General features: G+C 46.9%; 2 protein-coding genes and 1 non-coding gene across 5 annotated transcripts; 1 reads left to right on the forward strand and 2 right to left on the reverse strand.

Moving 5' to 3' along the window:
- Positions 1 to 16,699: 16,699 nt before the first annotated feature.
- PELP1 (proline, glutamate and leucine rich protein 1) lies at positions 16,700 to 45,817 on the reverse strand. Of its 2 annotated transcripts, none has more exons than XM_033089484.1 (17): positions 38,649 to 38,930; positions 30,322 to 30,386; positions 29,828 to 29,933; positions 26,637 to 26,786; positions 26,335 to 26,406; positions 22,159 to 22,218; positions 21,703 to 21,853; positions 21,378 to 21,507; positions 21,141 to 21,228; positions 20,600 to 20,688; positions 20,403 to 20,519; positions 20,122 to 20,269; positions 19,813 to 19,972; positions 19,071 to 19,126; positions 18,731 to 18,937; positions 17,058 to 18,596; positions 16,700 to 16,876 (listed from the first exon to the last, which is right to left on the reverse strand). In XM_033089484.1, exons 1-17 carry the CDS (start codon positions 38,895 to 38,897, stop codon positions 16,784 to 16,786), a joined length of 3,480 nt encoding a protein of 1,159 aa, XP_032945375.1. In that variant the 5' UTR covers positions 38,898 to 38,930; the 3' UTR covers positions 16,700 to 16,783. The 2 variants fall into 2 exon arrangements, with proteins under 2 accessions (XP_032945375.1, XP_032945376.1); XM_033089485.1 differs by lacking the exon at positions 38,649 to 38,930 and adding an exon at positions 43,413 to 45,817 and having other exon boundaries at positions 16,704 to 16,876.
- Positions 40,600 to 40,706, reverse strand: LOC117014161 (U6 spliceosomal RNA). The gene has a single exon (XR_004421459.1). It is a non-coding gene; the product is annotated as a U6 spliceosomal RNA (small nuclear RNA).
- On the forward strand, positions 42,850 to 51,573 carry ARRB2 (arrestin beta 2). 2 transcript variants are annotated; one of them, XM_033089486.1, is made up of 15 exons: positions 42,851 to 42,975; positions 45,850 to 45,880; positions 46,516 to 46,576; positions 46,688 to 46,732; positions 46,955 to 47,151; positions 47,437 to 47,496; positions 47,908 to 47,975; positions 48,096 to 48,231; positions 48,447 to 48,531; positions 48,817 to 48,889; positions 49,326 to 49,463; positions 50,337 to 50,420; positions 50,516 to 50,595; positions 50,705 to 50,759; positions 51,022 to 51,573. In XM_033089486.1, exons 1-15 carry the CDS (start codon positions 42,953 to 42,955, stop codon positions 51,113 to 51,115), a joined length of 1,230 nt encoding a protein of 409 aa, XP_032945377.1. In that variant the 5' UTR covers positions 42,851 to 42,952; the 3' UTR covers positions 51,116 to 51,573. The 2 variants fall into 2 exon arrangements, 1 of the variants encoding a protein (XP_032945377.1); XR_004421250.1 differs by lacking the exons at positions 50,705 to 50,759; positions 51,022 to 51,573 and adding an exon at positions 49,925 to 50,039 and having other exon boundaries at positions 42,850 to 42,975; positions 50,516 to 50,558.
- Positions 51,574 to 58,983: the final 7,410 nt, after the last annotated feature.

The following is a 58,983-nucleotide window of genomic DNA, read 5'->3' on the forward strand; positions in this document are numbered from 1 at the left end:
CAGACCTTGTATACTAAAAAAAACAGTTAAAAGTGTGAATTTCATGATATGTGAATTATATCTTAAGTTGTTATTTTGAAAAAAATAGATATACAACTGAGATTTTTATTACTTATTTTCAACAAATATGGTACAAGGTTGAAGGTCGAAAAATTAAGTTCAAAAACTCATCCTAGAAAAAGTGCTGCATACCTCACTGCTGAATATCACTACGGTCACCTTCGAAGTACTCCCCTTAGGAAGCTATGCACTGATGTGAGCACCTAGTCCACCCTTCAAAGCAATTTTGGAACTCTTTCTCAAATGGCCATCAGAGCTGTCGTCGTACTACAGTTAAAGTCCTGAACGTCATCAAACTGTCTTCCTTTCAATATTTCCTTTATCTTCAAAAGAAAGAAGTCATTGGGGACCAGATCAGGTGAGTAGAGAGGGTGTTCCAATACAGTTATTTGTTTACTGGCTAAACACTCCCTCAGAGACAGTGCCCTGTGCATTGGTGCATTGTCGCGATGCAAGAGCCATGAATTGTTGGTGAAAAGTTCAGGTCACTTTTGTCTAACTTTTTCACGCAGCCTTTTCAGCACTTCCAAATAGTAAACTTGGTTAACTATTTGTTCAGTTGGTACAAATTCATAATGAATAATCCCTCTGATATCAAAACAAGGTTAGCAACATCATTGCAACAAGTTCGCAAACTTAATTGTCTGACCTCGTATTCTACTTTGTAAAAGTTAATTTTGATAACTCCCCGTTGTACAGTTAGCCCCTGACATAACTAACTATACACACTCATTTCAAGAGCAAGTCCATTGACAATTCACAATAATTCTAACTCACTTTGGATACAGTTTGTGTCTCCAGCCCAAGTTAGAATACTCATTTTGAAGCTGTGTAAACATAAAAGACAATTTTTAAAACTTTAATCTCAATCTCTGAAGGACACTTTCATTGTTAAAAATGCAAACGCAAGAGGATCAGCTCAGATCCTGCTCTGTGCTAATGCAGTTTTTCATTTCCAAGTTATCTTTTTCTCCTGCTGTGAAGCTTTAAGTGCAATTAATCAGACTCATGAAATATTTTGTCTTTAAATGGAATGGTTGAATATAGAGAATTCAAAAAATTAGATATCTGTCTTGCTCTAATGGATAAAATTCGTGTGTGTGTGCGCGCACTCACATTATATATATAAAATCAGATATATTCAGGGCATAATCCAAACTTGGAAGCAAGAATTATTTGTAATATTGACTCAAACTATGTAGGTTCTCAGAATAAAGTTATTGAAATTCTGGTCATATGGAAGTAATAAAAGCTCAAACTTGGCTATGATGTATTATGAAACAAAGTTCCCGAGAAACTTGGATTAGAGACTTAGAAAGGGAGATATCTGGAATTCTTGTTAAGTTCCAGAAGCTGAGAAAAGAGCTGTCAGCAAGACAATTTTCTAGAGAAATTCTAAAGAAATATGTTGTCACTTGAATGCTGCTTAATCACATCAACAATTTATAAGGAATTAGATGTTTTTGGTTCAGTTTATTCACTTTGGACTTAATAGAGGGTGTGGATTTAAAAATGAAAGATTAAGTAAGAAACTTGAATCACCCAAACCTATTATTTTGGACTTAATAGAGGGTGTGGATTTAAAAACAAAGGATTAAGTAAGAAACTTGAACCACCCAAACTCATCTACACATCATGAATGTGTGACTGAAATTTTGGAAACACCTCAAGTTTAATATAAGGCAAACTGAGCCATAAAACTGAGACAAGATAAAGAAAAGCAAATGTAAGTGTTGTAACTGAAGAGAGAGTATGTTACAGAAAGAGGAGGCTGAAGAACGTCAGGTCATACTTTCATCAGAATATCTGACAAACGTCAGTACCTGAAACGCCTGTGAGGAGAGAGGTGAGACGAGGGCCTTTGTGCCACACGCATTTCTAACACACTCACAACTTCAGGCTTTTCTATTGAGGGACTGGAAAGGAAAAGCTCACCAGCTTGAATGCCTGGACTGTCTCTGCCACTTATTTATGGTGGTGCCTTTGGGTTTACTGCACAGAAGACTACATCCCATTCCTTAAGGACCTGGACTTCTGCTGCAGAATGACTACATCCAAAGGGATCTGCCTAACAAGACCACGCTAAGCGGTGGCCCGCCGCACAGCTTTCGCCTTAAATCCTGACCTCAACCTGGTGTACATCACACACAACTGATAGGAAAATTTGATCTTGCTGTTTCTAACAACCTTGTTTCCCGAGTCCCAGATGAGTCCCACTTCCGTTCTCACAAGACTAGACTGAGCGGAAGCACACCTCAGTGTGATCCCTCTAATCTATGGTCCATGAGCATAGAAGGGAGGGATCCCAAGAAGAATTAGAGCATTTTTGACCATTGCACCTCCCTCTCCATGGCGAAGAGCAGAGTATGGCTCAGGACAAGGCTAGGAATAGGGTTGTCTAGAGGTCCTACAGCCTGCCTCAAACACAGAGCACACAATGTATAAAATAAACACACAAAAGCTTAGCGCCAGCCATTTTTTATTCCCAAAATGATACATCCATCCACTCCCTGAGATGTATCAGCCATTTTTTATTCCCAAAATGATACATCCATCCACTCCCTGAGATGTATCAGCTTTTCCTGAGAAAGCTGGCTGGCCTTTATAAGCGGGGTGAGGGCACTACTTCTCAGTCCAAAGAGACATTGCAGATGCTTCTGATAAAGGAATGGATGATCAACACACTTTTATCTCCACTCTCTCCTAAAGCCTCACTATGATGACAGTAAAGGAGTTTTTTTAAAACATAAAAACCCACAAGAATAAAGACAGTAGGACAGATACAACTGCAGATGAGAGATGTCAACAAATTTTGTCGCCTGGAAGCAATAAGGTGATAACAGCCTGAATAGATTAGAAAAAGATAATAAACTAGATGCATGGAGCAGAGCAGAGCCGGGGTTATAAAACTCCAACAAGCAATCCAGTTCCTGACACAGAATCCTGAAAAGGCTCAGAAACTGAAGGCACAAGTTACCTCTGAAAGTACGTGTGCACAGTAGGGTTGGACACTGGAGAATTTGCTGAAAATCCTTAAGGGCAGCAGATCTCTTCCCCCATTCTTCACAGTCAGGCAACTACCTCTGCCCAACTGTGGAGGAGAAATAGAAGTTTCTTTTCTAGGAACACCAGAAAAGGCTGAGAGCCAGTAAGAATTTTATGCTGAAAGGAACGTACTGGACAGGGGAAATCCCAGATCCAACCTATCCAAGCTTCAAATAACAAAATTTACTGATATCTCAACTCATCCCTTGCTGTCTTTATTCTCGTGGGTTTGTATATTTAACACCAGCAGTCAGGCTGAGATAAACAAGAGGTAAAAGGACTGCTGTCTGGGGAAACTGAGCACGACCAGGTGAAACGATATACAGGCATGGCACTTGAGGTCCTTTCACCAAATAATCCGATCCCCACCTGATCACCCTCAGCGAAGCCCTCCACGGGAAAAGCCCCACTGATGCACACAGAATTTCCAAGGAGGCCTTACTTTAAATATGAAAGATATGAACACCACCAGATAATGGAGGAAAGCTTCTAAAGTGAAATACAGAGACCAAACAGAAAGGGAACTTGTAGAAAAGAGAGATTGAGGAAGCTGAAGAAAACTTATTTTGAAATGATCATTAACATTAAAAGGGAGATAAGAGAAGATATTGCAGCCATGAAACAAAAACGGGAAACTATTTTTTTTAAAAGCACAGAGAATAAGGAAGAGCCCTTCATAATAAAAATATGATAACAGACATTAAAATTTCAAAAGAAGTGTTGGAGGAGGAGTTAATTAAATCTCCCAGAAAAAAAGACAAAGAATAATAAGATTTCTCAAGTGAGAGAAGACGGGGAAAATGTGAGGAAAACATAAAATAAATAAGAAAATTTCCTAGAACTGAGGATATTAGTTCCAGATAGGTACAATCCACCAAGAGCCAGCAAAATGAATATAAACACAGACGAAGGCATTCCATTGTGAAATTTCGGAATGCTGGGGACAATGAAAATAAATCTTAGGGGCCGGCCCCGGTGGCTCAGGTGGTTGGAGCTCCATGCTCCCAACGCCAAGGGCTGCTGGTTTGATTCCCACGTGGGCCAGTGTGCTCAACCAAAAGGTTGCCGGCTGGACTCACGACTCCCGCAAGGGATGGTGGGCTCTGCTCCCTGCAGCTGGGATTGAGCAGGGTACCTTGAGCTGGGCTGCCGCTGGGCTCCCAGACGGCTCAGTTGGTTGAGGCCTGTCCTCAACCCGGCTGGGGGTTGCCGGTTCGCTCCCACAGGGGATGGTAAGCTGCGCCCCCTGCAGTTGGCAGCAGAGGCTGGACCTGGAGCTGAGCTGCACTCTCCACGACTAAGATTGAGGGGACAACTTGACTTGGGAAAAAAAAAAAAAATCCGGAAAGTACTGTTCCCTCCCCCCAAAAAAATAAACCTTAAATGCTTCCAGAGATAATTTTATACACACACACACACACACACACACACATATATATATATGAAGGTCAGACAATTAAGTTCGCGAACTCATCCTAGAAAAAGTGCTGCATACCTCATTGCTGAATATCACTACAGTCACCTTCGAAGTACTCCCCTTGGGAAGCTATGCGCCCACGCAAGTGCCTAGTCCACCCTTCAAAGCAATTTTGAAAAATTTTTTGGAATGGCTGTCAGAGCTGTCATCGTATTACCCTTGATGTGCTGAATGTCATCAAAATGTCTTCCTTTCAATATTTCCTTTATCTTCGAGTAAAGAAAGAAGTCATTGGGGGTCAGGTCAGGTGAGTAGGGAGGGTGTTCCATACAGTTATTTGTTTAGCGGCTAAAAACTCCCTCACAGACATGCCACGTGAGCTGGTGCATTGTCGTGATGCGAGAGCCATGAATTCTTGACGCAAAGTTCAGGTGGTCTAACTTTTTCACGCAGCCTTTCAGCACTTCCAAATAATAAACTTGGTTAACTGTCCAGTTGGTACAAATTCATAATAAATAATCCCTCTGATATCAAAAAAAGTTAGCAACATCATTGCAACAAGTTTGTGAACTGAATTGTCTGACCTCGTATGCTACTTTCTGAAAGTTGATTTTGATAATTCCCAGTTGTACAGTTAGCCCCTGACATAACTAGCTATACATGCTCATTTCAAGAGCAAGTCCACTGACAGTTCACAATAATTCTAACTCACTTTGGATACAGTTTGTGTCTCCAGCCCAAGTTAGATAGAGTACTCATTTTGAAGCTGTGTAAACATCAAAGACAATTTTTTAAAAATTTAATCTCAATCTCTGAAGTACACTTTCATTGTTAAAAATGCAAACGCAAGAGGATCAGCTCAGATCCTGCTCTGTGCTGATTCAGTTTTTCTTTTCCAAGTTATCTTTTTCTTCTGCTATGAAGCTTTAAGTGCAATTAATCAGACTCATGAAATATTTTGTCTTTAAATGGAATGGTTGAATATGGAGAATTCAAAAAATTAGATTTCTGTCTTGCTCTATCTAATGGATGAAATTTGTGTGTGTGTGTGTGTGTGTGCACGTGCACACATTATATATATAAAATCAGTTATATTCAGGGCATAACCCAAACTTTGGGAGCAAGAATTATTTGTAATATTGGTTCAAACTATGTATGTTCTCAGAATGAAGTTATTGAAATTCTGGCCATATGGAAGTAATAATAAGCTCAAACTTGGCTATGATGTATTATGAAAACCAAGCTCCCGAGAAATTTGGATTAGAGACTTGTAAAGGGAGATATCTGGAATTCTTGGAAGTTTCAGAACCTGAGGAAAGAGTTGTCAGCGAGACAATTTTCTACTGAAATTCCAAGTGATACGTTGCCACTTGAACAATGATAATTAATAACGCAAACAATTTACAAGGAATTAGATGTTTTTGGTTCAGTTCATCCAGTTTGGACTTAATAGAGGTTGTGGATTTAAAAGTGAAGGATTAAGTAAGAAACTTTAACCATCCAAACCTATCTATCACATCATAAATGTGTGACTGGAATTTTGGAAACACCTCAGGTTTGATATAAGGTAAACTGAGCCATACAACTCTAAGAGACAAGATAAAGAAAAGCAAATGTAAGTGTTGTAACTGAAGAGAGAGTATGTTACAGAAAGAGGAGGCCAAAGAACAATGGTACATTCATCAGAGTATCTGACAAACGTCAGTACCTGAAACGCCTGTGAGGAGAGAGGTGAGACGAGGGCCTTTGTGCCACACGCATTTCTAACACACTCACAACTTCAGGCTTTTCTATTGAGGGACTGGAAAGGAAAAGCTCACCAGCTTGAATGCCTGGACTGTCTCTGCCACTTATTTATGGTGGTGCCTTTGGGTTTACTGCACAGAAGACTACATCCCATTCCTTAAGGGCCTGGACTTCTGCTGCAGAATGACTACATCCAAAGGGATCTGCCTAACAAGACCACGCTAAGCGGTGGCCCGCCGCACAGCTTTCGCCTTAAATCCTGACCTCAACCTGGTGTACATCACACACAACTGATAGGAAAATTTGATCTTGCTGTTTCTAACAACCTTGTTTCCCGAGTCCCAGATGAGTCCCACTTCCGTTCTCACAAGACTAGACTGAGCGGAAGCACACCTCAGTGTGGTCCCTCTAATCTATGGTCCATGAGCATAGAAGGATCAGACAATTAATTTCGCGAACTCGTCCTAGAAAAAGTGCTACACACCTCATTGCTGAATTATCACTACGGTCACCTTCAAAGTATTCCCTTTGGGAAGCTATGCACCGATGCCAGCATCAAGGCCACCCTTCAAAGCAATTTTGGAACTCTTTTTCTGGAATGGCCATCAGAGCTGTCGTCATATTACCCTTGATGTCCTGAATGTCATCAAAATGTCTTCCTTTCAATATTTCCTTTATCTTTGGGTAAAGAAAAAAGTCATTGGGGCCAGATCAGGTGAGTAGGGAGGGTGTTCCAATACAGTTATTTGTTTACTGGCTAAAAACTCCCTCACAGACAGTGTGCCGTGTGAGCTGGTGCATTGCTGTGATGCAAGAGCCATGAATTGCTGGCGAAAAGTTCAGGTCGTTTTTGTTTTTTTTCACGCAGCCTTTTCAGTACTTCCAAATAGTAAACTTTGTTAACTGTTTGTCCAGTTGATACAAATTCATAATGAATAATCCCTTTGATATCAAAAAAGGTTAGCAATATCGTTGCAACAAGTTCGCGAACTTAATTGTCAAAACTTTGTAGGTCACATACAAAGGGAGTCCAAATGACATCAGTGGCAACACTGGAAACTAGAAGAAATGGGAAAATGCCTACAAGAATTTGAGGGAAGATAATATCTGATCCCGTACCTGGCCAAATTGTCAAATGTGAAGATAAAGTTATTTTCAGACATGCAAAAAGTAAAACATTTTACCTCCTATGCACCTTTTCTCAAGCTACTGGAGGATGTGCGTCACTGAAATAAGGAAATAAGGCAAGAAAGAGGAAGGTATGCGATCCAGGAAACAGAGGAGAGGCAAAGAGAACTCCCAAGGATGATGGGGAAGGGAAATTCCAGAATAACAATTAAATAGCAGATCTACAGAACAATTAACATAGAGTGAAGCAGGAAGTATGTCTCAAGAACGAATGAATGAATGAACTGAATTTTTACTTTGATTAAATACATTTTTTTCTGGTACATAGTAGCTGCTTAGTAAATACAGATATGATTATTTCCGACGTGATTCCCTTTCTGCTAGTTGAGTTGGAGAAAGCAAGACTCGCTTCGTTCCCAACAATGCACATTTCCGACTCTGGCGCGCCCCCTTTTGGTGGCTCCTGGGTACATCACTGGGTCTGTTGTTCCCCTGAAGGGGCCCATCCCGAGTGTTCTGGAGCAACTTGGCCATAAGACAGAAACGTCCCACCGGAGCATTCCAGGAATGGGGTAGTGTTCTTTCACACTGAAGCTCCTCTTAGCACTTAGGAGAAAATTGGAGCTTGCTAACTTTGCTGCGATCTTCTTCGCTGCTGCCAAGCAGATAGAGAAGATGTACCTCTTCAGGTCCCTATTCTCAATGTCCAGCTCCTGGACCCAGGGTCTGCTAGCTACAGGCCACCTGGACCACTGCATCAGCCTCCTAATTGGTCCTCGTGCATCTTCTCCCTTCTCCCTATCAATAAAAGATAAGGAATAAGATGACTTTTCCCTTAAATCTTCTCTGGTCGGTATTAGTTTGTCTTACTGTTTTCTCCTACTTCTACTTGCAAATGCCAATCAATAATTACATAGTTATAACAAATCCCAAACTTTCTTTTCTTGCTGCCTACTGTCAATTCCTGGCTTCCCCAATCATTCCTTGCACAAAAATATGAATGTCAAGTGTGTTGTTACAAGAGCAACTGTATCACCTATTCATCCTGACCCCTAAGTCAGAGGTCTTTTGGTGTGCCAGTCTCAGTGTTCTGAGGAAGCTAAAGTGATACAAGCAGTAAGAGTAGGGTGGAATTTGTGTATGTCTGTGGCTACATTCCAGTGGTTAAGAGCCCTTCCCCTATGTGGCCAGATGAGAGCAGAGATGCTTGGTGAGAGCCTGATAGTCTATCAATCCTGCCACAGCCTGGACCTTATGGTATTCTTGTTTAACAGGTGTCTTTTAGTTAGAAGTTATAAATCTCATTAGGATTATTTGTGCTTTAGACTGGAGAGAAAGGAAGAGGTAAATACTGATTCTAGAATCTAACGCTTTAACTAAGCAGGAGTTAGCAGAGGTTGACCATGCCATAGAGATCCAACTAAGGGCCATGAATGGACATAGGTGGGGGTCAGGAAAGGGATGAGACTCAGGATTGGGACAAAAGTCAGAGTTCAGGTCAAAGATGGGACAGGGTACATGGAACCTTGGTGGCATTACAAGCTGAAATTCACAAACGTCCATAACAGACATTAGTGAGACAATTGAGGAAATTTGAATATGGGCAACATATTAGGTAATAGAGTTCTTTCAATTGTTGAAGTTCTTAACATGTTATGATTGTATAAAAGAATGTCATTACCCTTAGGAAATATTGTATAAATATTTAGGGGTGTGGCAGTATTTAAGGATAAAGTATCATGATGATACAACTTACTCTCAAATGATTCAAGAAAAAAATACAGATACAGGGAAAGCAAATGTGGCAAAATATCAACATTTGATTAAGTGAAAGGTGTATGGGTGTCTGTTGTACTGCTATTCTGTTAACTTTTCTACAGATTTGAAAAAACTGCTTGTTTTTAAGGAAGCTTTTAAAAAACAAAACTGAAATACTTTGTTTGCTATAGTGTGAATGTCAAAATACCGTGCCTCTCGGTTCCAGTCATTTAGGATTCGTGGAGTTCTTCCCCATCCTTCTTTCCAGAATTCCTGCCCCCCACACTGCCCAGACAACAGGAACTGCTCTTTCCAAAGCCCTTCTGATACCATCATGTCTCCCTCCTATCCCCACCCCTTCATGGACCCAACAGCTCTCTTTTGGGACTCCCATTGTATTCTATAATAACATAATTTCACTGCATTGTATACATCTGCTTACCTTTCTCTTTTCCAGGAGACTCAGATATCCTTGGAGATAGTGACTGTAGTTTTCATTTTTGTTACCTCCAGCACCTAGCATGTGTGGCCTACAGGAAGTACTACACACACTGCAGAAGCAATGAGTGAAGGAATGGCTCACTGAATGGACAGATGGTAGGTGGAATATAACAGATGAAAGTAACCTCCAGGCCGGTTCACAGGGGCTGAAATGATCAAAGTGTAAATGGGTTTAGATTCTTGGTGTCTGAGACCCAAAAATGTGGCTTAAGCACTATGCTATCACGTGGCAGCAGAAGAAACAAAGGATATGGTAGACTGGAAGGAGTCAGAGAGGTGAAGACATCTGGGGCAAAACTGAATTAAGTAGTGGGAAACAGAACAGCTTGAGATCAGCGAGTCCAAGCATAATCACGAAGGATGGAAAACGGGCAGCTTCCTCTTCACTCTGGATCACACACAGGAACATTTCATTGACTTACCGTTTACTAATAACTCCTCTAGGCCAAGCATTTTCTATGAACCACAAGGAGAAAAGAATGCCTAACACAATCCCTGTCCAGAGGGTGCTACAGATGAGTAACTATTCAGGGAAACCTACTTGACAGGTGGTAGGGAGATCATTCGTTCAACCTTTAACATCTACTTGGACCCAGACAGGTTGAGACTAAATTGGAGAGTGAACCAAGCATACAGGCTGGAGATCAATGTGACCCTAGGGAGACAAAGTCCAAGGAAGTGGCACCCTGGGGATTCCATGAGACCTGTGCCGAGAGCTGCCCCTCAAAGTCTCCTTGGCTTGCAAGGGGCAGGGGCAGAGCAGTCCAGTTCCAGGGACACCTACAGCCCCAGCCCTTTCTTTTGGTGTTGCATTCAGCCTTTTAAGAGGGAGAGGCCTGGACCAGACACTGTGTGAGATGAACATTGGCTAACCCCTTCAGATGGTTACCGGGAAAACAGCTTGGTGACCTCAGCCTGAGAGGCTAAACTGCTGAACTCAAGTTTCTCCAACAGTGGTAGAGGGAGCCTCCCATCTTTTGCAGAGCTTATCAAGTTGTGGGGAAGGCTCACTTCTCGTCCACTTTTGGCTCCTCAAAGGACTGAGATGCAACAACAGTTATCCAGTTTGACTCATCCCAGGGCCCAGCAGGGATTCTTCCTCTGCTTCATTCTGCCATTCATCTGTTCATTCACTCAATAGTTACTGATCCCCTACTACAAACCAGGAATTTGGGACTGGAGATTCAGCAGTGCACAAACCAAAAATAGAATCTCTGCTCTCATGGTGCTTACATTCCATTGGGAGGAGACAAACTCTAAACAAAGTCATATTAAATAATATGTATCAGGTAATGATTAAGTGCTACAAGGGCCGGCGTAAGGGCTTAATAAAGGGAGACAGGGGCAGGAGGGGTGATTTTCGACAGGATGACCAACTAAAGCCTCCCTGAAAATATCAAATCTCTGCCTCTGTGAGGGGTGGCCAGGGCCCATAGCCTGACATCTGTTTGGGGAGTGCTGCCTCTCCCTGGAGATTGTGACGAAGCCATATTCCAGGCTGAGAGGCAGCCCCTCCCCGGCAGACAGAAACCAGAGAACATGCCAGGAACTGAGCAGGAAGGGTGCCAGTGGCTGCAGAGGCAGTGGGGTCGCGGCCCTGGGTGGAGACGGGGATGGTGCAGAGCCGGCCGGCGCCCCCAACACGCCATCCTTCCCTTCACATGCAGAATCTTGCTCTTCCCCTGCCTCACCTCCCACCTTCCCCACTGGGTTCTGCCCCCACCACCCTTCTGAGACTGCTCTCCAAGTCCACTAACTGCTGACAAACCCCATGGCCATTTCTCAAGGGACTGAGGTCCCCTCCTGTCTGCAGCTCTTCTCTCATGTTCTGGGGCACTGCCCTCTTCAAGTTCTCTTCACTCCCCTTTAAAGGCACCTCTTGACCCTAAAATGTTGAGGTGTTATCTGGGTTCTAGTCTCGGCCCACTTCTCTTTTCATGCCAATTATATTCCCGGGGTGCCCTGCCCCCTCTCAAAGCTCTGCAGCCCTGAACCCCCTCCAGAGCTCCAACCCCACACACCCAGCTGCTTGCATTCCTAAAGGTACTTACTACTCTGTGCTCTGTATTACTGCCAGCTTGTGAATTCCTTTAGAGGAAGATCTCGATTGATGTATTACTTCCCCAAAGTAATGTATATGATAAGCACTTAATAAACCCAACTCTGCTCCTACCTGGGCAACTACAGGCCCTGTCATTTGGGAGATTATCTATAGCTTCCAGCTGTCTACTCTCCCAAAGCCCCATCTCTAGGGGAGTGTAAGTAATAAGAACAGAGACACATTGTACTGAGTGACAACAGAAGACTAAAGGCCTGGCCCAGCCAGCCTCTGGCATGTGTCCCCAAATTGAAGCGCTCATGACTACGTGGCATCCCTGCCCCAGACAGCAAACCAAGGGCATCCTTAGATGGCAGCAGCCTGACTGCCCCATCTGCACCCATGGCTACTGCCTAGTCACGCTTCACCAAGCTCCACCTAGACCAGCACACATTCCTGTGATCTCTCAGGCTCCAGCCCTCCTCCACAGGCTGCCAAAGCTGATGGAAAATAAGAACTAGTCACGTCCCTCCTCGAGGATAAACTTGAAAGGAATCCCTGCTACCTAGAGAACAAAGCCCAAACTCCTGAAAACAGCTTTCCAGGCTCTCCACAGCCCTGTCCAACCACATCCTCATGTCTCCTTTAATCACCACCTGCCCCAGCTCCAGCTCCAGCTCTCGACTTAAGCATCCTGAAGGAGGAAGGTTCTCCTAAGTCCCCCACCCATCTAGGAATCCCCCCTTTCCGCTGACCCCCATTTTCCTATATTATGCAATCGTTTGAGGAGTCCAAAGACAGAACCATATTCTTATCCCTATGAAATTCTACCAGGCAACTTTTAAAAACGCCTTACCGACAATTCTACATATACGCTAGCATTCCCACTTTGTGTCCCATAAAACCTGAATGAGCAGATCTACATTCAAGTTACTTACCGTGACATAGAGCAAGGTCTGGAACACACCCCGAGACATCTTCAGAATAACCCTGAGCTATTAACCTTTGGGTATGGTTATTAACTGCTTGAATAATTTATTAACTAGCCTCATATTCAGCCAACATTCTCATGTTGTGAGACTGCTGGAAAGCTTGTGAAGGCAAATGCTCTATTATTTCCACAATTATCAATCCAGAAACGCAGACTAGTTTGACAGGCCCTGTTCTGAACTGTGAACCGATAGTGGCTCCTACTAATTCTTTTTTCCCCAAGGCAAAGCTGAAACCCACCTTAATAACCTACTTTTCCCGCCAGATACTACATCATAAAGCCACAATAAATAAGTGTACACAGGCAGATCAATGGAATAGAAAACAAGGTAAAAAGGAGAGACCCAAATAGATACGGCAATTTAGAATATAACAAAGGTGGCATTTCAAACCAGAAAGATGGATTGTTTAGTAAATGACATTCAGACAAAACAGTAAAATTGGATCTGTACATCATACCTTACACTAGGATAAGTTCCAAATGGATGAAAAATGTAAATGTAAAAACTGAAACAATAAAAGCACAGCATCATAAAACTACTAGAAAAAACATATTAGCATCTTCTAATGATCGTAGAATGGTGAAGGCTTTTAAAAAATCTTAATGAAAACCCAGTTTTAAAAGACTGGTAAATTCAATTAATAAAAATTTTCAGCATGGCAAAAACCACTTTAAGCAGACAAAAGACAAAAGTAAGCTGTCAAAAAAATTGCAACTCTTACATGTAGACAAAGTTTAAATTTTCTTCATCTATACCAAGCTATAAAACAAGAAAATAAACCAACAACTGAATAAGCAAAGCATATGGACATTTTATAGAAAAGGAAATTTAAAGTGATCTTAAACATATGAAAAGAGCTCAAACTCTCTCGTGAGAGAAATATAAATTAAAACACATTGTTGTGCCATTTTCCATCTAACATATTGGCAGATCACAACATTTAACAACATACACTGGCAAATGTTTGGAGAAACACTCATATTCCTGGTGGGGCAAAAATTGGTACAACATCCAAGAAAGGACTCACCAGTTCTACTTCTAGGAATTTCTCCTATGGATACTTATGTACAAAATGACATGTGCACATTATTTGTATGCATGTATATGTTCACTTGTGTTGTGACAGCCTAAGAGAGAACTGACATAAAAAGTCATTGGTCAGGGACTGTTTAATTACAGTATAATAAAATTCTCGGCAGCTGTAAGAAAAAAGGAGGCAGCTCTGTAAGAACTGAAATGGAATGATCTTCAAATTCTGTCAAGTCCACCTTCAAAACTTATCTGGAATTCCCAGCTATCATCTCTCCGGGCTGAGTAGCCTCCTAACGGGTGTCTCTGCTACCATCCTTACTCCCTTCCGTCCAGTTCCCAAGAGCAGTCAGGTCCTGGGTAAGGCATAAACCCATTATGCCAAGTCTGTCAAAACCTTCCAGTGGTTTCCTACCTCACTCGGAGTAGAAGCCGTGAAGTTCTGCATCACCGTCTCCCCATTCCTGCTCCCACCCTATCATCTCTCTGACCTCTTCTCTTTTTCAAAAGGAGAAAGGCCACTGGCCTCCCTGCTTTCCTTCAACACCCCAAGAGTGTTCCTGCTTCAGGACCTTTTCTCTGCTATGCCCTCTGCCTGGAAAGCTCTTCCGCCAGAAGTTCACACTGCTTTCTCCCTCAACTCCTTTGGGTCTCCATTCACTGTCACCTCAACCAGACCTTGACCATCCTACTTAAAATCGCACAGATACGCACACACACACAAATGTAGTAACATGGTGGATATATATAATTCTTTCAACTTAATGTCTTAAATTTTTTATAAGAAAATGTTGAACCTACACAAGCCTGCTCCCCTGACCATGCTTTCCCACTGCACTTGTCACCATCTAACATCCATTGTACGTACTGTCTACCCCACCCACACACAACACACAGAATTTAAACACCATTAAGGGAAGAACAGGGATTTCTGTTTGCTCTATCTCTAATTTATAAAACAGCGCCTACTGCTGCACCATCCAATTCCTGGTTTTGATATTGTACTGTAAACATGGACGATGTAAACGTTGCAGGAAACAAGGCCAAGGGGGTCTTGTCACGCCCTCCCTATCTGTACTCTTTGCAAACGCCTGTGGGCCCCTCATACTTTAAAAAAATATATATATATTAGTGAGAAAACTGTGCCAAGTACATAATTGGTACTCAATATTTATTGAATGAATAAATCTCACGACTACATGAAGTTAAGTGATTCATATTAAGTGATAACATACTGCCCTTTGTGTGAAAAATAAAGGGAAAAATATTGATACAAAATTGTATATATATGCATATATTATCTCTGGAAGAATAAATAAAAAATGATCATTTTGGCTGCTCTGGGTAGAAAATCTGGGTGACTGGAGGTTGAGAAGGCTTCAATAAACCTGCACATCTTGAGTATGGAATCACGTGCATGTTATCTACTCACAATACAGTTTACATTTTTAAAATTTCTGTTCTAGCCCCTTCCTCGCTCGGGGTCAATGTCACCTTTATCTATCTGCAGTGTCCAGGTTCTTTCCATTGTTGAAAAATCACTATTGCAGGAGTTTTCACACCTCTCCATCTGTGCCTGCAGTGATCCTTAAGTCTTAAAAGGCCCACTCCACCTTTTAAAAAAAAAGCTCTTGAACTTAAATCAGAGGAAAACAAACAGCTATCAAAGACAGTTTAGGGATAAGTAGAAACTTGAATATCACAATACGTTATATACAATATTATTGTATTATTGTGACTTTTTTTTAGGTTTGATAGTGTGGGATTGTGATTATATAGAAAAATGTCCTTAATCTTAGAAGATAATGTTGCAGAATTTAGAGGTCAAGGGCCATGATGTTTGCAACTTACTTTTTACATAGTCCCACAAGAAATGTGTATACATATAGATGTGTATTGATTACAGATAGATATATGTGCATATATATATATATAAATACGTGTCTATATGTAGATAAACATTATACAGAGATAAAAGCTAATGTGGGAAAGTGTTACTCCATCTCCATAAAGGTTATACACTGTATACCATTTAAACTTCTCCGCAGGAAATTTTTGAAAATAACGAGGAGGAGGAAATTTTTTAAAAACCCCCACTAAGTTTCCCAAAATCAGCTCAATGTCACTCCTCAGAGGTCATTCAGGAAACACACAGTGGGGAAGTCACTCCCTTTTCTGCATTTCCAAGGCACTTTACTTATGTTCATCCTTCAACAGACTGAGTGAGTGAAAAAAGTGTGGGGCATTTGAGGGTGTCCAGCCCACAAATTCCGATACCCTCAGGCACACACCTCTGGACTCATGCTCACACGTGCATGCCAACACGGCCTAGAACAAATGCCAGTGCTTAAAGGGATCAGACAGTGGCTCGGAAATGCCCAAATCTTAAGAGTGCGCACGAAGGTCTGGGGGGAGCTTGTCAAATTCCTGCCAAGGAGGTACTGGGCTGGGGGTGGGGCGTGGGGGGATCTGGGCTTGTCACTGGAAGGACCTCAGAACGGAGCCCAACCCCCATACCCATTATGGATGCCCCTTTAATTTGGGACACGCTAGGTTCAAATCTCACAGAATTCAGTAACTGTCTACCTTTTCCTAATTTTCTAAACTTCCATCACAGTTACTCAGCCTGCCCTTTCAGACCAAGAGGCTGTGTGTGCGTTCCCAGGTTCGCTCACGAAAACACTCAATCCCATCCATTTCCCACAAGTGTATTCCCACACTTGGATGACAAATCTACATCTTCTTGTTCCTTACTGTCTTACCCACACAGGCCAGCCAGTACATTCTTAGCATTAGCAAGAGCAAAGGGCAAAAGTTCTCAAAGACTGGCACTCATTTGCTGAGCAGCAGGACAGTGTGTTACCCCTAGAAGTCACCAGTTCCTCCTGGGGACAGGGGAGACAACAGGACAGATATGGAGGCACTCGGGGAATGCTACGGATACCTTGAAAAGCCCCAGACAGTGAGGCTTCTGGCTGGGGACACAGTCGTGGCAAAAGGCAGAAGCAGCAGTCGACATCCAAGGACATAACTTTATTGAAAACGAGGAGCGCGGGGTGTAGGAGAGGGCTAGGAATCAGGCTCTGTGGCCGGTGGTGGCTTCTCGTCATCAGGGGGACAATCGACGAAGTCAGCCAGCATGGCAGCTGTGTCATCCTGCTCCTTTTAAGGACAAAGACATAAGATTCAAGTCACACACAATGACCAATCATCCCAATAATTTAAAAAAACGCCCCCCCCCACCCACACACACACGAGTGGGTAAGGCTGGGGACAAACCCCTTCCCTCTCCTGGCCCTCCCCAGCACAGCCCCTAGCTGCCCCGCCTGCCTGGCCCACTCACCTTTTCCTGGAGAGCTGTGGCATCTCCCTCCGTCTCCATTTCTTCTGCTGCAGATGCCTCTGGCGGGGGTAGCAACTTGTCACCCCCAACTTCAGTCTCCTCTTCCAGAAGGGTTGGGGGAGCACAGGGGTCCTCTTCCATAAGCTCCTGAGGGGGTGGCCCCGCTGGGGGGCTCCCCGCTTCCTTCTCCAGCTCCCCCTGGGAGGGGAGCACCTCAGGGGCCAGTGTGGGTGCCGTCTCGGCCCCATGCTCCTCCTCCTCCACCCCGGGCTCCTCCACTTCCAATAGCAGCCCGGGCTCCGGCTCTGGTTCCGGCTCCGGCTCCAGCTCCGGCTCCGGTTCTGGCTCCGGCTCAAGCTCTGGCTGCACCTTGGGGGACTCAGCGGGGGGCAGGGCTGGAGGCAGGCTGGGGGGTGCAGGGCCTCCTTCTTCTACCTCCCCCACTGCTGAGCCAAACTCCAACTCTTCCACCTCTTCCAACTCTTCTTCCTCCTCCTCGTCCTCCTCCTCTTCTTCTTCCTCTAGCTCACCTTCCTCTTCCTCAAATTCCTCCTCAAACTCTTCCTCCTCTTCTTCTTCCTCTTCAAAATATTCTTCTTCATCCTCTTCTTCCTCAAAATCTTCCTCCTCCTCTTCTTCCTCTTCTTCTTCTTCTTCCTCCTCTTCCTCCTCCTCATCACTGCTATTGATATTAATAACTGTCATATCTTCTTCCAGGGCTGGGGGTCCTCCCCCACCGGGAGTCCCTTCAGGGACCAACTGAGGTGGTGGGAGTGTCACAGGGCCCGGGACAGGAGGGGGTGGGGGTGGAGGGAGAGGCCCCGGGGTGGCAGGAAGTTCTTCAGGCTCTTCCTTGGCTGGCAGAGGAGGGGAGGCTATTGGCGGCCCAGCTGGGGCTACAGGGGGTGGTGAGGTGCCTGAGGGGGGTGGGGGCGGCAGAGGCGGCAGCCCCTCAGGCACGATCACCACACTGTCATCAGAGTCGCTTTCCAAGGAGATCTCCACATCGGACGCCTCCTCCTTATCATAGTGAACGAAGGCTGGCCTGGGCACTCTCCCCCCAAAAGTTTCATCTGGAGGTATAGTAGGCGGAGGAGTGCCACTAGGGGCAAGGATGGGGTCCTCATTTGAGCCTGCCTGGTGGTTCTCAGGGCCAGGAAGGAGCCGGGGCGGTACAGACACCAGGCCTGGGACAGAGAGGCCTAAGTGGTTGGTTGTGGCTGGAGGTCCAGGACGTGCTGGGGGCATAGGGCCTGCGGAGGGCATCGAGCCCGCTGAAGGCATGGGGCCCGCTGAGGGCATGGGGCCCACTGAGGGCATGGGGCCCACTGAGGGCACGGGGCTGGCTGAGGGCATGGTGCCTGCTGAGGACATGGGGCCCGAGGGATGGAACGGAGGGGCCCTGAATGGAGATGGGGCCTCAGGAGGTGGAACTGGAGCGGGGGTGGGGCAGGTGGGGCCCATGGACTGCAGAGGAGGAACCCGGGGATGGATCAAAGCAGCACAGGTCACCAGGGCCTCTGAGCAGAAAGAAGAGACCTGGGGAAGGAAGAAAAAGCAAGTGTGAGCATCAGCAATGCAGGGTTTCATGGTGCCAGAGAGGAGAGCCTGCCAGCATCAGAAACAAGAATCCTGAAACCCAAGAGGTGGACTTGGCCCCGCTCGGCAGTTACCTCAATGCTGTCTTCTCTCTGGCCAAGGGAGAAGGCTTGCAGGGCACAGGTAAGAGGAGGTGGGCAGCGAGGAGAAGGTGCCAGCAACAGAGCCAGCAGCAGGCGGTAGAGTTCACGGCGGCAGCGGGAGCTGGTGTATGGGGAGCTGCCTAGGACCTCACCCTGCTGGACACTCATGACCAGGGGTAAGACCAGATCGTGCAGCCTCTGAAAAGGACACAGAGCACACCTAGAGACACCACTGAGACTACCCAGCCCTTGTCCAGGGCCTCCTTCCAGGGAGGAATGGAGGCCCTCTGGGGGCCCCGCCCCAATCTCCATGGGCATTGGTCCCACTGACCCTGTGGGTCTCCTCCTTGATGAGAGGTCCGCACATGAGGATGGTCTGGCTGAGGCCTGGGAAAGGAGAATGGTTTGTAAGAGGCCGGCTACTGGCAAGACAGAGCGAGGGCTTCTCAGGACACAACCCGAGGTGAGCACCAAGCTCTGCCTCTGCCTGACTCGCGGAAGTCACTTAGCGGCTCTAAGCTTGTTTTCTCCATTATCATTCAAGTACCTCGACTGCACAGGGCTGATGATAACGCAAGTGCAACATTAGAAGTGTGCATTTATATACTTGGGGAGCATTGGCTCGCCTCTTCACACAGGGTGGGGTGGCAGGCAGTGAAAGATAGGGGACCCAAAAGAGTCACCCACCAACTGTACAACCGATTATACATTTGCTTCCAGATTAGTGAGCATGTTGGAAGCAGGAAACCCCACTGAGCAGCCTGCCAGGGGAACACGTAAACCACAGGCAGGATTTTCCTCGTGCTATAACAGTACCTGGCACGTAGAGAGGATGTGCAAACAAGATAAATGAGGGTCTGGGGAGGGGGCAGTGAAAATGACCAGAGCCATGCCATCTAACAGCAGGATTCAAGATTCCAGCCGCAGTCTTGGTAGCTGCATGCCTGCTTCTGCTCCTTTTGGCCTTTCTGCAGGCTTTTGCCTGGTTCCGCATTTTATCTAAACCCTCCACTTCAACAACTGGTTTTGGGCGGTGGCCGCAGGCCATCCCAGCGCCCCGAGGCCTCACCTACCTCTCAGCGCAGCTGCACACACGTCGCTGTTGGCATTGCTATCCCCTTTCCGGTGGCTGGGCGGGGCCACAGCCTCCCCCACGTCCAGTTTTAGCTTCTTGGGGGCGCTGGGCTTCCCTATCTGCAAACTCCCATCAGGGCTCCCCCGGGGACTGCGCAGCTGATGGTAAAGGGACACAAAAATCACACTGTCAGGCCACCATGAAGGCAGGACCGAGTCAGGACCCGGGGCTCAGTGAGGGGGCTCACTTGGATCGGGGTGCAGGATGAGCGTCCTGCCACAGGAGGACGGGCAGAGGCCGCACTCACCTTAAGGGCATCAGCCGACGGGGAGATGTCACTGAGCAGGTGGGTGAGCAGGGCCTCTCCTGAGGCTCCTCCCTGCAGCACACCTGCCGAGGTGCCACACACCTGCACCCACAGCTCTAGTATAGCGTACACCTTGGTCCGCATGGCGCTGTGGAGTGAGCAGAGGGCAGCTGGGGAGGGGAGTCAACATGCCCGACCCTGCCTCTCCTCCCTCGGTACTCCCAGCCCACCTGCATCCCCTCACCCACCCTCTCCTCTTTATTCCCGTCCTTGATGGTCACCTGTAAGGCTTCTCCTGGCCTGGAGACAAAGTATCCCTACCAATGCTCCACGCATTGAGGACCTGGGGAAGCAGGCGGCTGATCAGGGCACCAAAGCGCAAAAGCCGGCCTCTACACCTGAGGGCGAAGACACCACGGTGAGCCCCATCCCCAGCACGTCCCCGTCCCTTCACCCCACTCGGCCCAGTCCTACTCACGCGAGGATGAGCGCAGAGAGCAGGTCCAAGGCTTCAAGGTGGATGGAGGGCAGCAGCAGCAACCGCAGGGGGCCATCTCCAAGTAAGCTCTGCAAAAACGGTGGCAAAAGAAAGAAGTGGGGGAAGAAAGTGAGACAGAGAGTGAGAAATGGAGAGAGCAGATGTGTGTGACTAAATACGTATGTACACACAGGTAAGGAACCCCTACCCCAGCTCTCCCAACAAAATCAAATCCCTATCCTGTAAAAAGACCCTGGAAGGAGGATGAGGGGAGGGATGGCTGAACCTCCAGCAATGACTCAGCTGACCCTCTAGTTCATTGTCCCCTAGGGAAGCACGTGCACTATATGAGCGAATCCACTCTGACCGGCCTGTGTGTGGGGAGCAGCACAGGGAATAATGGCATTTGGATAAAAGGAAGGAGCTATTCAGGACAAGCTCAGGGATGACGATCGTTTTGGGAGGTTCAGATCCCACACTACTTTCCTGGGGGCCCTGGGTCCTGAAGGAGGACTGTGAACAGAGGACAAACTCTACTTACAATATTCTTGGCACTGATGCTCAGGGTCCGGCAGACGATATCCAGGATTCCCTGCACAGGGACGGACACGGGAGCCCCAAACTCAGACCTGAAGAGAATCAGAGCAGGGGAACCCTCAGAGCAGGTTCCCCCGTGAGACTCCACACCCACCCTCAGTCTCCTTCCTCATGATGAAGACAATACCCCAGTCTCAACCCCTCCCACTCCCAGCGCATGCTCCCTCCGACACTCACACACCTGAGCATGAGCCCCAGGCAGCGGGCCAGGCCAGAAAACCTCTGCCAGAGCCGGAGAAGGACATGGGCGTCACCATCTTCTGAGGGGGAAAGCAGCATCTCCACCCCAGGGCCTTCATACTGCATAGGAGCTGGACAGAAACACAGCCACCTTCACACTCGAGGGCTTTCTTCCATTCCCTCCTTTTTCATTTGTGGTGGATGACCCACCTACATTCTACTCCATTCTGCCTAGAAGTCAACTGCCCCGCCTCTCAGGGCCGCCCTCCTACCCCTCCTGCCATGTTCCCCAACCACCCTGCCACCCCTCCAGCCATGGCCCCTACCCGGTTCTGCGCCCTCGTACAGGGCCCCTAGCAGGCTGTGCAGTGAGGCCAGCAGGCTGTGTAGCTCCTGCTCCCAGCTCTCGGTGTGCTTCAGGCCCTGCGAAAAGCCAGCCCCTAGAGAGGGGACCCGGGAATAACACTCACAGGCCAACTGCAGAAGAAAGGTCAGAAACCTGGTCAGATGAGAATCCAGCCCCGCCACGGAATCCTCCAGCCCCACCAATGCCAAGAAAGATGGCCGGCACAGAGAGCTCTTAGGGAACACAGAAAGGGACAGTGGAGCAGAAGGACACAGATGGAAACACGGAGACGGAAGCTATGCCTTGTGCACCTTATGTGTGTTAACAGGGAAGGAAGTGAGAACATGGTCCGAAAGCATTAACAAGAGAAACACTAAGAATAAGTGAAGCTCCAACTCAGATCCCCAGGCTCTCCATCCCGCTCCTTTCCCTTTACCTGCTGGAGCTGAGGGCTCAAGGCATCCACCCGAGACAGGAAAAATGAGGCCAGCTTGCCCTGGGTTAGGGGGAGAGAGGAAAAGCTGGTGGGTCACCTCCAAGGGCCACAGACATACACCCTGTCCGTTCCCAGCAGCGGAACCTAAGCGCTGGCCTGTTTCTTGACTGCAGACACGGGCAGCAAAGCCCTCTAGGGGGCGGCAGCACGCCTGGGAGCCGACGTTCTCTTGGTAGAAAGACATCCTGAGTGTCAGCTCTCATCCTTCGCTTCCCTGTTTGGTGGGGAAAGGGTCTGGCCTGTGCCCGACACTGGGCTCCCTGCTGCCGATTTTTGCAAAATGATGGTCATCTCCCTCAAGCCAAAAGGACACATAGTCCTGAGAAGCAACCATCCCCACAACCAACTCCCTACCAGCTCAGACAAGAAACGAGGGCTCAAGCTGGGAGTTGAGGCACTAACCAGAGGTGTGAGGGCAGGCCAAGGTCAGACCACAGGGCAAAACTACGGCAGCACACCTCAGAGCCGTGACCTGTCAGCCAGCAGACATTTACTCTGCTTGCTGTGTGAAGGTACCAGCCCAGGAATGTTTCAACTGGGCCACAATTTACTTGGGGGTAGACTCAAAGGGGCCTATGAAATGGATTGGAGTGGATGATGTCATTTCCACTAACCTGTAAGTGAAATGTAGTGTTTCTTTCAATTATAAATGTCAACAAAAATCAACAGTAGGATTAGCAGAACCTCTACTGTCACCAATAAAAACCACTCACTTTTATTTCACATTATAATTATAACAGGTATCTGAAATATCATTCACATGGATCACTAATCTGAAATTCAGTAGTTTATAGACCTACTGCTAGATCTTGTTATTTAACACATTAATGAAGAAACACATACTACTCTATCATAACTTTAAAAAATACATTATTTTGACAAACTCGGTTTCCCTTAGAATTTCACGTATTTTATGAATTTAAAAACATTCTGAGAAGGGGTTCATGGCATAAAAAAGGGTAAGAACACTGAAGCAGACCTATATAAAGTAATGAGACGGAGTTCACCTTCAGTGCACTGTGAGTTAGGCAGGAAGACAGGTGTATAGGAAATACAGCCTCCAACCAACAGTGGCACTGTACCCTGAGGGGACAGAGGGAGGGTCACGAGGGATTGCTGCTGGCAGGCAGGACTAGGGAGGGCAGGACTGCGCTGGGCTAAGAAGCACAGAGAGAATCCCCATGAAACCAGAGGGGGGAAACACTGTGGAAAGCTACAGCCCCAGAAGATGCCACGGAGAAGCAGGTTGAGACCTAAATCCCAGCCTAGCAAGGATGAACTCTATCCAGGGAGCAGGGGCATTGCATGCACAAAGGAAACTTCCAGAAGACAAATCAGCAGTGGCACCAGACACATGGCAGGGGTCTTACGGGAGCAAAGTAGGAACAGAAGCCTGTCAGTGTGTGGTTCAGAAAAACCCTCCAAGGACTCCCTCCCACCTACCCTGTGGCAGGAACCATGTAGTTGCCCACGTTACACTTCAGGATTCTTACTGACCCTGAGACGAGCACTGTTATCTCGCGGATGCCAGGATAGGAGAAGACCAGGAACCATTTCCCTTGGGACTTGGACAGCACTTTCATGTCCGATGTGGTAGAACTCAGAACCCTTCAACCCGAATACAGTAACCACCCACAGGTCTTCTGATTCACCAGCTTCTCCAAGGGTGAGATTTCTTAGAGCGCTGCCAAGCCCCAACTATAGTGGCACTCGGCCCTTTTGGCCAACTAACTGTTCACACTTTTCCTGAGACTCTGGCTCCACACGTTGGGCTGAGGCCAACAGAAGTCTGTTTATGTGACTGCAATACAGTAGAGCACAGGGACATACATGACTCTGACGACAGGTCCGCCCAGGTGACCCACAGGCCCACCTGGAACACTGCACTTCAAATGCAAGCACATGTTCGTACGCGCGCGCACACGCGCGCGCACGCGCATACACACACACACACACACACACACACACACACACACACGGCATGTCCTGGGTATGTCTCAAGAATGGAATTAGTCTTTCCACTCATTCCAAGGAACTCCTAATCAATGTGGCCAGGAGGAGGAGGTAAAGCGTATATCGGAGAGACTTCACGGGCTCAGAATGCTAGAGATACATCATTTGGGAGGAGAAATTCTCAGCTTGGAGATAGCAACTGTCCTGGGGGCCTCTGGGGGATGGTACGGAGAACAGATAAACAAACACTCCAAAAGGGCAATTATCAGTTTCCTAAGCACTGGTCTGCAAGTACACATTGCCCCTGGGACCTTTGCACAAAACAGATTCTTAACTGACATGTTGGCAACAGAAAAAGCCAAAATCCTTAACAGCTGGACATTCTCCAGATGACACTTCATTCTTAAGAGAAATAAAGGCATATACACCCTGTTAACAACGTATGAAAGCTCTGTTGTTTGGTTTGAAAAAGATACTCAAATCACGGGCCCTCACTTCAAAACCTACACGTCTGACAAAAGGTTGTGAATTATGGATGAATTCTCCTGGTCATTCACAATGAACATTTTAGAAGAAAGGCAATTTTTACTAAACTTAGTAAAACTTTAGTTACAAAAGTAACTTTTTGAAACTTTCGTAAAATCCATGAGTTACTCCAAATGTCTTCTTAACAAAAGTCTTGCCCTGCCTACCCAAAGCTTCTATGATCTGTCGTTAGTGGCATTCATATGAAAACAAAGAATCAACAAGGACACGACCCCACATTCACTGAGAAATGTCATCTGCGAGGGGACTTTTCAGATATTGCAAGTAACCAGTTACTAGCGCCACGGCAGACAGCACCCCCAGATCACAGCACGTGTGCTCATAATCCTCAAGCCACTAACAATTGATCAGAGCTGGCGTTAGTGAAGCCTATCTGCCAATCCTGTCTATGTTCTTAAAAGCTTGGAGGGAGTTTGGCTAAGTGGAAAAAACACAGGCTTTCAGGGCAAACAGATCTGGCCCACACTCTGGTTTCACAACTACCAGATATACAACCTTGGGTTACGTTAGTTAAACCCCTCTGGGCCTGTTTTCTCTGTTTAGTTCGGTGACACCAACTCCACACAATTACTGTAATGACAAAATAAGACGACATGTCTGTCAGAAGGGTGCCCGTCACATTGTGGATACCTACTAAATACCAGTTCCCTTTTCCTTTCTTGATTTGGCCATAGAACCATGCAATCTCACTTCCAAGACAATTTGAACCGCAAACTCCCCTTAATTGAGAATACTGATGGCCCATACAGTTAACCACATCAGTTATACAAAAAATTATTAATTTGTCACTAATTCCAGTTCTCTAGGTAGACTTGCTTCCATCTGAGCAAGGGGATGCCCAATGGTGTGTCAAGCAATGATGAGTATAACAAAACAAGAGAAAATTTAATCTACGGGAGAATGCCTGTTTGTTCTTAGGTACTAGTTATATTACAAACAACAGATGTGCCAATTCCAAGGGGCCCTATTTAACAGTTACTACCTTGGCAGAATTTAACTATTCGTCTCTGTTATCATATCTCCTTGAAAACAACTAATTCTTTCACTGACCTTCTCCCTCACCTGACCCACGTACACCCTACCTGTTTGACCTAATAAGGCTCTGCTGTACAGCCACCTTGTATGGGTCATGACAGCTTGGGGCAAAGGGTGGGGGGAAGTGACAGAGGAAGCTTAGTCAGGAATATAAGGAGAGAGATGTGTTGGTGAAGTTGTTACAGGGAGTAACAAATCAGGAAGGCCCCCTGTAGGACATTACCAGAGCTTTAGGAATAAAGTAAGATAGGGTGGTAGACAAACAGGCAGGACACTCTACAGGTACAGAGAGGGCAGGGCAGAAAGAGGAAAGAGCCCATGGTTAAGAGCCTGGGCTTTGGCATCAGGTTTGGTTTCCGTCTCTATGGATCTTAGACAAGTTATTTAATTTCAATTTCTTCACCTGTGAGGATTAAATGAGATAATGCACGGAAAGTGCTACAAGTTGGTATAATGATAGCTGTGGACACTGGTGATAGAACAATCAGAAGACAAGTGCTTGGAAGTCTCAGCAATGGAATCTGAATCAAGACAGCTAAAAGGCTTATGTTGGCGGGAAGAAGAATTTCCGTGGATACTTACTTTGAGAGACCCACAAGCCCGAGGAAAATAGGTCATACACGCCTTCATTCCCTCCAGTGCTGAGAGCTCACACTGTGGGAAAAACAGAAAGGAAGAGGTAAGAGCCCACTGCCCCCCAAGACTCCACCTACACCCTACCACCTCTCGAGGCCCTGCCTCCATACATTTTCTCTAGGCCCTCCCCGCTTCTCACTTCTTGGATCCTATTCCCCAATCACTTCCCATCACATTCTTTAATCCCAGTGTCTAAGGGAGGCAGGCACTGCGAGGGGCCCAGGGGTGGGGCTGGGGAGGTGTCTCACCTCTGGTCGGAGGCCCAGCAGAGAGGTGAGAAGGCCAGGGAGGTGGTTCATAGAGATGTCCCGGAAGAGTGTAGGGAGTTGGGCTGCATATCGAAGCAGGTCCCTCAGAACAGCCACAGCCAGTTCCATTGTGGGGGGTGGGTCCTGGGACTAAAGAGCAACAACACCTCAGGCTTCCAATCTCACTCTCATGGTCACTAAGAGGAGGAGGAATGAGAGGTATGACAACATGGGGTTTCTGAGAAACACCTCAGTTAATGTCAGTATTACCCTCAGATCCACTAGGAATAGAGTGCGTTAAAGATATGGAGTATCCAAAAGTAACGTATCTGCCTACAGAAAGGACATGTGTTTACATTTTAGTATTAGGGGTATCGGGGGTCCTAGGAATTTGATTGGGGGGAGAAAGTAACAAAGCCACACCTTAAAGATCTAACTGGAAGAGCTCAAGAGCTTGATTCTCCCATACTCTATTTCCCTAGAATGGAATGGAGAAGCGTACTCTCAGACTGAAAAAAAAAACAGTCTCAGCCACAACTAAACTCCTCCATCTCTCCAAGCTGGCTCAAACCTACCCTTGAACTCACGGGGGAAAAAAGGTTCAGATTTAGAAAAACTTCCGAAAATTACCATGTATCTAAGGAAAAAGCATTCAGCACTTATCCCCTGCTAGACCAGAGGCGGCCATGTGTCAAAGAGACAAATAAGAATGCTTATTAAGAAAGTAAGAATAGGTGGGCCCACCAACTACAAATGGGCCCTCAACACCGTCCAGTAATCCTACTACACTCGTCTCTGGTTAACTCTCTATGCTACTCAAACCTTCTTCCACCACTGTCATCTCTGCATAACCTAACCTGCAACTTCAGAGAAAACTGAAGCCCAAAGATGGGCACTCCCTCAGCTTCCTGCTACCAAACCTGAAAACTACCTTCATCCTCACCCACCTTCTTCGCTCCTCCTGTCACACTAGAGGAGGTAGGTCCTCTTCTATCCAAAACAATCCCTCCACTGTGCTTTAGAGACAATCCCCTCCCTTCTTCTCAGAACCTTACACCATTAACTGGGCCCCTCTCCTGTATTTCTGACCAGTCCCTCTTAAAATGGATTCTTCCCACTGACATTTATGACATTTATGCTCAAGTCTCTCCCATCTTAAAATCCTTCCTGCCAGCCCATGCTCCACTCTCCCTATCTCAGTTATTTCTCTTCCTTACCAGTAGAGCCAAACATTGCGAAAGGATTACCTATCTTCCCGATTTCCATTCCTTCTCCCACTCACTTCGCATTCCAGGCAATCTGGCCTCGGTGTAGACTGCTCCACCAAAAACACTTTGACTACAGTCCTACAACCCTTTGAGTTGCTGAATCTGATAAACAATTTTCAGTCCTCGTCTTGTTCCACCTCAGAGGGGCATAAACAGAAAGGACTCCTCCCTCTTCCCGTGGATTCCATCCAACCCACAAGCCTCGTTGTCTCCTTTCTGCTGCTCTGTCTCGTTTTTCTCAGTAAGCACTCTGTCCCCTATCTGACCATTAAATGTGGAGTGCCTCAAAGTCCAGTCCGTATAAGGACTCATCTTGATCATCCTGTCCTCGTCCTCACCTCCAACTGCCATCTAAATGCTGGAGACTCTTCCCCTTTATAAACGTACTGACTAAAGTCCCCCCACCCACTGAACCCTCAAGGTTAATACTCTGAGACACCTGGCCACTTCCGCTCACACCGGATCAGGGGTATGCTTACGAACAGGGCTTCTACTGAATTCCCAAGGCAATGCTTGTGGGATTTTTACGCCTCGCCTCTGACCCTGGCTGTCTCCCAATGTTCTGAATCCAGAAGTCCTCCTGGACACAGCGTCTCCCTGCCCGCACTCCAGCATCAGGACCTGTCCGCTTTGCCTCTAAATCTCCCTCACACTCATCTACTTCTCATTTCTGCTACCACCACCCTAATACAAGCTACTATGCCTGTCCCTAGATTCCTTCAGCAGCCTTCTGTGTGGTCTTTCTGCTTCCATTCTGGCTCCTCTTTAGTCCTTTCTCCACAGAGTAGCTGGAGTGGTATTTTCAAATGAAAATTTGATCATGTCCCCACCACCACTGCCTCTTCCTCACCCCTACTTAAAACCTTCCATGAATTCTCCCAGTTTCAAGAATATAAACCAAACTTCTTAACGTGCCTACCACACCACAGATGGTCCCCATCCATCTACGGCCCAGGTCACCTGCCATCAGCCCCAGCCGCAACAGCATGCTTACCATTCTTCAAATGGGCCAAACTCCTCTTCTCTCAGGGCTTTTGCACACTTAGAACACTTTCTTAGCCCACTTTATTCCTACCCATCAGTTCAGAAAAGCCCTCTCTGAAACACGGACCCTGCTCACCACCACCCACACCACTCCAGTCTGGGTCAGATTCTCCCGTTACATGTTCTCAGAGAACTATATTCTTTACCTCCATAGCACCTACCTCGGTTTATCATTACATACTCATCTGTATAATAATTCAATTAAAGTCTCTTCCACTAGAACACGGATCGGCAAACTATGGTCTGTGGGTGCCTGTTTTTGCATGGCCTATAAGCTACATGTTTAAAGGGCTGGAAAAGTAACAAAGAAAATAATATGCAATAGAAACCATATGTGGTTCGCAAAACCTAAAACATTTACTGTCTGTAAACATTTACTTCATAGAAAGTTTCCCATCCCATGCGCTAGACTCTAAGCACCATGAAAGCAGGGTCCAAGTCCATCTTACCACTGACTCCCCAGAACTTAGCACATGTCCTCAGAATGTTCTTGTTGAAGAACTAAATGGAGAGGTCATCAAAGAATGTAAAAGTAAAAAAAAAAAAAAAAGAGTTAAAATGTTTAAAAAAAAGTAGGCAAAAATATACAAATCAAACAGCTGGAAAAAGGAACTTTAGAGATGCCACTCATTAGAAAAGCTAATGAGAAGTGAAACAGTCAGAGGCTACAGTGTGTGAAAGTGAGTTAAAATAACCCAGTAGATAAAAATATCAAAAAGTTTAAAAGGATTTCTATTTGAAGCTTATCCTCCCTGCTATCAGGAAACTGCTTCTAATTATTCTGTCCTCAGTGTTAAATGTCCAAGCCGCAGAATATACCACATCCAGAATGGAGAATAAGGGATGGTTGGGGGGGAGGGGTAGCAGCTAAATCCTTACCTGCAAGACCTGCTGAATGCTCCGGAGCCACGAGACACAGTGCTGCTGGAACATCTCCGTGGAGCTCTCCCCCACCAGCAGGGACAGCAGACAGAGGCCATCAAACCTCATAAGAAAGAAGTGAGTGACAAGTAGGTAGAGGCTCGACTTCAGAGAAAGCTATCTACGACTCTTTTACTCTCACTAGACTGTAACAATCCTTCACCTCCAGGTCACTGTGATTTCTAACTCCTCAAATACTTGGAGGACTTGGCATGAGGTGCCAGCAGCAAGGAAAGAAGGGAACAGGGGTAACCCCAGGTGGAGCATGGGAGACTTCGGAGCTGGCATAAGAGGGATTCACCTCAAGCAAGCTTATGAAAAGAATGACTCTGCAGCCTCTTGAGAATGGAGAAATCTCTTGAATCTATGGGGTGGTGAAAATGGATAGACAGATGTATAGATCACTTCCTAAGGGAACGTCCCCCTGGAGAAATAAATGGTTAAAAACTTACCGAGTTTTGATAGAACCGAGACGTGCATTACTGAGACCCACTAATGCCCCAACAGCTGAAAGGTTCTGGAGGAAAGAAAACAGGGAAGCAAAGTCAGGAACAGGATGCTAAAGATGCAGAATTTCTCCAAACCCTTCCCTGTCCCGGGATGATAAAGCCTTTTCTGAAGTCACATCTCCTTTGAGGCCAAAAGACCATTCCTCTTGAGGCCTTCAGCCTTTGCCCTATCTTCAGGAGGTGACAGACACAGCGGCCTGTTCCACAGGCTTTCCTCATGTTACGTCTCGCCTGACCCCTTCTCCCACTGCCCACCCAACAAATTAGTGCTATATAGAGGACAGCCCAACTTATCCCAGCTAGCAGACCTCAGAGACAGGTCTGTTTCACCTGTGCATCCCTGAGCAGCACCTAGCACAAAGGAGACTTCCACGTATGCTTGCTGAATGGACACGGACTGGACTCAGCTGTTACCCTTCCTCCTTCACCCCCTCACAAACCCCCTCCTGCTGTCCCTGGCTGCCTTAGAGCTGTGAAGAATGCCACTGTAGACCTGGCCAACCACAGCCTCCTTCCAACCCTCTCTTCTCACATTCTGAGAGACCCCCAAAGTGGTTTCCTCCTCAGCCCTCCCAAAAGTAGCCTCCCATCCACTGACTGGTCAGACTCCTCCCAGGGACTCTGTATCACCCTGAATGCCCTGACTCATTCTTCCAACAAATAAATATTATGTACTGAGTCACGTGAAGGAATACAGAGCTAAATAAAATAAATAAGGTCCCTGCTCTCATGAAGGGAAATGTTCATTTACTCAAAAAATATTTATTTAACATCTACTTTGTGTGAGACATTGTTTCATATGCTGGGGAGCTTATATTCTAATTAGAGGAGACAAAAAATAAACAAATGGCCAAATATAAATAGCATGTTGGATGGTGCTAAGTGCCATGGGAAAGAATAAAGCAGACTAAAGAAAGGAAGGAATGGCTGGAATAAGGGAGACGATATTTTATGTACAGTGGGCACAAAAGCCATCTTGAAAAAGGCCACTTGAGCAGAGACCTAAAGGAAAGTGAGAGCAAGAAACACTGATACCCTCATACACTGCTAATAAGAACGTAAAATGATGCAGCCTATTTGGAAAATAGTCAGTCTAAGGTTGCCAGTTCAATTCCTCGAGTCCCGCAAGGGATGGTGGACAGCGCCCCCTGCAACTAAGATTGAACACGGCACCTTGAGCTGAGCTGCCGCTGAGCTCCCGGATGGCTCAGTTGGTTGGAGCACGTCCTCTCAACTACAAGGTTGCCGGTTCAACTCCCCCAAGGGATGGTGGACTGTGCCCCCTGCAACTAGCAACGGCAACTGGACCTGGAGCTGAGCCGCGCCCTCCACAACTAAGACTGAAAGGACAACAACTTGACTTGGAAAAAAGTCCTGGAAGTACACACTGTTCCCCAATAAAGTCCTGTTCCCCTTCCCCAATAAAATACTTAAAAAAAAAAATAGTCAGTCTAGCAGTCCTCAAAAGGTTATAGTTACCCATATGACCCAGCAATTCCACCCTAGGAATATGCCCAAGAGAAATAAAAACACATCCTCACAAGAACTTGTATACAAATGCTCAAAGCAGCATTATTCATAATAGCCAAAAAGGGGAAACCACCCAAATGTCCATCAATTGATGACTGGATAAACAGAATTAAATACATTCGTACAATGAAATATTCAGACATAAAAAGGAATGACGTTCTGAGACGTGGATAAACCTTAGAACATTATGCTAAGTGAAAGAAGGCAGACCCAAAAGGCCTCATATTGTACGATTCATTTATATGAAACGGTCAAACCTACAGAGACAAAAACTAGATCAATGGTTGCTTAAGTCGGAAGGGCAGGGGGGGTAAGGGGAAATGGGGAGTGACTACCACCGAGTAGTTTCCTTTTGGAATGATGAAAATGTTCACAACTCCACAAATATACTAAAAATCACGGAACTGTACACTTTAAATGGGTGAATTGTATGGTAGTGAATGACATCTTAATAAAACTTTTTTTTTTTTAAAGGCACACTGAAAAAAAGATTGTTCTAGGCAGAGAGAAAAACAGCAAAGGCTGTGAGATGATAGCACACTTGGCATATCTGAAGACTGACAAGGAGGTGAATTGTCACTGGAGAAAAGTAAGCTAGGGAGAGGGGAGTAACAAAAATGAAGGTTCCAGTAGCAGGGCCACACCTTGTGGAGCTGTATAGGCAACTGTTGACTTTTACTCTAAATAAAAGTCATGGGGGGAGAGGGGAATGGGGCAAAGGTACTGTTTGACTTATGATTGATTTATTGATTGATTGATTTTTAAACTTTATTTAAGTGTGTTTTTCCAGGACCCGTCAGCTCTAAGTCAAGTAGCTGTTTCAGTCTAGTTGTGGAGGGTGCAGCTCACAGTGGCCCACGCAGAGATTGAACGGGCAACCCTGGTGTTACGAGCATCGCACTCTAACCAACTGAGCTAACCGACCGCCCCTACGATTTATTTTTTAAAACACGTCAACAACACTTGACTTGCCTTGTTGAGAAGGCAGAAGCAGACAGAACTGTAAGAGGCTGTTGTAATAATCCAGGAGAGAGATGATGCAGCTAAAAGAGCATGGTGATAGTGGGGATACAAAGCATCAAATTCTGTGTATATATTGTAAAGGTAGAGCCCAAAAACTGGATATGGGTGGGAGATAGAGGCAAGGATAACAAGGTTTCTCACTTCAGCAATTAGCATTTACTAAGAAGAGGAATACTGCAGGAAGAGCAAGTTTTGGGGGTGAGGATCAGGAGTTCAGTTTCAGTTATGTTAAATCTGGGATGTCTATTTAACATTAAAAGGTAGATGCCAAGTAAATGCTGGGTAAATGAGTCTGGCGATAGGAGAAATCCTGGTTAGAGTATGAATTTGGGAGTTGTCAGTCACGAAGTTCAATCAGCTCACCGAGGGAGTGAAAAAAAGCACTACAAGAACTGGATTTTTAGGCACTCAAACATTTAGCAGTCAGAGCAGTGAGGAGGAACCAGTAAAGACCAAAAGGCCAAGGGAGAATGGTAAGAGGAGAATCAAGAGAGAGTGGTATCACACAAGGCAAGTGAAGAAAATTTTGCAAAAAAAAAAAAAAGAAAATTTTGCAAGGAAGGAGTGACCAACTCTATAATGCTACAGATAGGTCAAGTAATATGAGGACCCAAATTTGACCTTTGAATTTAATATCTGGATGCTCACTGGTGACCTTCAAGAATTACCACATGACCCAACAAAGGGGTGTTTTGGTGAAATGGTTAAGTTGAAAGCCTAACTGCAATGAATTCTATAGGACAACCATTATAGCATAATTCATTCAGGGAAGAAAGGATCTTTAATGGATGCTAAAAGAAGTGGGTGAAAAGTTGACAAGACGCAAGACATTTTATATATCTCACCACAGGGCATTTATTAATTAAAATGGAAAAATTATAACTTTACAATGAAGAAACCTGGCAGATACAACTTACGCCAGTGATCAAACATCACCACTATTGGGACAAAGAGACATCATGTGCCTCCTAATATGATGTACCAAGAATGTCATTTCTCTAGTGTTACTGCCACAAATGCACAACCTGAATCAACAGGAAACAGCAAACAAACCAAACTGAGGGACATCCTATAAAATAACTATCCTGTACTCTTGAAAAATGTCAAGATAATAAGACAAACACTGAGGAATTACTTCAGATTAAAGAAGACTAAACAGACATGACAAATAAATGCAATGTGTGATTTTTACATTGAATCCTGGACTAGAAATTTTTCTTTTGCTATAAAAGACACTTTTAGGACAATTTACAAAACTTAGATAAGATCTACAGATTAAATCATGTATTGCATCAATGTTAATTTTCTGATTGAAAATGTCCTGTTTTTAAGGAAATAAACACTGAAGTATTTAGAGGTAAAAGGCATTATGTCTGCAACTTACTGCTACATGGATCCAGAAAAAATATATACAGAAAATGATAAAATAAATAATGCACTTAAAATGTTAACATTTGGGGAAAGTGAGTGAACAGTATACAGGAATTCTTTAAACTATTCTTTCAAATATTCTATAAATTTTAAACTATTTCAAAGTAATGTTATTTAAAAAAATATGGGAGAAGAATCAAAGACAGCAAGTTTCTCTATAAAGAAATGGGGCAGGAGCCAGAGTGGGATTTTTTTTTTTTTTCAGAGTGGGATTTTTTTAAAGCAGCTTTGAGCTGTATGCTGATAAAAATGACCCAAAAGAGAGGGAAAATCTGATGATGGAAAAGTGGCGGAGAACTACTAAAGCAATGAACTTGTATACAGAGACAGGGGACAGACCTGGGGCACAAGCAGAAGGATGACCTTAGACAGTAGCATGGACCCGTTCTTCCCTAGCAATAGGAAAGAACATAGAGCATGTGGACACGGATGCAGTCAAGCTGGCAGATAAGGTGGTGGAAGCCTACGGGAGTTTCCATCTTACTGTTTCTACTTTCTCAGTGCAATGGGAAGCGAGGTCATCAGCTAAGAGCAAGGATGGAGAGAAGTAATCAGAGGTTTCTGGGAAAATGGAAATGTAACAGAATTGCCAGGCAACATTAAGGGTCCACCAGAGTTGATGATGGCCATGAATTTAAAGTGAGACCAGTCAGCAAGGATACATGTTTTTCTCAAGCTATACTGAGCTATGCAGGTGCAAGCAAGAATACACAGAGTTGGATTTAACACAGACAGGGTATTGCCTGGCAAGTTCAATGAAGGAAGAGGGATAAGGAAGTGACTGTAATGGAATTTAAACCGAATAAGAAAGGGAAGACAGAACATGACATAATAAATGAGTTAATTTCTTTCAAATAGTGATAAATGCTAGGAAAGAAACAAAACACGGTAATGTGAAAGAGAATGAACTGGAATACGAAATACTGTTTTATTTTAAGAAGGGGTGGTGAGAAAAGACTCCTCTGAAATGGTGACATGTAAGTTGAAATATAAATGAGCTCACCTTCCCATGAGTTTCCCAGCAAAGAGTAAAGGAACTAACGAGCAGTGGCCTTGGCACGCTCAAGAGATTAGCTTGGGTGGCTGGAGTACAGTTAAGACAGGCAGGGAGTCATATGAGAGGAGGTCAAGAGGCAAATACAGGCTACACATTATATAGGCCCTTGTGCAGTGCTAAGTTACTGTATGGTTTTAAGCAGGAAAATGCTGCAATCTTATTGATATTTTTTAAAAGATCACTGGCTACTGGCTGGAGAATGGGACAGTACAAAGCCCCAGAGATACAAGGGAGAACAAGACACTCCATCCCTCAAAGCACATGCAGTTATAGGGGAAATGAGATCTGGATTTGCTTTAAAATGCTACAGGGGAAAAAATAAAAGCAGAGGTGGGATGAAACAAGACTGGTAAAATGTTCATTGTTAAATCTGGGTGATGGTGTGGCTGGGGTGGTTCAAAATACTATTTTCTCTACTTTTGTATCAGCTGAAATTTTCCGTAAGTTTTTCTTCTAGTTACACACAAATCAAATCAAAGCCAAGTTGTGTGGCTGTGGAGGAGGGAGACTGTATGTACACATAAAATGAATAAATAGATACTTTCAATATGGTACAGTAAAGAGCCGCTAATCATAGCTGATTTGGAAAGGTTTCCCGAAGGCAGCGACAAATAAGCAGAGAATTGAAGATTTTTGGAGGCAGGCAACACAGGAAGCAATTCCAAGCAGAATAGTAAATATAAAGGCCCAGAGGCAAGTATCGAAGAATTTTAAAATTAAAAGGCAGCAAACATGATCAGAATTTTCCTTCAGAAACCTCACTCTAGCTGCTGTGTGGGAAATAGATTAAAAAGAGCAAAGAGTGAAGGCGAGGAAACCAGTTAGGAGGTTGTTGCTATAAACCAAGCCAGAAACTGAACTGTGCTGAGGTAGCTGTGATTTGGAACTTGAGTGTGTAGTACCTGTGGGAAAGCCAAGTTGGTGAGTAAGCCTAGATGGATGGACCATGAATCGATGGATCTCTTTTTCTCTCAAGCTCCAAGACTATTTACTTACCTTCATTACTCATCTAAACTAGACTAGAAATTCTCTGAGGGAAAAGACTGTGTCTTATTTATCTACCTAGAGATGAGGAATAGTAGGTAACACATAACAGATACTCAATAAATGTTTATTGAATGCAAATCTATGGGGAAGCAAAAACTATACAGTTCCATGTATTGAGGACCAAATACAAGAGACGCAGGTAGAAAAAAATTCAAGGCAGGATATACCCAAAAATGTGGTTGAGGTAACATTAAAGGGGAGTCTAGTTTCGCACATCACCCTTAGCTTCTTTACTCAAAATTCTACTAGACTTTTAGACCCTTGGAGAAAATAAGCAAGACATTAAGTTCATGTAGTTCACCTTGAGGAAGAGAAGACTCCAAAGAGATGATGAAAGAAATCACACATTTACAGGCAGAATAGATAATATTTAAGAAATATTCAGGAACCACATGAATCAGAAGAGGAAGATTTAGAAGGAAGAGAAAATATATAATTAGCTCTTGCTTCTGAAACTGGGCTGAGACTACAGAGGCACAGTTTTGTCACCCTCAACAATGAGGTGTAATGATAATATAAATAACGAGATCATCCCTCATAAATTTGGGGCTAATTGAACCACCCAGTAGTTGTGACAACCCCCTTCCCGGAAGGAAACATGGAGATCGGAAGGTCTCAGTAACAAAGCCTGGACAAGAAGGACCTCATGTACGTACTTGCAGATCTTAAGAGCTGGGTGGAATCTGGGGGAGTGTTGAGAGGATGGAGGGCAAGAGATATTAAAGGAGCACTTACTTAGACATGTTATACCTTCTTAGAATTAGTACCTTCACTTGGGCAAGATGGGGGTTCAAGCTAGGATGGGGGCAATGATAAAGATACAGCAATGAGTGGACAGATCTAAAAACTACGCAGAGGATAAAATCAACAGGACTGGATAAGACTGCATATGGAAGTGTGTGAGCAAGAAGAAAGTGTTTAGGACGGATGATACCTGGGCTTCTAGCTTGCAAAACTGAATGGGTGTAAGATTCTACTCTGGGGGCTGGCCCGGTGGCTCAAGCGGTTGGAGCTTCGTGCTCCTAACTCCGAAGGCTGCCGAATCGATTCCCACATGGGCCAGTGGGCTCTCAACCACAAGGTGGCCGGTTCAATTCCTCGAGTCCCGCAAGGGATGGTGGGCTCCGCCCCCTGCAACTAAGATTGAACAGGGCACCTTGAGCTGAGCTGCCACTGAGCTCCCGGATGGTTCGGTTGGTTGGAGCGCATCCTGCAAGGGATGGTGGGCTGCGCCCCCTGCAACTAGCAAGGGCAACTGGACCTGGAGCTGAGCTGCGCCCTCCGCAACTAAGACTGAAAGGACAACAACTTGACTTGGAAAAAAAAGTCCTGGAAGTACACACTGTTCCCCAATAAAGTCCTGTTCCCCTTCCCCAATAAAGTCTTTAAAAAAAAAAAAAAAAAAGATTCTACTCTTAGCATAATCGAAAGAACCCTGCTAAAACAATCTATTAAGCTCTGCACGATCTGTCCACTACCTACCTACCCACCTCACCAGCCTCATAGCACCCACTCTCTTCCCTTCCACCTCTAAGCACAATGCCCTTCTTCTCAGTTCCTTCCTACCAAAGGGTCTTCCCACGACCTTTCCACTGACTGAACCATCCCTCACATTTTCTTTCCCTACCCAAACCCTACTCATCTGTGGGGGGTTGGGGGGAGCCTCATCTTAAACTCCAGTACCTTAGGAAAATCTCTGCAACTCTCCAAATTAGGTTAATGGTCCCTACTATACAATGCTCAAGGTGTTTTATAACATTTTGTTCAACCCCATTGCATCTGCAAGTAACAAGCATGCAGCACTTGGCTCTCAGTGAGAGCTCAGTAAATATTTGTTGAATATGTGCGTTCACTCAGTATCCAAAAAGAGATACCTCCGGAGGGAAAAGAAGCTAAAGATCATAGATCTAGTGAGTGACCGGACCTGGAGTCGAACCCATTCATGTGTGACTACCGATAGCCCAGCAAGAGAAATGAGGCCCATCCTTTCCTCTGAGTTCCTACTCGTGGCTGATAAAGAAGAATTGCGTGAATCTCGACCAGACTGATACCCGGATACTCCGTGCCCCCATCTCTCCTTCCCTCCACCTCCCGACTGCAGCTCCAGTTCACCGCGAACCTGGCGCACAGGTGTTGTGCCAACCTTCCAACGGGGCCGCAAGCACGCAGGCCCCAGACTCACCTGGGCCCCGCCCACCGTCCCATGCAGCCGCAACAGACACATGAGCCCGGGCAAATGTGAGGCCGAGCGGACATGGTGATGCACAGGAGCAATGGCAGACCCCGCTCGCGGCTGCAGCAACCCGGACACGCTCTCTAGCAGCAGGAGGCGGAGACGCGGGACCGAGCCCACCGCCGAAAGACCCCCGGTCCCGCCAGGAACCCCAGCCGCGGAGCCCGCAGAGGGCCCACTGAGAACGGCTGCCGCCATCTTCACCGGGGCTCTAATGGTGGCGTGGCGCGATGACGCAAACACACTGCGACTGACGCCTCGTGGGGAAGGGACATGGGGAGGGGGCTACAGCCCTGCGCATTGGGCGAACGAACGTTGGACTCCAGGATCTGGCTAGGAGGGAGCATGCGCGGGGTGGAAGGCTGGTGAGGGGGGCGCCGCGTTTAGTTCCCGGGGTGGGAGCGGCTGGCGGGTGGGCCGGGTACCGGCCGGGAGGCCAGTGGCGCTTACAGAACACGTGGTCAGGACAAAAGGCGCCGAAGTCCGAAAACTGTCGGTTAAAGTAAGGGAGCTTCCGGACACTTTCGCTCTAGGCAGCACTGATATCTAAGGAACTGGCCCCCTTGTCAGAAACCACAGACATTTTTAACTACGTTTACAACTACAGAAAGGATACCACACACGCGCCCTGCAAATTTAAAAAGATAAATAAATCTAGTATCAGGATGATGTATATAGAGTACTATTCTACATGGTTGGCAGGGAAGTAAGTTGACACAACCTTTCTAGACAGCGTTTTGCTAGTTCCTGTCAAAATTAAGACATTCTCTTTCATCCGACAGGCATTCATTTATTCACTCAACAAATATTTATTGAGCACCTTTTATGTGCCAGGCACTGTTCTAAGTGATAAGAATAAGACAGTGAAGAAGACAAGAACCTCCTTAAGTGATTTGTACTTTAGACAGAAGAGATAGTCAAATAAAATAAATGAATTTTGGATAGCAGTATGAATTATTTTTTAAAAAAAAATAAGCAGGGTACCATGATAAAGGGTGATGTGGGTTGGAGTGGGGACCTCTTAAAAAGAAGCCCAATCTGAGGATGGCAGGATGGTGTCAGTCATACAGAAGCAAAGGAAGGTTTCTCCAGACAGAAGCAGCAGCATGAACAGAGGCTCTGAGGTGGGAATGTGCTTGCTGGAGGGTAGAAAGAGGACTAATTTGGCTCAAGGATAGAGAGAGTTGGAGAGTGATAACATGTGAGATGTGTTGAGGTTAGAGAGGTGGGTATAGATCAGATCATGTGGATTCTAGTAGGCCAAGGTGAAAAGATGGGATTTTATTCGCATCATATTCGGAAGCTGCTGAAGGGCTTTAAGCAGGGAGTGACCAGAATTGACTGACATTTGAAAAGACCACTCTGGTTCCTGTGTGGAGAAGGGGCTAGAAGGCCAGGAGGGAAGCAAGGAGAGCAATGAAGAAGAGGTCATGGTAAGAGACTATCACAACAGGCCAGGTGAGAGAGAATGGTGATTGGGACCAGAGTGTCACTGAAGATGGAGAAATAGAGAAAAAAATAACCCAATGGGTTAATGTATTTTGGAGGCAGAATGCCAGGACTTGGCAGTACAAGAGGATAAAAAATGACCCTTGGATTTGACTTTTATTATATTCAAATTATTGGATTATCTTTGTGTGCAAAAAATTCTCTTTGTTATTTTGATATGGAGTTAAATTTATAGACAATTTTCAGAGAAATTGATGATGGTTTTTCTCACCTAGAATATGATGTATCTCACTCTTTCTGGCCTTGTTTAATACTTGTCTAAACTTGTCTTTCTATTAGTATACTTTAATACAGTAGTTTTCATTCCATGAAGACCACTTACCTTTCAGTTCCAAAAGCACTTTATTTATTTTTTATTTTTTATTTTTTATTTTTTTTAGTTTTAATATTAAAAAATATGGAATGCTTCACGAATTTGCGTGTCATCCTTGCGCAGGGGCCATGCTAATCTTCTCTGTATCGTTCCAATTTTAGTATATGTGCTGCCGAAGCGAGCACCAAAAGCACTTTAGATAGGTAACAATACAGATCTCATTACCTTCTGGTCATGACCCTTTGACAAAAGTGATTCATGAGTCTAATAGAAATGGTTAAATCTTGAAATGGGTGAAGAGTGAGCTTAGAAAGTTGTGATAGAACTGAGGGGTGGGGAAGTGGCAGCTGGTGAGCACGGCCTGTATTTGAACCTTAAAGATGATATCAGAAAATGTCTTATGTGCTTATTACTTTTTGTTGCATAAGAAAGTGGAAGGGGGAGGGGCGGCCCGGTGGCTCAGGCGGTTAGAGCTCCATGCTCCTAACTCCGAAGGCTGCAGGTTCGATTCCCACATGGGCCAGTAGGCTCTCAACCACAAGGTTGCCAGTTCGATTCCTCGAGTCCCGCAAGAGATGGTGGGCTGCGCCCCCTGCAACTAAGATTGAACACGGCACCTTGAGCAGAGCTGCCTCCCGGATAGCTCAGTTGGTTGGAGCGCATCCTCTCAACCACAAGGTTGCCGGTTTCGACTCCCACAAGGGATGGTGGGCTGTGTCCCCTGCAACTAGCAACGGCAACTGGAGCTGAGCTGGGCCCTCCACAACTAAGACTGAAAGGACAACAACTTGAAGCTGAACGGCACCTTCCACAACTAAGATTGAAAGGACAACAACTTGACTTGGAAAAAAGTCCTGGAAGTACACACTGTTCCCCAATAAAGTCCTGTTCCCCTTCCCCAATAAAATCTTTTAAAAAAAAAAAAAGTGGAAGGGGGAGTGTGAAGTTAGTTCATCTGGGGAAAGCAGGAGGAGTGTGGGAAAAAATGGAAGAAGAAATACTTTAGCTTCTTACATCTGAAATGTCAGTCATCCATCAACCTTCCCAAGTCTCATCAATTTTGCCCTAGAAATGGCTCTTCAGCCAGGCCCTTCTCCCTTCCACTCCGGTTCATCATCTCCCCTTGGCTAGTTTTAGTCTACAACAGCCTTTCCCCACTCCCTCCACCCATCACATTGCTCAGAATTATCTTCCTAAAAGAGAGATCTCATCATGCCACTCCTTTGCTTTAAAAACTACTACTGGATCCATGTCCTTCGGGGAAGGGCATCAGTCTCATACCTTCACCTGCTATACAAAATCCTGCACATTCTGTTCCAGTCTTCCTCTTCAGCCTTAACTCTCGTGTTGTCTAATCCCACAAACACTTCAGAACAGAATGTGCCTCCCGCTTCTCTCTCTTGGGGATACCCTTTCTCATCCTCTGCTCACCATTCAGAAAGATGTCCTCAAATGCCCCCCTCTCTAGACAGCCTGCACTCCCTCCACCCCCATCCCAGCCAAATGCTGGTAGTTGCTTTGTCTTCTGAGTCGTACCTCCATTGTAGCACTTCTGGCATCATAATACCTATTTATGCGTCTCCTCAACTAAACTAGGAAGGCAGGGTCTATGTTAATTCATGTCTGTGTCCCCATCGTCCAGAGTAGTGACTAGCACAAAATAGGCATGGAAGGATGGATGGATGGATGGACGGATGGATGGATGTTAGCCGCAATGAGTGAATGGAGGCGATGGGTAATCAGAGAAATTAGGAAAGGTAACCCTGCAGAGATCTAAGACAGACACCAGGGGGAGCTGACACACCACAATAAAGAAGCGGGAGGACGGGCCAGAGGCCGCTGCAAGCACTTGGATGAGCGGCGCGCACTAAAGCAAGCATCACGCAACTGGAACCGCTCACCCACGTGTGCAACCCCTCACCCTCCTTCCCAGACTTCGCTTGAGCTCATTCCACCGCCTCTACCACCCCCATCGCCTCCGCTGCCTCAGAGAAAGCAAACAAAGAGGAGGGGACCCCCCTTCATGCAAGGAGCCAATCAGAGGACTCTAATTCTGGAAGGCGGGCATCTTCGTTTAAGGAAGCCCAATCAGTTTTTAAGTGGGGTGAGGATGGGAGGAGAGATGGGCGGGAATTGCAGGGAGTTGGGATCCCCGGGGAGGGGAGGGGCTGGAGTACGGAGGACGGGGGCGGGGCCAATCACGGCGCGTGTCTGTGAGAAGAGGGCGGGCAGCGCGGCGGCGCGCGCGATCCGGGCTGACGCATCTGGCCCGGGCTCCCGAGGATTCGAGGGAGGGGGGGTGGGGAGGGGGGAAGAGGAGAAAGAGCGGAGGGCGCGCGTGCGCAGTGGTGCGGGGAGGAGCAGGGACCTGGCTGCGGGCTAGGAGGCTGCGAGCGTGCCGCGAACCGGGCGGGCGGCGGGTGCGCGCACCATGGGGGAGAAACCCGGGACCAGGTAAGGGAGGTGGGGCCACGCGGCGGGACGTGGGCGGCGGCTCGGGGCGGGTATCGGGATCGTCTCCAGACAAGGACACCGCAGAGAGAATCGGGAGCCGGACGCCTGGGTCCCTAGGGGGCAGCCATCTGGAGCCGTACGCCTAGGTCCTCCAGGATAATAAGGGGGACGCATGCCAGGGCCCCTGCAGAAAGCGAGTGCTGAAGGGGATTGGGACACCAGCGTCTGGGTTCTCGCAGGGATGTGGGGGCCGGACGACTGGGTTCTCCCGTGCAGGCTGCGATGCAGGGGCGGAGGAAGGAAGAGCAGGTGGCCGGCCCCTAAGGGTTGGGTATGGGCAAGCTGGATACCCGGAGAGGGATTCCCCCCTTTGACTCGTGCCCAGCCACCGGAAAGCCTCCTGTCCAACATCCCACAGGCAGTGGGGCTGCCCCCACCTGTCCTGAAGGCCGGGTAGCACCGCTTCCAAACTTCTGCCTTCCTTGAGGTTGCTAGGAGCAACAGCCTCATCTTGGGGGAGTAGAGTGCGTGGCGACCCTCCCCGAGTCTGAGTCTTATCCTTCTTACCGAGGGTGAGAAGAGGCAATATCTGCCTTGGGCACGCCATCCACTCCCCGGATGTTTTCTGTGCAATCGAGTCTCCTTCCTTCCACTGATACCCGAGTTCTCTTTTTTGGTCTCTAGCAAAATCCACTTCCTGTTGTGACCCAACACCCCCAAGGAGGCAATAGGTGAATGCCTAAGTCCCTGGGGAGCTGGAGCAAAAGAGGAAAAAATGAGGCTGTATACCTCTATCCACAGGGAATCAGGAATGGGGGCCTGGTCCTGAGCTGTCACTTGTTCTGCAAAACATGATCATATCAGCCCCACCACTCCCCTCCCCCGTAGAATAGGAGAACCCAGGTTTCTGAGCACCAAGTCAACCAGTATTAGAGAGATGATCAGAGGAAGGATTGGTGTCCTGGATTAGTGGTTAAACACCCCAAAGAAAGGGGAAGTCACTTGAGGGAGGCCCCCGATTTCCGTTATGTGGTTCAGGGAGGAGGAAGGATGGACCAAAGGGGGACTGCTGACTTGGCACAATTCCCCCAACCCCCATCAAATTCTGGGCCACAGGAAATGGAGAGAATAGCAGGAAGTGTGAGGGGACATCTGCTTCTGTGTCCCACCCCCCAGGCACCTCCCTGTCACCCCTACACGCCGCCTACTTGACCAGCCTCAGTATATTCAGGCTACTCCTCCCTAGTATGTCAGGAGGTTGGCTGGGTTAGGATCCAGAGGGCAGGTGCCCAGCAGTTGCTCCAGCGAAATTACCCAAAGCCACATACATTGCAGTTGGCCAACTGATTATGGCAGTCATAGCCCTCTGCCAGGGTTCCTAATAGAAAGAAACACTGGGACAAAAAGGAAAACCAAAACAAAGAGGATGGAGAGCAGTATGATGCCAGAGCAATCAGCCCCCAAGCTAGTGTAAGAGGTGGGGTGCTTATTCTAGCCGCCACCATATCAATGTTTACTCTCCTTTATTGGATGGGGATATATTGGGACCTTCATACCCTTTGCTGAATGGCCTTTGGACAGCTTGGCCTTTTGAGAAGAAGGGGCAAGTAAAGTTAACAGCAGAAACTGGTGCTGGGTTGGAGGAGGCATGGGCCAGTTGGCAGGATTTCAGTTTCTCTCTGGCGACCCTTCCCAGGGATTAGTGTTGAGGCAGAATGGATTGGGAGGTGGTACAGCAAAACACAAGCCCACAAGTGGCCAGAGCATTGGAGTCGCCAGACACTTCCCTACCCTTTCAGCAGTAGGTAGAGTCTAGCCTTAGTTGTTTCACCAACTAGGAAGTGAATCTCCCTCAATTTAACAAACTTGGTGCCAATTGCAGAGGCGGGGTCGTATAATAGTTTGGTGACTAGGGGCACGGATTTGGAGTCAGACTGCCTGTCCACTAGTTACACTGTAACCTTAGGCAAAATACTTGATCTCTCCTGTGCCTCAGTTTCCTCACCTATAAAATAGGAATATTAGGACGTGCATCACTGGGTTATGAAGAGTAGTAAAACACACATGAAACACTTTAAACAGTGCTGGGCGTGGAGTACTCACCCAATAGATGTTAGTTAGCATCGTCCTCGTAGTTGTATGGCTGGCATTGCGCTGGGGATGCCTAAGTGAATAAGGCCTCTGATGGTCATTATCTATCTAGTGCAGTAGACAGTACAGAGCTAACTGCCCCTGCTTGGTGTCACACAAGTAAAACATAAACGAGGCATGACAAGAACCCCAAAAAAAGGAGCGACTTTCTAAAGGAGGTGCTATCTGAGCTGAGCCTTGAAAGACAGGCTTTTAAGCTAGAGATCAGAGATGGGGACAGTAGGAAGTTAATGGAGTAGGGTCCCCACTTAGTGCCTATAGTAGAAACCATGTTAGAGGCAAAGGCCGGGGCCATTACTCTTCCAAGTACTCCAGCTGTCTTTGGAGCTGCAGACCAGAGAAGATGGGAAGCGTGTTAGGTCTTACAGACAATACTGCAACCTGCCCATTCAGGTGCCCCTCGGGGAAGTCCCTGGGAAGAGCCAGGGTGGTTCCTGTGGCAACCAGTGGCCATTGCCATGGGAGGAGTGGAACTAGTGATGGGAGGGGGATTTGACATGACAGCCAGCTTTAGGGGATGCCATGTTGGGAACATTTAGGACCTGTGGTTACCTTTCCTTCTGGGAAACAGTGGGAGAGGGATAGTGCTGGGCTAAGCCCCAAAGCCTCCAGGCAGGAATCCTGGGTGAGCTGTTTCTCAGGCTGGGGAGGGACAAGGTCCTGGCGCTGGGGTCCCTGCTGAATCTGAGGGAGGCAGTGGGGTTTCCCTTTCTGTTTTGTTAGGGTCTTCAAGAAGTCGAGCCCTAACTGCAAGGTGAGTGTCCCAAAAGTGCTTCTCTTCCTGACCCTCCCTGGGCCCTTACAAAGCCCAGCTTACCCCAAGACGATCCCCAACCCCTAGCTCCCCACTTCCTGTGACAGCTAAGAGCTGACTTCCTTCCCTCCTGAAGCCCCTTGCGGCAAAGGCTGCTCTGCCTGAGCCAGCCACAGGGCTGGGTGGGGACAGGCGTGGGTCCCTAAGCAAGACCAAAGGGGAGGAGCCAAAAGCCCGTGCCTATAGCCCTCTTAGGAACCGACCCAGGGTGCCTGGGGCTGGGAACAATTAACAGCCCCCCCCAGGCTATGGCCTATTTACCTTAGATCCCCTAGAGGGCTGCCCCCACTCCACCCACAGCCCCTCCCTAACTGGCAGTTGACCCACAAACCCACACACACACCCAACTGGTAGGCAGAGGTGTGAAAAGATATTAGGGAACAGCTAAGAAGCCTCATGGTTGGGTAGTCTGGGAAGCCCCATCACCCTCCCTTTCTAGCCCTACTGTGAGGAAACCAGGAGAAACTCCTGGACATCCCAGCCTGGGAAGACCAGGGGTAGGGCAGCCCCCTGTTAGGCTCCGATGCCCTACCACCCTCCTACCCAACCTTCCCTGTGACCCTCTCCATCCTCAGCTCACTGTGTACTTGGGCAAGCGGGACTTTGTAGATCACCTGGACAAAGTGGATCCTGTAGGTAAGTGTACCCAGATAGGGGCATCTCGTCCCCCAGGAGGGAAGAAGTTCCTGGGCCCAGCCGCAGAGGAGAGGCTCTGACAGGAAATGAGCTCATGTGTCCCTTTCCTAGATGGCGTGGTGCTTGTGGACCCTGACTACCTGAAGGACCGCAAAGGTACTGGCCCCAACTCCACGTGTCCAAGGGGATGTGGGGAGGTGGGGAAGTGAAACGGGCTGGCATTGAGAGGGGCCCCAGAGACATGGAGGGCTGAGGCAGAAGCCAGGAGTAGGATCCAGGCAAGTCTTTTGCTGCCGAGGAAAAGCAGCTGCTGCTAGGTACTGGAGGGACTGGGGAAGGGGGGGCTCCTGACCACCCCACCTTGCCCTCCCTTGCCAGTGTTTGTGACCCTCACCTGCGCCTTCCGCTATGGCCGTGAAGACCTGGATGTGCTGGGCTTGTCCTTCCGCAAAGACCTGTTCATCGCCACCTACCAGGCCTTCCCCCCAATGCCCAACCCACCCCGGCCCCCCACCCGCCTGCAGGACCGGCTGCTGAGGAAGCTGGGCCAGCATGCCCACCCCTTTTTTTTCACAGTGAGGATGCCCCCCACCCTCTGCAGAGCAAGGGGTTTGGGACTGTGTTTGGGGGGTGAAGCACCTGTTACAGGCAGATCTGGTAAAAACAGTAAGGAGGGTCCTCTAGACCCACCTCCCTTCAGGGTCACCCTGCATTCAGGAAGCCCTTGCCTCTCTGCCTCCTCCCTGGGGCCCCTTCATGTATCATCCCCAGAACTTCTTCTCCAGCCTTTTAAGTTGAGGTTGGGAGGAAGATTTGGGGGCTTGCGGAGGAACTGAAGCCTCTCCTTTCCTCTGCCACAGATCCCGCAGAATTTGCCCTGCTCCGTCACCCTGCAGCCAGGCCCAGAGGACACGGGGAAGGTATGGGAGGAACAGTTCTGAGGGCTTATGGGGCAGAGCAGGGTCCAGCAGGAGTTGGAAGCACCTGACATGGGAGTGGGCTGTCGAGGAGAAGCCAGGGTGGGACAAAAGGTAGGTAATGTCCCCAGTGGATGTGGGGTGTGTATGGGATGGTCACTGCTCACATGTGACACTGCTTCCTGCTCTTAACCTGCATGTACCTGGGTACAAAGGCTCCCCTTGCGCAGCTAGGACCAAGCTTCTGCCAAATGCCAAGCCTCAGGGAGTCAGAGGAGGAAGGGCCCGGCCCTATGCTCCTCAAACCAGGATGGGGCAAGAGTCCCTGCCCAAGACCAAGGAAGAGGGAAGGAAGGGAGTGGTGGTGGTGGCAGGGGCCTTGTATAAGACGTGACCTTTTCTCCCCCTCCCGAGGCCTGTGGGGTAGACTTTGAGATTCGAGCCTTCTGTGCCAAATCACTAGAAGAGAAAAGCCACAAAAGGTGAGGGGAAGCCATCTCCCCTATGGTTTGCCCATTCCCCCCACGCTCCAGGAGCCCCAGCCCCTGTGGGAGGTGGAAGTGGGTGTTTGGTGTCTAAGGACTGACCCCTCCCACTCCCAGGAACTCTGTGCGTCTCGTGATCCGAAAAGTGCAGTTTGCCCCAGAGAAACCTGGCCCCCAGCCTTCCGCTGAAACCACACGCCACTTCCTCATGTCTGACCGGTCCCTGCACCTTGAGGCTTCCCTGGACAAGGAGGTGGGGTGTGAGAGGGTGATGTAGGCGCTACAGTGCGAGCCAGACCCTGGGGGAGGTCAAGATGGTATCTTCAACGGAAGTTGTCTTAGCTGGCTGTGGAGAGTTGCTGTGTGCTTGGGTTTAGAGGGAGGGGGCCAAGCAGTGTGTGTCGGGGACACACTGATAACAGGACCTGTGAAAACAACCAATTAACTTGATCGTCTTCCCCTCAAAAGCTGTACTACCACGGGGAGCCCCTTAATATCAATGTCCACGTCACCAACAACTCCACCAAGACCGTCAAGAAGATCAGAGTCTCTGGTAGGAAGTGGGGGTTGGAAGGAGGTCTTGGGGGAGGGAGTTGCTACCTCTGTGGCTTGGGCATGATCTCAGCCCAAGGACATAGCCCAGTGCGTGAGACCCACCAGGGCTCAAAGAATTTAGGCTGGCCCACAATGAGCTATGGGCCAGGTGATGATGGCTATGGGGAGGGCCGCAGGTCAGGGAGTGGGAAGAGTGTGGGCCTGGGGCCCTTACCACGTGGTCTGGAGTGGGGCGGGAGTCTGCGCTCCTGGCCGAGCTGCTTGATCCCACCCCGTTCCACAGTGAGACAGTATGCCGACATCTGCCTCTTCAGCACCGCCCAGTACAAGTGTCCTGTGGCTCAGATCGAACAAGAGTGAGTATCAGTCAGCACAGCCCTGGGTCCCAATCTCAGGGGAGTAGATTGTAACATTCAAATATACCCTCTACCCCGTTTCTTTCTGTTTTTTGAGGGGAGGGATGGTTAAAGCATCAAATCCATGATAATCTTGTGAGCTACCTATTATACTGCCCCTTCCTGCAAATAACTGCAGTTCCACTGCCGAGAAGAGTAGGCCCAGGAGAATGTAAGGTGAGGGTGGAATTCTTCCCAAACTGTCTCCACTTTCAAGGGCATTCCCTCCACAGTTGGTTGTGTCTGAGCTATTAATTCCCTTGAACGGGTTGAGCCAAAACCCACTCCCTTGTGACCTGTGCCCAAAGAGAGAAGGGGCAAGTGATGGGGGTAGGAGCTGCCCCCTTGCCCAGCCTGGCCCCTCCAAGAGTCTCGTTCTCTTGTCCGCACCACCCAGTGACCAGGTATCTCCCAGTTCCACGTTCTGCAAGGTGTACACCGTAACCCCACTGCTCAGCGACAACCGGGAGAAGCGTGGTCTTGCCCTGGATGGGAAGCTCAAGCACGAGGACACCAACCTGGCTTCCAGCACCATGTGAGGGTGGGGCTGGACGTGGAGCAGGGGGATCTCCTGCAGCCCAGGAGACAGACAGTCATTCAGTGCCAACTGTGTGCCAGGTTCTGTCCTAGGTGCCAGGGCTCTATCATTGAACAGAAGAGACGAAGAGTATCTTACATTTTAGGGGAGGGAGGACAGACAAATCGGATAAATGGTAAAATATATAGCGTGTTTCGTGACCACTGTTAAGGAGAAAAAGGGAGGCAGAGAAGGGAGATAGAAAGTAGAGAGAGGGGCAGGGCAAGGCATAATCCAGAGGTGAGTTTTGTGTAAGGACCCAAAGGACGTAGGCATGTGGACTTGCAGGGAGACTGCTCGAGGCAGAGAGAGCTGCAAACACAGCCCCGGATGTGGACTGGGCCGGTGTGTCTGAGGCAGTGCGAGGAGGCCAGCAGAGCCGCTGCTGGCCGCTTTGGTACCATTGTGTCTTTGGGCAGGAGCAGCCCCGGCGTAAGGGCTTCACAAAGTAAGGGCTGGATTTCACCCCTGCTGGTGCCTTCGTCCAGGGTACACACTGCATGACCACACACAGCAGGCCTGGACGCCAGCGTGGTGAGAATACACTACAAGAAGAGTAGGAGGTGGGGTCGGAGGGCTAATGAAGAGCAAGACAGTACAGGGCTGTTAGGTAACCAGGACTTCAGCTTTGACTGAGCAAGATGAGAAGCCACAGGAGGCTTTCGTGCAGGGATGGTGTGGGGTGCTTTACTATGACGACAGAACAGTCTATGCCGCTGGAGCCTTGGGGGCTGGTGCAAATTTGTGCTGCTCAGGGTCCTGATGGGAGCTCCAAGGGTGGGTTAGGGTGCAGGCAATGGGCCCTGGTCCAGCTTCTCCCCCCAATTGTAGCGTGAAAGAGGGTGCCAACAAGGAGGTGCTGGGGATCCTGGTGTCGTACAGGGTCAAGGTGAAGCTGGTGGTATCTCGTGGCGGGTAAGTATGGTGGGGCAGCCTGGGGTAGGGTTCGCAGTGGTTTCCTTCGGCTCTGCGTGGTCGGCATCTCTTCATGCTGCCTCTTCCCTCCTCAGGGATGTCTCTGTGGAGCTGCCTTTTGTTCTTATGCACCCCAAGCCCCATGACCACATCATCACCCCCAGACCCCAGTCAGGTGAGTATGCCGCCCACCCCAAGCCCCCAAACGGAGGGCCTGTAACCAGGCCAGTGGAGAAAAGCTGGTGCTTCCTGCAACCACCAACCCACTTTCCTCCTCCCTTCAGCTGCTCCTGAAACAGATGCCCCTGTGGACACCAACCTCATTGAATTTGATACCAAGTAAGAGCCTCCCTCCCTACCTTTGACTCTGGACAAACATTCCTGTAACGTTCAAATCTACTCTCTACCCTATTTCTTTCTTTTGGGGGAGGGATGGCTGAAGCATCAACTCAGTGATAACCCTGTGAGCTGCTTATTACTGCCCCTTCCTGCAAGTACCTGCCGTCCCATTGCCACTCTAATACCTGTCTCTGGAGTGGGGTGGGAGGTCAAGAAGAGGGTCTGAAGCCCTCACCTCGCCTCCTTCCTTTCCACCACCAAGCTATGCCACAGATGACGACATCGTGTTTGAGGACTTTGCCCGCCTTCGGCTGAAGGGGATGAAGGATGAGGAATGCGACGACCAGTTCTGCTAGGAAGGGGGGCTGGAGGAAGGGGGTGAAAGTGCTGGGAGAGGGGGGGGCAGAACCAAGATCCCCGCTGTCATGGGGGTGGGTCCCAGCCTCTTCCCTTCCCCTCCATCCAGCAGCTTCCTCAACGAATCCCTTCCCTTTCTCCTTCTCCCATCCCCATCAGATACGCACTGGATCCATCTCTTGTTGAACGTGGGCATTAATTTTTTTTATTACAGCTGTGCTTCCCCAACCCCCCAATGGGTGGCAAGCTGTGTTCATACCTACATTTCTTGGAGGGGGACACTGAAAAGTGGATAGTAGGAAAAGGGGGGAGAAAAAAACTCCCACATTCAATCTCACACCAACACCCTCTCCTGTCATTATCTCTGCCTCCCATTCCTTCAAGATGACACCCTTTTGGGGGGGAAGGCCACTTCTTTGTTTCTGAGCATAAAGAATAAACCTCCTAATAGGCATGAGTGTGTGTGTTTTCTATGTAGCATTTGAGGAGTATACATTGTGCCCAGCCCCGAGTGTGTTAGCTAGTGGGTGAGGACCTCGTCTCCTCTGCACCCACATGGCACCTGACGCACAGGCTGTCAATAAATGTTTATTGAATGACTGGGCTGTACCTGTTCCAAGGTAAACATCGAAACTTGATTTGGTCTGTCCAAACTCAAGGGTACAGTTTAGTAAAGCAACAAAGTAATTCATTCATTTATGGGTGCAAAAATAACCCACTTCCCTGAAGATTAGAAGCTCTTGGGAGCTGGGCAGGGCAGGCCCTTCCCTGTTGTGGCTGACACATGACCGCGCAGTGACCTGTTGTGACAGAGTGTGTTCCTTTCCACTGCACCTTATGGTTGCTCAAGCAGTCCATCCTGGGGCTCAGTGAGACCTCAGCTGCAGGCCTCCCCAGACGCAAGCCACACAGCATCTCCGTGGAAGCTGGTACTTAGATTCCGACACAAGCCAAGGCTTTCGGCAGCCAAAGAGTCATGCTGGTGTGGGCATGTCCAAGAAACCATCCAACTGCCGCCCCTCTGCCCTTCCTCAGAGGCTCCCTGGCCCAAGCCCCAGGCCGAGCTGACATTCCTCACCACCACGCACTCCCGCTTCTGTAGCTGAGCCTTTCTCTCCTTTTCTGCTTAAGGCTCGTTCTTTCATTCCATGAACAATCTGGATTTTAAGTCCCCATTATGTGCCAGGCATAGTATAGAGACATAGTAGTGACTAAAACAAACATTAAATCATTCCCCAATTATTTAATTACAATAGCTGTGCTTCATAGGAGAAGTACAGGAGCTATCAGAACACATGACAGGGAGTTCTGACCTAGGCTGGGGTTTGGGGATGATTTCCCTGGAGGAAGTGACCTTTGAGCACAGAACTGGAAGACAGGCGTTCCAGCATTCCGGGTGATAGCAACACTACCAGATGACCCGTGAAGGCAGGAAGGAACAGCAGTATTTCAGGGGCCAGAAGGACTGCAACAATGACAGCCAGGGGTAAAGTACTTCCAGGTGAGGCTGGTAAGGCAGACGGGACAGTCCATACAAGACTTTAGTCTACGTTATGGCTCATGACATCTAATTAAATCATTATTTACCCACAAGCTTTAAGTACTGTCACAATGCCAATGACCTTGCTTACCCCTCCACAGTAGCAGCCTACGTTGCACCCCAGTCCTTACCTCATGGAGCATCCCTCTAACTCCTGTGAACCTGCTCCTTGACCACTGAGCTCTTGGCCGATGGACCTCAAACTTTTTCAGGTGAATCAGAATCCTCTGGGAGGCAAGACACAGAGACCCTGGCTCTATTTGCCCAGATTTTGACTCAGTAGTATCAGGAAGAATCCACGAAATATGGATTTTGAATTAGTACACACTTTAAGAAACAATGCCTTTTTTATGTTTTTAATAAAGTACAACGGGCACATGGTTTAAAAAAAAATTCAAACAGTAAACACTGAAAAGAAGGCTCTCTCCTGTCTCTGATCCCCAGCCTCCCATTTCTCAGTCCCACAGGCAACCTCTATCACCAGTTCCTTGATCATTCTTCCAAAGATGTTCTTCAGACTCGGTCATATTCATGACTATATTTCCCCCTTTAAATACAGATAGTAGCATCCTATGAATATTTTTCTACACTCTGGTTTTTCCCTTAATAATATAGCTCAGAGAGCTTTCCTCTAACAACACATATAGATCTACCTCATTCTTTTAAACAACTGCATAGCTTTCCATCGCCTAAATGTCATTTATTTTTTACCAGTTTCCTACCAATGGACATGAAGGATGTCCACTCTTTTGCTGATTCAAACAGTATTACAATAATTATCCTGGAAGTTATGTCCTTTTGCCCAAGTATATCTGCAGGGCAAATTCTCAAAAGTAGTATTGGTGGGTCAAAGAGGGTGAGCTTCTTTTTGATCATGGCCGGTCAAGCAGGTGACATGTTTTACTATCCTAGTTTTAATTTGCATTTCTTTGTTTAGGAGTTCAGCTGAACTGAATTTATTGGGCTGATGTTATCTTCTTAATGTACTCTAAGAGCTCTTTATGTAGTAAAGAAATCAGCCCTCTGTCATATAGTTTGCAAATATTTTTCCTAGTTTGTTGTCTTTTGAATTTGTTTCTAGTTTTGTTTTGTTTTGCTTTTTACTGAGGTCAAATTCATGACATAAAGTTAACCATTTTTTAAAGTGTACAATTGGCCAGCCCGGTGGCTCAGCTGGTTGGAGCACCTGCTCCTAACGCCAAAGTTGCCGGTTCGATTCCCACATGGGCCAGTGAGCTGCGCCCTCTACAGCTAAGATTGTAAATAACGGGCTCTCCCTGGAGCTGGGCTGTGGTGAGCAGTCGGAGGTTGGCGTGAGCTGCCGTGGGCTGTGTGCTGCTGCCGGCTGTGTGCTGCTGCGGCTGTGTGCTGCTGCGGCTGTGTGCTGCTGTGGCTGTGTGCTGTGCTGCCATGAGCACGTGCTGTGAGCTGGCCACCGACTGCCTCAGCCGGGGGGAGCACAAGGCTCATAACACCAGCATGGGCCAGGGAGCTGTGTCCTACACAAGTAGACTAAGAAACAATGGCTTGAACCGGAGCAGTGGGGAGGTGGAAGAGAGGCGGAGGAAAGGGGGAAAAAAATAAAAATAAAATAAAATGAAGCGTACAATTCAGTGGCATTTAGTACATTCACATTGTGTAACCATCACTTCTAGTTTCAAAGTGTTTTACTTCTGGTATTTTTAATAATTCATAAGTTTTACTTTAATGTAGTCTAATATAATCATGTTTTTGATGGCTTCTTGATATTTTTGTCACAAAGCTCTAGGCCTTTCTGTTTCCTCACAATTTCACACTTCCTTTTAATTCCAAACTAAACTTGAAGATCGTCATATCAATCACTATCTCATCAGCACCATCAACTTCTCCTTTCACAAGACCTGCTCTCAAACCCCACCCTTCTCCACTTCAACCCTGGGCTGCTGAGCACTGCAAGAGAAAAATCACACAACCATATTTATTCGTTCATTGTTCAAATATTTTTGAACATATCCTATGTGCCAACACTGTGCTGGGTATGGATATGAGGCCACTACAAACGTATGGTCCCTAACCTCAGCTGGGCCCTCAATACCTGATAACCCTGTCTGCCCCTCTCTATGTCCCCGGTCACCTCGCTCTCCTGCTCCCATCCTATTCACTAATTTTGCAAACCTTCCTCACACTCATAGTGACCGCCTCCTGTTTTTCACAGAGATTAAGCTGAGGGATGAGTGATTTCAATTTCCCACCTCCTACTGACAAACACTGATATCTATACCAAGTCTCCTAGATAACCAAGGTAAAATGCCTTCTCCAGTTCAAGCTAATCCCTCCACCTGTCCTCAGATTGCTCCCCTCCCACCTCCTCTGAGACCTTGATTCATCAAACCACTCCCATCTCTTCAACCTCTGCCTCTCTCTACTGGTTCTTCCTCCAGAGTAAATAACCCAGGCAAGTCTCTTCCACTAAAGGAAGGAAGAGAGAAAGGGAGGGAGCATTGAGCGAAGGGAAGGAGGGAAGGAGGGCAGGAGAAAGCAAACCAAAGAAAAAACTCTTCCAATGCTTAAGTCTCTTTCACAGTAAAGTATATCTTTATTTCCCCTCTCACTTTTCATTTTTATTGTATTTATTTTCAAAGCTATACATGCACATAGTTTAAGGAGACAGATAGTAGGGCTACAAGGCCTATTACAATAAAGAATACATCCTCTCCCTCTCCAGTTTCCTTCTCAGAGGCAACTACTTTCACCTCATTTAGATGTTTCCTTTGGTGATTTCCCTCTATATCTCTAAACAACATGCTCATTCTGCTACTTCTTGGTTTTTGTTTTAAGCACCATATACTGGCTTCCTTTCATGTAAGGTGAAAACTGAGCTCCCTTTCTTCCCTCTGCCCCACCATGAACCACTTTCTATCCCACCCCTGCATCCCATACTGCCAAGAGGATGACATCAATTGGGGTTCGGTCAACATTCACTATTTACATTACTATGCTTATGCAAATGTTATTCAGCTAAGTCATGTGATATCGATCATCTTTCTCTTCTTGCACAACTTTATTTTCCCTAAATAACTGTCACTTAAATATTTGCAGGCAACCAGATGGCTAAGTTGGTGAGAGTGAGAGCTCTTAACAAGGTCACCGGTTCAATCCCCACATGGGCCTGTGAGAGACAACGGCTTGAGCTCGGAGCTGAGCCGTAGTGGGTGACCAGTTGGCTCAATGGTTGGAGCGCAGTGCTCATAACACCAAGGTCACCAGTTCAAGTCCCACATGGGCCAGTGAGCCGCACCCTCCACAACGAGATTGAAAACGACTTGACATCCTGGAAAAACACACTGTTCCCCAATATTCCCCAATAATTAAAAAAAATTTTTTTTTAATTTGCTTATTCTCTGAATTTATCACTAATTCTGCCCTATACTCTCTTCCAAAAGTTATCGTCTCAATTCATTCAAAAACAAAACAGATGTTCATCTCTTTCATCTCCTTGAAGAAATCTCTCCAAGAGCCTTCTAATCTGGATCTAACTCTACTAACCTGAGAAAAGGTACTTAGGAGAAAATGTTAAGACCTTGTACATATCAAAATGTCTTTATTCTATCTTCTTTATTGATAGTTTGGCTGTTGTGAGAGTCTAGATACCCGCTAAAATCTACTCTTCCGTAGTGCTAGAACAATAGCTGGCTACCTAGGTAAGGACTGGATTGCCCAGAACCCCAGAGTTGGTTGAGACCATATGACTAAGTTTTCTTCAATGGAATGTGAGCAGAACATGTATGGGCCACTTCCTAGCCAGACCTCTGAGATAGATGTGCCTTCTCTGCATTTTTTTCTTCCCTCTCCCTGCCAGCTGAGACCCAGGGATGCCAGCAACCCCATTTTGACATTGTAGACAGCAATGCCCTAGAACAGTGTTTCTCAGATTTTACTGTGCATACAGATCACCTGGGGATCTTCAAACAAATATTGATTCAGCAGGTCTGTGGTGGGGCTTGAAATTCTGCATTTCTAACAAGCTTCTAGGTAATACTAATGCGGCTGGCTTGCAGACCACTTTTGAGCATAAGACCCTGAAGGATGGAAGAGCTGCAGTGCTAGCTTTGGTCTCCATATGACTGTGGAGCACACTAAATTACCCACACTGAACTCTTTTGAGAAAAAAAATTTAAGTCTATTTTGTTGCATTTTTAGCCTTCACCCTAGCATAGCTGGCGTACAGAATTCCAGATTGGAAATCACTTTCCCTCAATGCACTGAAGGCATCAATCCACTGTCTTCTAGTTTGGAGTTTACTGTTATGTAAGAGGCCCAACGCCAATCTGATTGCTGATCCTTACACTTAGTATGTGGTCTGTTTTCTCTGTGGAAGCTTTTGCAAGACCTTTTTCTTTGCATCTAGTGTTCTGATTATTTCATGATATGCCTTGATACTGGGCACTTGATGGGCCCTTTTCATCCAGAAGCACAAGTCCTTTTTTCCTCTTCATTTTCTCTGATCGCTTCTTATAGAATTTAAGCTTCTTGGATTGATTCTCTTATTTTCTGTCTCTTTATCCCTCCCCCCCCCCCATATATGCCATCTCTTTTCTTTTGTTTAGTTGCTGGGAATGTTCCTCAATTTCTCTTTTAACCCTTTGCTAGATTTTTCATGGTTTTATTTTTCAAGTGTGTTCTCTTGGATTCAATCCTTTATTACAGTATCTCTAATCTAAAAGTGTCAATAGGTTTTTTTTTCCTTAAGTTTTACTTTACCCTGTCTAAAGTGTTGTTTTATTTTTTTTTCCTGTTTATTTTGGTCTATGCCTTTCATGTTAGAAAGTTTCTTCAAATAGCTAGAAATCCTTTGCCTTATGTCTGCTCAGATGTAAGGTTGAGGTGCTAAGAAGTTGACTATAAGATCTATGGACACAGTTGGGATTTACCAACTGTGCGTTGTCACTATGGGGCGATCTGGCTAACTGCTTTATTGGAGGACCTCTAATGTTAATACCCATGGGTCTTTTTTCTGACTAGTCAAATTCCCCAGATAAGGGCCTTCCCGTCTCTAATGGGAAGGCATAAGCCTGGCTGGAAGAGTTGTAGAAACCACCACTCAGCAAATAAGTTTTCACTTCTGTTTTCAATACAAAACAATGCCCAGGTGCCCTCCATTCTAAAGACCTTCTGTTGTTTTCCATCTCCCACAAAGAAAGTTCTAGTATTATGATGGGTTGGGGATGAGTAGTTGCTGAGATATATGGAGTAAAGGAGAAGATGGGGGGGTGTCAAAGAATCTTCCTTATTTTAGTACCACCTACACCCCAGTTGTACATGATGCCACTAATTTAAGGGTATATCAAGTTTCTAAGCTTCTAAGCTTTCTTCACTGCTGGCTTAGTTACCACTTCACTGCTAAATCAGTTCCGCTTATCCTTCTATTTTCCAGTCTCTATCTAAAGTTTTGCTATTAACTCCTCTTTTTTTCTTGTTGACCCCTTTATAAAATCCCTATTGTTATTTTATTAGGATTTAGGAAAGGAATGAAGTTAAATGCCAGATCCTTCAAGTTTAACTGAAAAGTCTCCATTCATTTGCCAACCCTGTGCAAACTGGCTTCATTCTCAATCATCCTTGAGCTGTCAACATTGGTCTTTCCAAAAGGGTCAATCTGGTCATAACACACTTCTTGAAAATCCTTCAAAGGCTCCCAAATACCTTCTCAACAAAGTCCAATTTACTTAGTTTGCAAGCCTTTTCCGAACCTGTCTCCCCATTCCTCTCACTAGTCAAACCTAACCACCACTACGCTACATTCACTCCAAACTGAATCCCTTAGCGCACTTCAAGTGTGCTGGACCCCTTCACAGCACTATGCGCTTGCCTATGCTAGTTCCCTTTACCTCCCCAACCAGGTAGACAGATACCTATTAACCCTGAAGACTCAATTCAAGCAGCACTTCCTCCCAGAACCCTTTCTCTGTACGGCGATACACCACCCTGGGCATATCTCTAACAAAATGCCTATCCCACCATCGCGTAAGAGTCCGTCTCACTCATCTTTGTATCCCCCAGCGCCCATCACATAATAGACAACCAGAAAGGGGGGAAAGGCTCAAATAAGCCGCTTCCGAGAACATATAGTCTATGTTTCAGTTGGGCCCCTGTTCAGGGGAAACGCTAGGGCGAATAATTTAACACTCACCAAGTCATCTTTTCCCCTGGCCCCGATAGATGGCGGAGCGGGGTTGGCAGAGAGATTCCATGGCTGTGTAGTCTGGAGGAATACCCCAGAACTCCCACCATCATCACCTAGCACCAGCACACACTCAATAAATTCTTGTAGAAGAAATTAACTATAGA

This window comes from Rhinolophus ferrumequinum, chromosome 21 (genome assembly GCF_004115265.2).
Source record: "Rhinolophus ferrumequinum isolate MPI-CBG mRhiFer1 chromosome 21, mRhiFer1_v1.p, whole genome shotgun sequence".
NCBI lineage: Eukaryota > Metazoa > Chordata > Mammalia > Chiroptera > Rhinolophidae > Rhinolophus > Rhinolophus ferrumequinum.

Bases quoted from the DNA above. Each gene is read 5' to 3' on its own strand.
- PELP1 (XM_033089484.1), bottom strand. From the start codon at position 38,897: ATGGCGGCAGCCGTTCTCAGTGGGCCCTCTGCGGGCTCCGCGGCTGGG. The intron at 21,508-21,702 runs GTAGGGGCCATG...GTTTCTGTCCAG, and splicing joins GTACGAGGGCGCAGAACCGG to CTCCTATGCAGTATGAAGGC. The intron at 18,597-18,730 runs GTAACTGCCGAG...TTCCTTCCCCAG, and splicing joins AGAGAGAAGACAGCATTGAG to GTCTCTTCTTTCTGCTCAGA.
- ARRB2 (XM_033089486.1), top strand. From the start codon at position 42,953: ATGGGGGAGAAACCCGGGACCAG. The intron at 48,532-48,816 runs GTAGGAAGTGGG...CCCGTTCCACAG, and splicing joins CAAGAAGATCAGAGTCTCTG to TGAGACAGTATGCCGACATC. The intron at 50,596-50,704 runs GTGAGTATGCCG...TCCTCCCTTCAG, and splicing joins CACCCCCAGACCCCAGTCAG to CTGCTCCTGAAACAGATGCC.